This window comes from Haemaphysalis longicornis, unplaced genomic scaffold, assembly GCF_048455015.1.
Source record: "Haemaphysalis longicornis isolate Haplotype H1 unplaced genomic scaffold, Haemaphysalis longicornis Haplotype H1 scaffold_3, whole genome shotgun sequence".
Taxonomy (NCBI): Eukaryota; Metazoa; Arthropoda; class Arachnida; order Ixodida; family Ixodidae; genus Haemaphysalis; species Haemaphysalis longicornis.
Window position 1 is genome coordinate 153002040 of NW_027526335.1, and position 71477 is coordinate 153073516.

The window sequence follows — 71477 nt, forward strand, 5'->3', positions numbered from 1 at the left end:
CCACAAAAATGCCCATTTGGCGGAACTTCCACCTGTAATCCTTATAATAGCGTAAGTGGAGATGAGTGGTCTGACAAAATTAAGAAAAGCAAAAAAAAGTTTGGCTGTAAGAAACTCTCACTCTAGACAAGAGGCATAAGAATGCTACGCATTAGTGGACAATTCTTTGAATTTCTGCCGTTTCTTTTAACCAGAAAAATAGTTATGGCGTGGTTCAGTGTTTAAAAATTACATTGTGCACAAAAACTTTAGTCCTTAAAAACTGGTGCTGTACGAAAATGGTGGCGGCCCCAAGCAGTTCGCGACTTACGTGCGCGTGGGAAATAAATTGCTCTGCTGGGTGAGCGGTGCCACAACGCCTAATCCGCAGGTACATTCGCCGCATACACGCTGTCATATGTGTTTTCATGCTTACTCTGGTGGCAGCGAAATAATAACCCGTCCGATTGGCAAGTTTTGTTAAACAACATTCCCACACAGAGTGGCACCGGCACGCTAGCGACATTCAGTTCAATGACGCTTCAGTTCCCGCGCTTTTTACCAACACTCCGCCAAGGCAAAGCGTTGATGCAAGACCATCACCAAAACAAAACTGGCTGCACAATCCATGGTAATTTTCTTAAGCCACTTAATGCCAACCCTAATCTACTTCTCTCCATTACGTCCATCGTGGCGAACTATCGCAGCGCCAGATAGCTCTCTAGGTAGTATAATAGTACAAAATTCTCTACGCTCCGCAGCACAACAACTTACATACCCGCCGCTGTGGCTCAGTGGCTAACGCGTTGCGCTGCTGAGCACGAGGTCGCGGGTTCGATTCCCGGCCGCGGCGGCCGCTTTTCTGATGGAGGTCAAAAGCAAAAACGCCCGTGTGTACGAGATTTCGGCGCACGTTAAACATCCCCAGGTGCTCAAAATTAATCCGGAGCCCTCCACTACGGCGCGCCTCATCGCCTGCGTTGCGCCGGTGCGTTAAACCCTACAATCAATCAGAACTGCTTATATAAAGAGCCACCGCAGCGGCATATTAAACGGTTAAGTTCGCCGCTTTTGCATTTTTTGGCAAATGCAGGGCGGTCTACTGTTGGCGTTGTATATGTAGGGAATTTGTCAAAAAATGGTTACACATTAAGACAGCTGCCGCGGACCTGAATCAAACCAACATTTTTGGGCCCAGCAGCACAACCTTTTAGCCACTGCGCCACCGCGGCTAAGCTCCCATCACCCCGGCGATCCCATCATCCCATCACGCCGGCGCCCGCTGGCCCGCGAGCGGCCAGCGGGCGCCGGCGCATTCGCAAACGGGTGCAGGTAGCGAGAGCTACAGGCATCGCTGCCCAGAAAGGCACTGTTGGCAGAAATAAGGTTCCACACACGGGAAAGGAAGCGATAATATAGCCCGGAATCGCAATAGAAGTCGTCATCGGGACTTTCATTGAAAGCGGTCATCGAATTTCCTCCGCAACGGCAGGCCTAATACCTTCAGGCAGCTCAACAGTCCAGCTCCGGTGGCGGCGAGGTCGAAACAACGCCCCCACCGGCCTCCGCGGTGTTTTTACGCGCGCACAAAACGGCGAGGTCATGCCGGGTTCTGTGATACGCGTCTTTCGGGATGAAAGCGCTCGAATTTTAAACAAACGATTTTCAGGCCGTTCAAAGTAATGAATTTTCGCGAGCTGAAGTATTTAAACTGGTGTCTCGGGTACGCCCGACCATTAGGCATCGTTAGAAGCAATAAGAGTGGGACATAAAATTTCGTGTCAGTACTCCTTTAACCACCAGCATCGCTTTCAACATGCATGATCATTGATATTCCTCGAAATAAAATTTATTCTCTTTTATCCAGCAAGGCGGCGTGGAGTCCGCCTACCGTACCGCATCTTGCATCGCAGTTCAACATGTGTGTTAGCACGCGTGCTTTTTCACTTCCAGAGGAAGCCGTCCACGATGAATTCTACCATTCAGAGTAAACAGTACCATCCGCAACACTATCGTTTATAGCACCATTAATGCACAAGGCGCACTTTTGGAAATATAGCGCAAAATAATTCAAGACCGCAACGTTTTAAATGGGTTTCCGCATCGAACAGCTAGCGGAAATTGGTCGTATCACACCATGTAACGGTCCTGACAGATTTTAAGAGCATCGGCAGCTTTTTATAACGAGTGTCTATTAGCAACAGTGGACGGAAGAGTTGACTTCGCAATCTGGAATTTCCTTGGGGTCAACGCGGCGTCCCAACACTCGGAGCCGGAAAGTGGCTAGACATAACCAGCCACACTGCAATGGGAAATTTTTGTATAAATATTCCAGTTTGTACGCGTGCGATAAACGTAGAGAGCGCAGGCCTCCACGACGCGAGAAGGAGTCCTCCGTGGTTGAGGAACGACTACTCCGCTGGCAGCAGCACTCGAGCCCTACAGCCTGGAGGCGAGCGCCTCGAGCAGTTCGACGATGTGCTCGTAGAGGACGATGATCAGCGCGTGGCCGGTGCCCAGGCGGAGCATCTTGGGCGCGAGGCCCTTGTAGAGGGCGAGGAAGCCCTCCTCGCGGTAGACGACCTTGAAGCTCTGCCAGCACGTCTTGTACTTGGTCTCCCCCGGCACGGGCTGCAGGCCCTGGATGCGGCTCTTCACCACGTCCCACGGAATGTTGAAGCACGTGCTCACGCAGCCGCTGAACAGGCCCGCGCCCACCTGCGGGTACAACGCGGAACGGTAGTTGTAAAGAGGGGAGGGGGCGAGAGCATTCCTTGTAAAGCCCGTTCTACATTGAGCGAATTTCACCTGCGAATTCGCAGTTGCGGCGCCGCCCGTGCGGCAAAATGGTAGCGTCCTGGGCACGTTGGTACTCCATTGTTGAATAAAATGGCTGTCCTCACTCCGTCCGTGTCCCTTTTTAGCGCAATCATTTTATTTAATTTGGCGAAATGGTTGATTTTCCTATTTTCACTTCTGCGACATGTTGTCAAATGCTAAGCGGCGTTCACAAGAGAAGTTCGACTCTTCCAAACATTTGCAAATTCGCCACAGCAACGAGAATAGATCGCTTTGGTGCACGAGCGGCGCCGCAGCTGCGAGTTCGCAAGCGAAATTCGGCCCATGTAGAACGGGCTTAAGTTGAGTGTCTTTTTCTGAAACGTTGTACGGGCACAAGGCATTTTTTAAGTTCGGAAGGAATTGTTTGTAAGTGCGTTGCACCAATCACACCAGCGTCCAGTAATAACGTCTGTCTGTCTGTCTGTCTGTCTGTCTGTCTGTCTGTCTGTCTGTCTGTCCGTCCGTCCGTCCGTCCGCCCGTCCGTTCGTCCGTCCACCCGCAGCCACTGATGGAACTCTCCAGCGACCACGCGATAGTTTTGTTGAATGGCTGAAATACAGCGTCTTTACTGATTAATTTGGGGCAATCAAAAGCAGAGGCTTAGTATACTTTAACAAGCGGGAGGGTTCAGCAATGGAACGGTATCGGCATTGATGAGACCACGCACGCTGGCCCTACAGGACGGACAAAATCCTGGGACATTTCTTAGTGTTGCTGAGATTCTATATCCTGCATTATGGAAGTCGACACATTTTAAACTAAACGAATATATAGGCTGCACGACACGTGGTAGTTTTGACAAAACGAGTAATTTAAGCTCACCCACGGTTTTACCATGGCAGAACTTTGCGGTCATGCGCACCCTTTCTTTTGTGTGTTCTATTTTTCTGCAGTTCCACAATCTATTTTTCTGGTTCCACAATAAGCGAAACGTATATATTTCTAACCGGATGCTCAGCGCATATAGCAACTGGCTGCATTAGCCATAACAGCCCCAATGCACAACATACAGAACACAGCGTTACTTGCGGACGAAGCCCCGCACCTTGTAGAGGCTTTCCTGCCGTTTGTTGTCGAACTTTGGCGCCTTTTCCTTGAGCTTAGCGTAGATGGTGAAGTAGAACATGACGAACACTCCGTGGCGGAAGATGTTCGACGTGAGGCCCAGGCTGAGCCCGTCACGTCCCATGCCGTGCGTGCGGTAGATCTGACGGGCCAGGGAGTAAGCGCTGGGCTGAGCTGCCACCAGGGCGCGGTCGGTCTGCAGCCGGACCTGCAGGCCGCAAGGCAGTGGCGCGTCGAACATGCCAGCCGATACTATGCCCGGTCGACTGCCGACACTATGGATCTCATTATCGTTTCGCGAAGTTATATGTACAGGGGGATTAAAATAAATGCGAACAATGGAGCGCAAAGCCTCCGACGCGGGCTGCACCATCTGGCTGCAAAGTCAGTAAACTGCGCGCATGCGCACTTCTTCAAGAGCGTTTGAGAGTGTGACCTATGTACATTTATGGGAAATGCTTGATCAAGAAGCGACGCCGGTCGTATATTTGGAGACACCTTTTCACGCTGCGTCGCCACTGACACGATGATCGTTGAAGGCCATCCATAGAGTTTCTTAGTAAGTATAAGAAACTCTATCAAGGCCGTCATTTCAACTGCAATCAGCATGCTGCGCGATTGGCCCCGAATGTAATAGATAACAGGATGTTGTGTGGTGACAGACCGTAAAAAGACATCCAAATAAATGACCGCCGTCGATCGCTTCTTTATCAAGCATTTCCCCAAACCATAGGTCCCACTCTTAAAGACTCTGAAAGAACTACGCATGCGCGTAGCTTACTGACAGTGCAGCCAGATGGTGCGGCAAACATCGGAGGTTGTTTGCGGCGTTGGTCGTATTTCTTGTAATACCCCCTGTACACCGCGCTAATACAACCGCCCAATAATAATAGGACGCCTACCACAAAGGCCCTCTTAACGAAAATTTGACATTTTTGTCTGCAATGTTTATCTCAGCTACCGCCTGCACAACTTTTTGGCGCCATTCCTTCTTCTGCATTACTTTTTGAAAGCTGGATTAAACTGACGGGGGTCGCACAGTTGCAAACAATTCTCCTACGGAAACCCTGCCAATGGTGAAGGGGTAGAGACTGGCACACAGATTGTATCGAAATATGCATCATCGAACAGATACTTCTCAACACTGTTTAGCCCGAAGAAAACCTCACGCATATCATGCACGCCCGTAAAACAGAGGATATCAGCACACTGCTAATTAAAAATACACGCTGCGCTCGAAAGACCTTGCATTACTAAACGCAGCCATCAACTGCCTGCAGCTCTAATTCGCAACTGTGACGTGCTGTATGCCTATCAAGGTGTGACGTGCTGTATGCTGTGACGTGCTGTGACGTGCTGTATGCCTATCCACGGGTCGCTATGGAAAGTTCGCCGGCGCCGCTTTTGCGAAGCGCACAAAAAGAAGATACAGGAATTCGTCTGCTCACAAAAGAGTAAAACAGGGTAAAGCCACCTACTAAGGAACTACATGAACCTGATAGCCCGTGTCGAGAAACGCCGTGCTGTTCTATAGCCGTCGCGTTTATGACAATTTCCCCGCCGTTTAACCCTCATTAGTAGCCGATATATTTGTTGCATTATACTCGAAATTATATACGTGGTCAGCTGTTTTAGTGAGCGCAGTAGCTCATAATTACAGCTGTAATTACGCCATACTAAGGCCTGTGTGTACATGCGCGCACAGTGGCCGTTTAAATCGGGAAGCTACCTTTTTACCCAGACCCATAGACAACTCTACGACGCGACCCAGTTTGGCTTCTTGTCCCTCGTAAGTGGATTGTCATTACCCGATGAAATTTACACGAACAAAGCCCACGCGAATGTGGCCTTTACCTCGTACGTCCTCAGAAAATGGCAGTTTCCTTAAGGCCCATTTCATTTCATGTCATTTGTTTGGACGGCCTTTTATTTATTTATTTATTTATTTATTTATTTATTTATTTATTTATTTATTTATTTATTTATTTATTTATTTATTTATTTATTTATTTATTTATTTATTTATTTATTTATTTATTTATTTATTTATTTATTTATTTTATGTACCCTCATGGCCCAGAGGGCATTATTGAGGGGAGTGGTACACCAGGATGTTCAAACTGTTACGAACACTGGCTACATATTGTCACGGGGAAGAAACGAATAGACATAGACAAACAAACAATTGCACAAACACTAAACTAACAAGTGTGCAGACGTACGCAATTATATACAAAGGCCTAACACAAATATACACAGGTGATGCCTCTGACACTGACACCATTCAAAACTTGTGTCACCTTATTTAGAGGCGTCCAGGTTTCTGCAGAGGACGAGACATTCCCTTACAGAAATTTACACCGCTATTTTCAGAGGAAGAACACCTCGACGTACTCAGTTCTCTTGTGCGTGTGGCAAACTAGGTGATCGTGCGTAGCCTGATGAAAGCGGTGTCATAAAAAAGACGGGGGACCGATGTGTCAGCAAGCCTTCAGGGGATCCTCTTTCTAGCGAGGTGGATTATCTGCATGATTAGTAAGGAAGGTGCTGCAGCTCTAACCGCTTTCACACGTAGTGCAAACTACTATTACATAGTGTGTTTCGTGCCTTTATAATCGTTTTCGGAGCGAATAAAGCTCAGTTGTTAGTGCGCCTCATTCCTGTCAGTTTTCCTTCCTCCAGTTGTGCCTGGTGCTTAATCTGTTCCCATGATTCTAAATACGTCTTGCAAGTTGAATATTGATCTTACATTCGTACACGTTTTGTTTTCTTTTCCCCTGAACTCATCCACAACAAATGCCCACGGCATCCTTCTCAATAAATTCTTGTGCAGCGGCGTCATCATAATCACCGCACACTCTAAGAACTAAAGGAGTCCCACCAATTCCCAAAGGGAATAGAAACCCTTGTCCCATATACGATTCCCTTTTCCAGCATCAGGCAACTCCCTTTTTAGCAGAATAGCCTTACCCTTCACAAGGGAGTCGCAGGCCTCTCGCGGAGAGGGGGTCGAGGTATTCTCACAGGAGTTGCGGGAACCGCGTCCGGCAATTCCCTCACCACGGATCCAATAATTCCTCCAGTCAGGGAGTTATACAATTCTCTACCAGAATCTTGCTATACCTCTGCCACCCCTCAGAATTACCTTATTCCACCAAACAGCATTTTGCAATACTTCACCAGGAAGGGTTAGCGTACTCTTTTCAGAATCATTGTATTCTTTCAACCAGAGTCCCATAATGCCTCCTCAAGGAGGGCTAGCTTACTCTTTGTCAGAACTAATGTATTCCTTTAAAGCAGGATCTATGCACTACCTGCGAGTTGCCGAACTCTACTATTCAGAGGCAGCACGATGTTACCTTTAACAAGACTACACTTTAGCATCCACAACAGCATTAGTGTCAGCCCTTTTTACTTCATGCTTACAAACTGAAATACAGTAAAATTACTTCACAAGTAAACGTAGCAAGGCGTCTTTACAAAAAAAGCTGTCGTTTGTGCTTAGCCAAAAAAAAAAAGACAAATCGTTTTCACACTGCATTTCATGCTTTATTTTGACATCCTCACACACGTCGCTCCACCTGTATTGCAGTTGCTGCCTTTATGACCGAAACCATCTGCTCTGTCGGTGGTAGGCCGAGCATCATCTCAAAAAGCAGACAGGTCCGCTTTGTCTTTGGGGCATACTGGATGTTGAAGGTCCAATAGACCGCCAAAAGCAAAGCGAACCCGTCCACTATGTCCATAGCCGTCAGCTGCAGCTCTTCGAAGTGCACGGTCACGGCTCCAGATTTCTCCGCAGTTTGGCCCGAGAACAAGATCCTGGGGTAAAGGGAAGTCTCTCCTGGCTCCTGCATAAAAAGCACACAAATGCAAGTACCAGAAGAAACACAAGTAACAGTATTTTGCTCTTCCTTCCTCAGTGGACAAACCACTGTACAAAGCGATTCTCAGGAAAACGAATCACTAGTTAGTAGTCTATACACTTAAAGCTAACAATTTAGTGACTACGCTAACGACTCATCAATGTGACATTCACAATTGTCTACTGATGAGGCAAAATGCTCCCTTTAGCAAATTTGAATCGCTGTGATGGTGATTGCTGAGCCTGATTCACAAGTACTACACTGGATTTCACTTACTCAACATACAGAAGAAAAATATGCAGACCATCTTTGAGAGCAAGGCCTCTGGCTTTTCTTTCACCAGCAGTGGAACTGAAAAGCCATCTGAGAAGAACGAGAGCACGGATTAATTTAAAGCATCGGGGTCCTGATCCCCTATTCAAATTTTAAACCAACAAGGTCCTCCTCCTCTTTTTTTCCAACCAACCACTTTCAGAAAAAGCAGCCAGACCAACAAGAGAACCTGCAACCTCAGGCCAACCTGCAAGTACTTGGTGTTATCAAAAAGGATGGCTTGAAGACAAGCAATATTACAGCAAAACTGTCAGCCTCTCATTATTGGAATTAATCATGGGATCAGTGAACAGTAACAAGGCCGAATCATGGAGAGTAACAAGAGGCAAGCAGAAAATAAATGCCGCACAACCGCATTCCTAATCCCCATCAATCTTGAAGCTGCACATCGAATCTTACTTGTGACCAAATAAGTTTGTTAAAAAATACTGCAGTGTTTGGCAGTTTGAAAAAGCTACAGCATTAATGCACTGCAGTGGAAGCGACACATTTTTAATCAAGCAGAAAGTTGGTTACGCAGTTATGTTATGTCTCTAATGACATTTATAATAAAACACAACTAAGGTCAGTCGATGCTAGAAAGCCAAAGTGTATGCAAATGACACCATGAAGGCTAAAAGACACATTTTTATTTGCCAGATGACTATGGCAAAGTGACCAAAGATGAAGTGTTTATTACTTACAGCTGTCGGCCGCATCAGGCATCTTTGCTCTCTTTCTGCTTCCGAACGCCAGGCGATCACAATATGTTGTTGAACAGCGCTATTGTAGAATAGCCCTGGAAACATCCACGGGAAACACCTTTACGTCGTAGCGCCTGTAATAAGTAAAAAAAAGTTCACTATAATGCTAAATGCACGCTGCTTACTAAATACAGCACCTAGCACCAGTTTTACCACATGTCCGCGTGAAAATATTCAGCCTAAAGTTCTAGCTTGTCAACACTCGCTATGAAACAAAACGTACTGCAGTATTCATTTTTCAATACTACGTTTTACGGTAGCCGTTACTTGGCTCTTTCTTGAGAAAACAGTACGGAATTTCACCGAAAATGGGCTTCACTCTTATTGCAGTCGCGAAAGGTAATAAAAAAAAGTCCAATAGACAAAGCAACACGCCAGCGGTTAAATGAAATTTTGTTGTGGCTACTGTAGCCACATAAACAATTAATCGCGATGAAATGTCCTGCCGTCAACGTTTTATTAGCGTTAAGTATTGTTTTCTAACAACACGGGACCAGAGGCTACAAGGCAACGCACTACACAATGGGTTCGGAACGCACAAACGTTCACGTTCTTTTTTTTTTTTTTTGCAAGACATCTATGCCAACTTGGAGGTTGAATTGAAACCTTGTGACCTTTGACTGCGTTATATTTTAAGGGGTAACCAAATAAAGCGACGCTACCAACCTAACTGATTGGGTAATAAACTGGTTACGGTGTTGCTGTCGCCGTCGCTCACTTTTGCCTCCTCAGACGCGCCAGATGGGAACGGAACCGACGGATGAGCCCGGCGGCAGTGTAATTACCTTGTCGCTCGACAATATATTTACGTTGCTCAAGAAGATAATGAAACGAAAGCCTAATTTATAGCTAGCGCTGGACACATGTACGATTAGTACACGCGATTCGCATGCGACTGATCGTTACGATTGATCGTTAGGGCCTGTTTTGGGTCGTGCGCTGGTCCGAGGAGGCTCACGATGTGCGACTGGCAAGCCAGATGCAGTCGTGCCATCATTGCGATCGAGAGTCCGCTGAGCCCCAACCGCCCGCAACAGGCTTGCGTTGCTCGGGTCGGCTCGGGTGTTGGGAACCTTAGGCTTAGCATTCTGGCGGACATTTGATCGCCGCTATCTGTGCAACTGCGGATGACAATCCGTAACACAACTTTTCACCACACTATCATCCTTTTTCTCGCATGTGAAACTTTATTTGGGCTATAACTATATTCTAGGCACTATACTATAACGGCCGTTTGAGCGATCGGTGACCAAGACATCTGCGTAGCCTGTTTAGATGCTTCCGCGCAGGTATCGCCATCTCTCGACCGCTCGGCGCACCGCGCGCCGCGGCATCCACGGCCGGTCAGCGCAGGCTTGCATAGCGGCAGATATCTGATCGCCGCTTTTAAAATAATCCCTGACAACAATCCCTAGCACAATTTTTCACCACATTAACACCTACTTTTTCGCATGTGGAACTTCTTCTTAGCGAACAGATTGATTCGGGAGAGCAGCGACAAGCGGTTGCTACCGTGGTCTGCGCCGGTTCGAGCCGCTGAGTGTGTCGAGCTGGCAGGCGCGGCCGGCGTGAGCGCGGACTGTTCCCGAAGGCAGAAAACGCTTCAAGATTGCTTGCTTTATCAATTTCTTGCGAACAAACGCGCGGAATCTACAAATTCAGCTCAGCGATCGTCGTAGTTGACCATAAAGCAAAAACAGTGGGCGGAGCGACGCCGACGACACATCGCATGCGCGCATCGGGCCATGTGTCTCAAATTCACGCGTACGGCTACTCGTGGCGACAGTCGTAACGATCAGTCGCATGCGAATCGCGTGTACCAATCGTACATGTGTCCAGTGCCTAAAGAAGCCAGCTTAATAAATCCGCAACTCTTATACTGCACACGAGACTTGTTTCAACGCATGCTGAACGTCGTGAACCTGCGATGGGAGCACGGCCGCTTGTTCGAAAAACACAAAGCCGGAAAAAGGATAGCTAGAACTGGTGTCACACAAATGAAAGCATATGTATGTGACCACTTAATTCTTCGCAAGAACCAACAAGGCTAAGCAGCACTCACGAGCGCCAGTTGTTATAAATAAAGCTGAAGTTTTGGCGGGAATGAGCGCGAGCTCTCCCGTACTGCGCAAGAAAAACTGAAATGGTGACTTACGTTTTCAGCGGCGGCCGCAGCAGCCAAACGATGTTATTCCACCAGTCAGGTATACTTCAAACACAGCCACCGACACCAAAACGCACCTCACAGACACGTACAGGAGTAATACGGCGGTTTCAATGCCACAAAAGAGACGGAGACGTCGGAGAGACGCGTCCGTCCGCCAGCCCTGCCGCGATGAAAAGACCGCGCAAAGGTATAACGCTCAAGTAGTCCGACGGACACCGTTGCGTTAGAACACACAAATGACCCATTCCTAGAGGACGTGTAACACTACCTCGCACGCTCTTTTGAATACGCTGCACTTTATTTTAGGTACGCTTTGTTTCATGGCCCGGTGTTGTGGCTGTTTAGGTAACTACTTTTTCATACGATTTCAAAGAGTTCGCGTCCGCCATAGAGGTGTCTGCCTTTTTGCACACCTGAAAGCGTGCAGCTGAAGTTGATAGAGTCGATATACTGTTCTATTCTCTCTCGCGGAGGATATACGAACTCCATCGATGCGAGACAGAGTCGGTACGCTGTTCTATTCTCTCCCGCAAAAGGGGTACAACCGCCGCTTAGCTCCATCAAGAGCGGGGAGAGTTCGCCAGCAGTTTTATTCTGGTTTCCTAGTAGAGTGAACACGCCATCTAACGCCACGCGTGGTGCGGACGGTGTCAAACGACCCTGGCAGGAATAGGAAAGCTGTTTGATTCTTCAACTACTCCCCACATTTCTTAGAGTGCAGCAGCGCCCATCCCCAACATCGTCAACGCTCCACCATCATCCTCATCACCACCACCACCACCATCATCATCATCATCTGCCGCGGGTGCTTTCGTGAGCAGTACGAGCCACGCTCAGGGAATAAAATCAGGTTCCTGCTGCGGCAAGTCGTCTGGTGCCGTCTGTTTCGTCTGATGGGCGCTCTACACATGCATTCACACCCTCCCTCACCTTGACCACCTCGAACGGGTTGACGGCGATGCCCTCGATGGCTCCTGCTAGGAAGCCCGAGATGAGGTTGTTGGGCACGAGCGAGAGGTGGGGCGAGAGTACGCGCTTGGTCTGCTCGTAGACCATGAAGCGGAGCGCCATCTTGGGCGTCTCCACGACAAGCACGGGCACGATGCCCTTGTAGATGGAGAGGAAGCCCTCGGCCTTGACCATGCGCCGGAAGCAGTCGGCGATGGACTTGTAGCGGTGCGGGTCGTCGGCCGACTGCATCTGCAGCCGCGTCTTGACCACGTCCAGCGGGTGGTTCACGCACACCTCGATGAAGCCGGCCACGGCGCCGGACGAGAACTGGAGCGCCGCCTTGTGGTGGTGCCGCAGGGCGCGCTTCTCGCCCTCCTGCGGTGGCGGCATGGCGTCCCCGCTGCGTCACCGCTGACAAGGCTGCGCACGAGCCAAAACAAAGTACATTTATGGTGTGTCGTGGCGACCCCGTCAGAGTCTGCTGAGCTCAAAGATGTTTTACAGGGAAGCTGCATATGTCTAAGTCTCCCAGTTATCACGCCCGTGTGTAATGCAAACGCGGGCACTTTTTTTAGCTATAGAAAAACTCATGAAAATAAATAAAAGCGTTTGAACTTCCATATTTTGCTATGCCTTCTCTTGCCCCTGAAAAATTGTCTTCCCCGCAGTACATTTGAGTTTAGAGGTCAAGCTTACTCTAAGCATGTCGGTGTAAGGTCTGTCCTTGTAAGCTGGCTTTCTCGCATTGTGTGTTGCGCTGTGAAGCATAGCCACCTACGGAGGGAGTACGTTTACAGCCCTGCTTTTATAGTCCTCTCTACCGCTGCCGCCTCTTTCTCGAGTTGTGTATACTGCTCACCAGGCGCGGCGTTTATCTCCCACCTTCAAATTATAAAGCAAAGCTTTACTACTTTCGTCCAGCGATTTCGTGGAAGATGTGCAAATGACCTTTTGACCACAGACACACCCCCGGCGACACACCCCTCGCAGCGCATCGCATGATTCGCCGTGCCCGCTGTTGGCGCCTGCCGGTGGCAACAGCGGTCGCCACCGCCGCTGCGGCAGAGGCAGCCAACCACCCCACAGCCTCCCATGCATGCAGCGCTGGGTCATTTCGGGCAACGTGACTCGTCTCGCGCCCGGCGAAGAGGAACGGTGCGTTCTCCAAAAATGAACGCCCAATTCACCCCGGTGAACGCAGCGTTCGCCCGGCCTCCTCCTGTGAGCGTTGCACGGAACCGAACGGCTTTGAGGCGTGGTCGGCAATACAGCTAAATCAAAGGTTAACGAAGCGAAACCAAGACTCCACCAGACTAAGCCAAGCTTTTGCTTTACATACCCAAAGTTAGCGGAGCTAAGCGAAGCCATTTTTTTTTGCCTGCATTTGGGTAGGGGACGTAGGCGTGCACCCATTACCTAAATAAAAGCGGACCACCAAGCACTTATTGATATTGTTTTTTCTATATTTTACCTTTTATGGCTAGTCTCAAGATTCTTGGTTTTCCACGGTTAGCTTAGATGTGTCTCTCACAGAATGAGCCACTTCGCTTTTTCTGGTCACAGGCTGTTTTCTTCGGGGTTTGGACGTGCGGAGATGGTGGGGCTTTGTTTCCTAGGTGATATTTTCCTCTTTTGAAGGAACTGTGTCTGGAATTGCATGGCGTTTTTTTCTGCTTGGGCCAGCATCATTCAGTGGGGGTTCATTGCTGTTCCGCACTTAAAAACCAAAGTCCGGACTATAAATTTAACGCGCAAACTACCAGAAGGGACATGTAATTAACAGTCTCCTAGATTTCTAAACGACCGCATACCAGAGCAAGGTTTACGAAGGGCGTCATTACGGTATCTCATTTTCGCCAAATATTGTACGAATAAATGAATTCACGGCTCCGGCGTAAATAGACGGAGCGTTCCGTTTCTCCACTCAGCCTATGGCGCAGCACGCATCATATGTCTACAAATGATAAAGCTTTCAGGAGGGCATCAGCTGGGCACGCATGTTCTTATCCTCTCTGCCTATCTACTGAATAGCCGGTGCTTACGACAGCACTGGCCCTCGACGGTTATATCGATTCGGCAAGATTTACATTAATGTACTCAACCTTTCACCCAACCATGTGTTCAGAAGAAAATGTGAAGTGTTTGTCTATGCTTGAACAGCAAGAGATAAAGATAAGCCAAGCGGAAATTGTTATTGTTATCTATATCTTCACGCCATTCAGTGAGCCAAATTGTTAGGGGAATGACGTGGGAGCCAGTAAGTGAATCCGGCCTGTGATGTTCTTGAGGGCACCGGCCAGAGGGCTTGTCCGAGTATGTCAGGGGAATATGTGCGGCCTCGGACGTGCCTCCGCCAAGTACACATCCCGGGTTCGAGGACACTAACCTCAACTTTCGTCCCAAAATGCCATGAGGAGCGAATGGTGCGTCACTGTGCCGGACTATGGGCGTGGGATGACCAATCGGCAACACGGACAATGGCCTGTCCTCCTCTATACTGTCCACTAATCCGACGCTATTTCTCGTGAAGCGGGGGATCGTGATCCCGTGGCATTTTCTTCCCTTCAGCAGGGAGCGATTTATACCTATTACCTAAAGTAATTTTTTTATTTCAGTTTGTAAAGCCAGGGCCGACCTCGGAGACAAGAGCTATCCCTTTCAGGCAGGAAAAACGCGCACTGGTATACTGGAACTTCAAAACTATCATCGATGGAATGAAGTGATGGAATATGCGTCAACAGTTTGGGATAAATAGAAAGATAGAGAGAAACGGGAGCGGGTCCAGCGACCAAGCGCCAGATTTATTTTTTCCTACTTCAGGCGCCTCCCGTCAGTCTCTGAAATGATGAGAAAATGTGGGCTTGAACCTCTTCAAACGAGGCGAACGATTGCAAGGCTAAACGTTTTTCATAAACTGTATCATAACGAATCTGGTTGAAACAAAGATTTGTGTCTTATGCCACCTCCCCTACGATCAGCAAGGTTAAATCACTCAAAAATTGTTAGACCATGCGTTCCTAAAAATAACACTTTTAAGTACTCGTGTTTTGTAGGAACTGTGGACGAGTAGAATTCGCTGCCTTCCGACTGCGTGCATGCCACAACATCTGAAAGGTTTCACATTCGTGTTAGAAACATGATGTAACCCTGTTCTGCTAGGACGGTGAAAAACCGCCTGCAGTCTTTCTCAAATAAATAAAATAAATAAATCATCATGGTAATCATCATCGCTATCTTCATCATAAACTGTCTGAACCTAACAAAGCTTGTTGCTGAGCTAGTTGGTACATATTTTAAGGAAGAAGAAAACGTGGCGCAAACTAGACGTAGACGAACCCTCTCCCCGTCAAAAGCACTTACGAAGCCTCTGAGTACGCATGCAACGCATGCTAAGTTCTGCGCCAAAGCTTGATCAGACAGGTGAAAAATGTGCGCCGTAAACACGCCCAACGGAAGAAAAAAGTTTCCCATCCCACAATCATAATAGCCCGCACAGCGTCAAACGAATCGGTGAAGGTGCTGACGCAAGTGTAATATTTCCTTCCTCTAGCAGAATATGCAAGCTTTCGGACCGAGCCTGAGACAATAGAACTGCACGCAGGTGCAAAACAATTTACGCACAACGCACAAATTTACCACGTAGGTGTCATATATGTGACGTTACAGTTGGCGGGACATAGGAAAGAGGGGAGAGCTCCTAAGTGACATGTTGGGCGAGCGTCGCAATAATTTCTATCCTTGCCCCATCACAGGCGAAAAAGGTGAAGTAGCTGACAGTGAAAATTACTGAAGCCCATTTCAGAGGACGGCGTGTGCGAAAGCTTTTCATGAGTGTAGCTTCAAAACGCGGAAGTTACACTGCTTTCTGCTCATCAAACGTGACTTGAGTTATTGTCGTGAGGTTCATTTGCTGCCTTTTCTCCTTCCGTTTTATCTGTTTATTCTTTGGCCTATTCGCGTGCATACGTTAGCGTGCAGAGAAATTAATACGAGCTAGATGTTTGTGTGTTTGAGGTCTATTGCTCTTTATTTTTATCAATTCCGGCGTATGCTAATCGTTAGTCCTCGCCGTATGAAGTGCATGGATTTGTTTGGCCGCAGATATATTTGAATAGTGAATTCGGAGAATTAAGAACCTTGCAAAGTGTTTCGTGCCTTCAAACTTCTCGCGTGGGCCGAGTGCTTAGGTGTGTTGACTCGAGCGAGTGGCTTTCTTGTACCGTCAGGGCCACAGCGCCGCTCTCTTGTCGATCGTGGTGCCGTCACGGACGGCACGACATCAACGTCGTCACCTTATATGTGCGGAATTAAAGAAGGGGGTTATTACGACACTCCTAAAAGTGCCGCCTGCATTTGCTGCCAACGCCAAGGAGGCCACTGGTTGGTTGGCGAAAAGGGCTTATCGAATAGTCAAGGGGCTGTGCTGGATCTTGCCGCAGCCACGGTGGAAACCACAAGCAGCGGGGCAACGTTCTGGGCTGTTGACAAGAGACCGGCGTAGGCAGAGACCACCGACGCATCTGCAGATGTTTCAGAGCAGCTGGCGCTCACTTGTTCGGGGGGGGGGGGGGGAGGAGAGGGGGAGGGAGCGGAGGAAAAGCGACATACTGACAAGGGTGCAATGTCCCTGTATTGACTAAGACTCCCTCCAACCCACGGCGAACGGCCAACCTTGGGCTCACGGCACGCCTTGGAAATAGTGGTCTCTGTGACTTTGATGAGGATCGTTTCCGTTTCTTTTATGTGCTGGACGTGATTGAGATGAGACTATGTGGCATGCGAACCACGGCAGTTTGGACTTTTGGGGAACTGGCTGGTGCCGTTTTCCGAACCATGATTGTTTCTGCCTCATTCGGCGCAGGTCGATGGCAAGCTCGACGCGCAGTGGCCATAGTTCAGGCATTCGGAGTAGCGCCTCGGGTGGGGAATGGGGGCGATCACACGACAACTAATCAGTGTTGTAGGAGGTGAATACATACCGTAAGTGAAGATGTTCCTGGTTATTTCCAAGTAAATGCAATGTGTTAGGGCGTTTTGTAACCTCCCGGGGATTGTTACGTGTTATCACTGTCAATAAGCAACATGTGTAACTGCGGCTTTACTCTTTTTTCTGTGGAGGTAAAAGCGCCGAAACTTCAACCATTGACGACATGCATGAATTGAAACTTTAAAAAGAAAAAAAAAAACAACACCTGCTAACTGAAACAAAATTTTGTCCCGAATACTTGCTCTTAAAAATGTGAATATATATAAAGGTGATTCCCGACAAATTCATTAGCTGGGCATCCACAGAAACACACTGTCGCCGAAACCGAAGGGGGGGCGGGAGGAGAAAGTTTATATTACGCTTTACTTAATTTTTCTGTGCTGGTGTGAACAACTGCATGAGCGTTTTTTTTTTTTAATTGGGTACGCGATTACGTTGTGAAGAAAGTAACGGGTAATGGTTTTTCAAAGTGCCTATACAGATCCAGTAGGCACGAACACCTCCACGTTTCCTTCTTTGTGATTGAGAAGACACTTGGTGGAGACAGGCGTCCGGCTGACTGACGGTGCGGACGGAGTTAATGCAGTAATCACGGTATTGTATTGCGGTTTCCGACGCTAACTGGTTCTTTAATGCTTTCGGAATAAATGGTCCAGTGATGAGAAAAGGCGCGATTCATCGTCTGTTGCATTGCAAGGAAACGACTCTTAAAACGGTTGACGGCCCAAAATGGAATAACAGGCAACCAACCGAGCTAAAAGAAAATTCTGAAAAGTTCGTTATGGGTGCGAACCGAAGCTAGAGGCATTCTAATGCGAGCAGAGCACACATTTCCGAGACTACTAATGATTCATGGCTCTAGCTGAGTAAAGGAGGACCAAACGACTTGAAAAACGCACACAAAAGAAACACGCAGCACGACATGCATGCAACGAGTTTGACGTTGCTTGGCGTGCTATTGGGTTCAAAGGATGTAACCACACTAACCCACTCAGGTGGTTCAGCCAGTAATGATGCCAACCGACTGAAGCTCGCGACTGCTTCTCTAATTCCAATTTAGTTGCCACTCCCATATACCCACTGTGGGGAATTGGCCAGTAATGTTGACAGTCGGCCAGAAGATCACGGCCAGTTAACCCGTATATGCATTTGGCGGCGGCGTCAACATTATTACCCAAAATTCTCACATAAACCTACTCATGGTAATTGTTCAGTGACGATGACAACTGCAAGATGCTCCAGTCAATTCACTGGACCCAGTGGTTGCGACGTAACCTATACCAAATCAAAGGAGCATCCTGCGGCATTCGATTAGACATTGACAACGAGGGCATTGGTGTCCTCGGTTTTCACTTGAGAGCGTAGAGGAAAAACGGGGTTGCTACATGTCAAATTGAAGGAGTTATGGTACACGCTACTCGGAAAACACTAACGTAAGCATTTTTCATTTTACCATTATGAAACCGTAACGACCACGTTACTAAATTATCGGAAAAAGTAGCGAATTACCTGCAACAAGTTGCTGAGGGCACTTACTGAGGATATTAAAGCACCCTTCGGTGTCTACGGCGGGATGGTTACAGCGGATGTCAGCATTTTATGTCATTTCGGAATTTTTTCCCGGGTACTGTTAACGTAATTTAGTTAACACACGCAATTCCATAATCTTGAATTTCCTCAAGGAGGTCAGCCTCTTGAAGTACATAATAAAGAATACGCCAACCACCAGAGAAAACAAAACAATGACGTTACGACACCCCGAACGGGAGCCTTGTTCACACTAAAAGTTTTTAGTGTGAACAAGGCTCCCGTTCAGGGTGCCGAAACGTCATTGTTTTATTTTCTCTGGTGGTCGGCGTATTCTTTATTATGTATTTCAGTGTCATTCCCGACCAGACGGGCGTCCGTCGAAGCCTCGATTTCAGGTCAGCCTCTTACTCGTTAAGGAGTTGTTTTAGAAATTCCGACTTAGAGCTGTAAGATAGTTCGAGGGGGCTACGATCACGGTAGGGTCGGTGATTTTGTTGTTTAAGTTGATTCTAACGGTAGTTTTGTTTTTTCGTACGACCTCGACACTGACGTTAGCAGCCACAAGCTTTTTGCCTTTCTATTCTTTTCTTACTACGTCGTTTCCTGTGTTTTTTCCGATTAGAAAGACTAATTCGTTGGCGACTGGTGTTCTCACATCAGTTCAATCAACTACAGGAAATTTTTCCAAAGCTGTAGCGGCGGCTCGACTTGAAGTGCTTAGGTGCGGCCCCTTTTAGGAGAAGGATCTTTGGGTGAGGAGAGTTCAGAAAAGCGGCGTGATATATAACAAAACGGAGTGTTTTCAACACTCCAAAAGGCTTAATTCTCGCGCTCACAGGCGCCTCGAGCTCCTTCAGGACTAAACAAGGAGGCAGCATATCCAACGGTGCTTGACAGAGGTGCCGACAGACATAGTTCGAGGTTCGTAGCGTTTCCCTTAAAGGGACACTGAAGTGAATTTGTCAAGCTCCCGTTTTTGCTTGCACTGCGCGGACTATCTAAAATTAGCACACTTTTCATCGTTTATTCGGTTGACAAGTCGGTAATTATTTTACAAAGCGCGAAAGAAGAAAAACTACCATGCGCGGTTTGCGGCGGCCGCACCACTAAAGGCTGTGAGGACGGGAGGAGACGCACCGTGATTGGACGATGTCCAAGGTTAGCATGCAAACAAGTTTCCGTTTCGGTTCGCTAAAACAACATGCTTGACATCCGACGGCATCGTTGGATGGGCATTCTCGATATCTCAGAAATCGTCGTACCGCGCTTCTGCCATGATGTCGGCTGTAAAATGCATTAGATAAGCCTCCCAGGACGGCTTCTAATCGTAGCAATCACTAGCCGAGGCCTACGCAGTGGATGAACGCCCTCCGCGTCCCCGCAGACGCTCAAATACCATGCGCTTTTCCCCCAGATTTGGAGCTTGCCTCACTCATGCCTGTATCGTAAAAAGCGTGTTCGCACCAGGCCAAGGGTCTGTTGATTCTGGCCTGTGCCCACTGCCCGCAAGCAGTCGGTGCTTATGGCAACAGCACGCCAACGAGAACTCGCTAGCGCGTCAGTGTCAGCCTGCGCGCGTTCTGTGATCTAGTTCGTGGAGCAGCGAACGTTGCGGCCCAAAAGAAAAGGTGAACTCAGAAATGAAAACATCGGCCGAAAACGAAAAAGTCAACTTATTAAAAAAAAAAAGAATGAACCCTCGGGGATTCGAACTAGTGACTAGCAAAACACTTGCAAACACAATCCTAGTGCTCCAGACAACTCGGCCATTGGGCAAGCTCTGCTGACTTTGGAAATATAAAGTATATAATGTATAACTAGTTTACACTTTTATTTAGTTTTAGCATTTCAAGCAGCTTACGCGACTATTTGTTGTACTGCGCTCGTGCAGTAAGCGTCCCCCGAGTTTCCACAATATCTCACGTCTAGCAATTGCATTTCTTAGACGGAAAAGCGTTCGCAGATGTGTAGTCGTGCGGTTGACCGCTGTGCTTGTTCGCCCAGCGCAAAAAAGTGCTTCCTGCACCCTAGTTTTACGCTGTACGGTAAAAGTATCAGCTGATTTTATTTCCTTAGTAGCCATAGTGACTTCGCTGACTCTTCTCCCGCCTTCAAGTGGCCTTATGTTTTCTTACTGGTGTACCAGTCAGCGAAGCGTCGCATGTGCGCATGTGCAGCGCTCGTGTGAAGCGACCTTGACTTAAAGCTAGATACAGTGTACAAACTTACAAAGTAAAGAAAGGCACATTATTTCATTCACAAACGTGTCGTGGCTTCGTTTCAACTGAGCGAACGAATTGCGCCGACCCGTCGGCGGCCGGCGGACGAAACGCTGGGCCAACTGATGCTGTCGGAAGCCCGGTGAGCCGTGCAGTAGCGCAGCCAATTGCCAGCTCCTCTCCTCCTGACGTCACACGAAAACGCCACAGAAAATGGGCGAGGGTGCAGAGCGGAGGACAGCATTTTCGAATTGATTTTTCTAATAAATAAATTCGCGTAAACGGGCTCACAGTGGTCGAAACAGGGCCTAGGGACTCCGGACTACAATTTGCGCTCCTAATCCCACAATGTTTACAAATCACTTCAGTGTCCCTTTAAAGCCTGTTACCACATTACGTCATAGTTAAGGTATGGAGTTTCGGGGTCCGGGTTGTCGCTACTCGCAGTTACCAAGATACCGCAAGATACCTCGTTAGTAACGCTCTATCAGCTGAATAATGGAATGTAGACTCAAACAACATAAAGGAAACACATTGAACGCAACGTCTAAAAATTCCCACACAAAAATAAAAGTGCTACGCTATCAAGTCCAGCCTGCTGCGTTATAGAATGGAGCAAGAAACCTTTCGATTTGAACACTGGCATAGTGGCAGCGGTGAAAGCGTTTAGAGTAGCCTACCTTTAGAAGGTAGAGAACAGCCAAGAGGAAACCATACAGCGTAGATCGAGGAGGCGAAAAGGTTGTAATATTCGCCCAGTAATCTTTATGTGCACCAGTGAATGAAACTACGATAAAAAAGACACCGTATGACCCCAATGCAGGGGTTATCATTTATGCACTTGCGCGCTTTCAGAGTATCCTTATTGTATCGCACGATAACGACCGCGCCGCAGAACACAGATTTCCTAAAGCTCTTCTGGTTCTAAATCGCAACCATCTTGGTGTACGGCGTAATATTTAAAAAAATGCCTTCGGCTTCCTCCCATCGTACATTTTTCCTTCGGTTTTCAAAATTTCGGGGTTTAACGCGCCGAAGCTAGACCTGGGCATAAGAAGTGCCGTAGTGGAGGTCTTCGGATTCATTTAAATCACCTGGGGTTGTTTCACGAAGTTTTGGGAAGCGGGGGGCATTTTCGTCTTCTGCCTCCATCAGAAAAACGCCCGCCGCGGCCGGGGTCAAACACGCCCTATCTGGAGAACGACGCCTCAGCCTCAGCCCACCGCGGTGGGTCTTTACTTGTCTTTCAAAACAAGGAAAAATTAAACCTTTTCATGTTCAGTTCTCTTGCGCCGTATCACCGAAAGAGAGAGAGAGAGAGAGAAGCAAACAAGTTAATGCAAGCTAATAATTCAAATTGAAACTCAAAGCCAGCGTTCTCAAAAGCCGCAGTCTCTTCCCCGCCCTCATTACACACCGCAAATAATCCGTCACGCATGATTATCTAGGGCACCTCCCAAACCCTTCCTCGTGAATTCCCGCTAAATTCTGCTGCGCCAAAGGAAGTTATTCACGCACCGCTGAACAACAACTCCTCTCGCTACGTGACCCGCCTGGTCACGACCTCGACGAGGTTGCGTCAGTGTCAAGGGCGCTTGAGTGGGAAGGAGGAGCGGAAACGCCACGTTCCCTCAATCTCAATGTCAAGGGATCGGCGAGAACAGTAGCGGGGGTCAGGGCGAGAGGTCGGCGCACCCACAAAACCTGCCAAGATCGAGACGAAAGGAGGAGGAGGGAAGCGGCTGCCCTCCCTTACCCGGCCTGGCCGCGGAGCATAGAGGTGTGGGCGACGACTAGCGGTCGTCGGCTCGCCAGATCCGGCCCCTCGTCGGCGGGCTGTTCTCGCGGAGAGTAGGTCAGCCGGCGCCGCCCGCTATCCGGCTGGAGACATACCGCAGCCGACGCGGCTGCCGCTGCTGCTGATGCTGCTGGCGATCGTGTTACGGCTGCCTTACGTCATCGAGTTTGGATGTTTGAAGAAGATGAATGTTGGGGGGAGATAAGACGGCATTGCGCGGGCTCTGCTTTGTTTCTGGGAGAAGATAAAAAAAAAAGTAGTAATGGAGCGTGTCGGGAGTGTGACGTTACAACAGCTGGCCGAAAGCCAACCCTTTGTGTGACTTGCTTTTAAGAGCGGGCAATTGTCGAGCTCGGAGAAATGACAGAGTGCTGGGATGCTCTTACGGTTCGGGTGAACAAGCTTATCTCTCATGATGCTTGTCTCTTATCACGAACACAGGAACTACCGTTTTTACAGGAAATATACGATGAAAGTGATATCAAGCAACTTCGCTCTATTGTCGTAGACGACGTCAAAATAACCGTCGCTGAGATGAAACCATCAGGTAGGCAAAACAGTTTAAAGCTGTGTTAATTGATGAAATGATTTTTTTCCCCGATAGTCGTAGTCGGCGCACAGTTCACGCCGCTCGTGGTTATTGTTGCAATGAATCATTCGAAGGAATATGGATTGACTTGTCAGCGTTTTTTTTCCCTGGATAATAAGCTTCAGGTTAAGTCACATCCGAAAGGAAACAATGTTCTTCCCTCTGCACGCTCAGTACCATCGCCGCAAACACTGGAGCTCGGATGGAAGCAAAACTAGCTGTTGTCCCGATTGCGTTCATTTCTCTTCTAGCAGTAGCTCATGAAATAATAATTACTAGCGTTCTGTGTTTATGGCCGGTAGGTCGACATATTGTAAGAGACTGTGTGGCCTAGAGGACACTAAGATTTAAGTTCTTTCAGGAAGCTGCGTACCTCTAGAACAAGGACGTGTAACTCCAAATATTATTCTAGGGCCATGTGATTGTCCCTCGAAGCAGCGCCAAGCTCTAGCAAATTTGTTCTCTTATTTCTACAACGTTGACCTGATTTCGAAGTTGTGAATTTTGTGACACAAATGAAAAGTAGTACGCGACCAGTTTTTTTCTCTCTTCTTGCCAACCTTCTTCCGGGGCCTTTTTACCCTCATCCCCCATCCCAACACAGAGGCATGTAGGCGTTATTCATCATCATCACCACGAGCATATCTACACCCACTGCAGGGCAAAGGCCTCTCCCATTAATCTCCAATTATCCCGGTCCTGTGCTAACTGCGACCAATTGAGCCCCGCAAGCTTCTTGATGTTATCTTCCCACCTAACTTTCTGCCGCCCCCTGCAACGCTTGCCTTTTCTAGGGATCCACTTTGTTACCCCTCATGACCAACGGTTATCTTGCCTTCGCATTACATGCCCTGCCCACGTCCATTTCTTCTTCTTAATTTCCACTAGTAGGCGCTATTATACGCCTTCTAAACTCTGTATTTCAATAAGGAGCCCCCCTCTCTCTTTCTCTATCTCTCTAGGTTACAGCAACGTGTAATGCGTGGCAGGAGATGTAGAGCGCCCGATCAGCATCGCCGGACAGCGGCAGCAAAAGACCGTTCAAGTTGTCCCGCCTGCCCCGCCGTGGCGTGTCATTCCTGCATGCATTTCACGAATACGTGATGCTGACGATGATACTAAGTGCTTGACTTTCAGGCCGTGGGCAGCATTGTGACCTCCCATCTTTATTCGGGGCTACAGGCGTGCAGTAGGGAGTGACGACGACAGGGAATCACCTTGGCTGGACGCCATGATTATTTTATACTATGAGTTAATCAGACTGCGTGCACAGCTCTATGGGAGCGTTCCGATTTCCCCTTTAGACTGCTTCGTTGCTGTCTTCGCGGTTAGTCTGCCATGTTAAGCCCTGTTCCAATCCGAACGACGCAGTCAACGAAGACCGCTGCAAAGAGACGACATCAAAGTCAGCAACGATGGAGGAAACCTTCTTGTCTAATCTAATAAGTTTAGACAGGAAGGTTTGCGTATTAATGTTGCGTATTAATGTTGTAGCAAAAGCACCTGTTCTTTTATTAAAATATTTAGTATAATTTACTAGTGGTGAATATGATTTCGTTTAATTTTTGAATCACGTAGTGTTTGTAATAATATCGGTGATGTTATTTACGAAACCTGCGGCTTGCGTTTCTCAACATAGTCTGCTACGAGGTTGTCGTCTGCGTTGGGACCGCTTCGCCATTCCGATTCTTATTCCTTTAGACGTATAGTTACACTGCTTTGTAAGCTGTCTACCAAGCTGGCCGCGAATAGGAACATAGCCTATGTGCGTGTGCAGGGCAAACTGTCGCAGGTGACGATGATTTATGATGCGGTATGCTACTGCTGATGATTATATATATCGCATAAATAAAAGTAACGGAAGGTATCCCTGTCAAATCTCCGCTCAAACAACCCGTAAATGTTTTTAATTGGCAAATGTATTGCGTTGTTCTCTTTATTTTGAGAACATTACTTTAAGAAATCAAAGGGAACACCACTCTTGTTCTATTTCCCCTCCCTTTCCCAACGATGTGTTCCACGTCTCTCTTTTAAATAAATTCATTGAGTCCTTTAATCGGAGGCACCGTGAACAGCGGCTGTTGTTAATTATGTCCGCACTGTTTTAAACTGCCAAGCATTTATACGACACGCTAGCACAGTTTCACGGGCCGTTTATATGAATCTGATTTATCTTTGACCTCATGCCTGACCAATTGGATTGTAGCTGTGACTCAGCTACAAAGCTACAAGCGGGAAAAGAGGGAAAGTCCCAAGGGGCTGTGGGAGGTGGCCCAAACGTATACCGTTAGGCTAAAGCCATGCAACAGCGTTTGAATTTTCCCAGAAGTTTCCCATAAATTTAATGATGTTGTTCTGACGCAGGATCATCACGTTGCATGAATCCCTTCAGTCTGCACAGAAAAGGCCCAGAAGTTTGTGTAAACGGAGGATGCAGCTGTTGCATTCCGTATGCAGTATATCGTTCGGGAGTTTAATGTCTTGTTTTTTTTTTATAAAGTCTTCTAACGTACGGCTGTAAAAACGGAGTGACTGCATTCGGAGCACGAAATGAAAAACCTCATTTTTAACAGCGTGGAGCAGTGGTTGTCGTTGACGGCACTAATCCCGTGACCGCTGTTTCTTTAACAGCGGTAAAGATTGAAGTGATGAGGTATTTCTGACACCGACCAGTCGAGGGCAGCTAGGCGACTGCCGATAGATATACGAATGAGTGAATTTGAGGTCAGGCATTCAGGGCACACGTGGCAGAGGCCACATCCAACAAGCCGTGTAAAGGACACAGGTACTAGCGCAACAAACACGAAGAATGGAAAAAAAATTTTACGAGGGTAAGGAAGAGCAGGCCACTTTGACAACAAGCCGGACGGGTATCCCCAGGTCTAAAGAAGTCACACGCTATCCAACAAGAAAAAAATTACACCATCTTCCCATAGGGGAACCCTGAGTAGTATGCGAAGCAGCCATGGGGTCGACTGAAGTTCCCATTAGTTTTCAGTTCGTCGTTTCCGGTGACGTTCAGCTTCGCGCGCCTTCGTTGTGTCAGTAGCTTCTTGACGTAGTTTAAATGAGTGAAGGACATAAGGCACGTTGGTAGCACGTGCTCCCGTCTCGGTTTGTAGCGCAGTGGGAAGAGCGCCACGTACCTCCCGTTGCGGATAGAGAGGCGTGGGATCGAAACCGGGCGCCGCTTAAGTATTTCTTTTTATAGTGGGCTGCGCTGACGTCAGCCCAAACGCTGAAGGGGCTGAAGAGACGCGCATGCGCAGTAGAGTGCGGACAGCGGACTACGACAACGAGGGAGGGGGGGACACAGCCCCGAGCATGAAATGCTTCGCATCTAAAACGAGATAAAGCGCGGTATACCCAAAGCGCAAGAAAGGAACGTCGACTCCAGAGTAAACTGAGGTTCAAGATAATGTTCAAAGCAGTAGACCGAAAAATTACGGACACGTGCCAGCCCATCGCGATTATTGGAAAGAGGCGCTATGACCTTGAGCGTAAAAACAACCTGAACAAGCCTGGCAAAGTGCGTCAGTAACAACCTCGGGAAAACACAGCTAACCCCGCGAAAGCCACGCGCGGAATTACTGATTAATGAACGGCATTGAAGCATATTTCCGTGGTTGCCGCCGACCTTTCAAGCCACCCTGCAAAGAGCCAAAAGCTACAGCAATTCTGAGAGTTGTATACAAAGGCATAACCGTTCTTCTGGAGCGCCTAAGTTTCGCCAGTTCTTTTCCTTTGTCAGATTTTAGAAGACGCCAAACCATGTAGTTCTTTTAGTAAGGAAGACGCCAAACAAGATTTTATTTGTATTTGTTTGTAGTGATGGGGTACATAGGCGTTAGGATACTTAAAAATTTGCATTTTCGAGGGTTTATCGCGAGTTTTTTTCTTTTTTTATGTTTTCGTAGCTGTTTGCACCAAGGCGATGAATTAGATGCACACTTGGGATTTCGTTACATCATTTGCAGCTTATTACTTACTTTTATTTCTGTAATTTGTTGTTTTCGAATTAATAATGCGCCGGTGCTGGATTTGGTAGACCGTTTCTTTGTAGTCATTTGTCTTTGCTATTTGTCCTGTTCTTCCACTTTTTTGCAACGAACGAACGTTTTCAGATTTTGCTGTCTGTTTCCGAACCGGACGAGAACAAATACATACAGTTTTAACTGCATATATTTTCCTTTCTCGTCGGTTGTTTTAATGCTGTACATTTGAGCGAATACAGTACAGCTTCGTTAATTCGAACTCGCTTAATACGAACTTCTGGTTTATTTGAACTGACGCTGCGGTCCCGGCAACATTCTATGTACTTGAAATAGCTTCCGTTAATTGGAACCTCTCTTACTTCGAACAAACTTGCAGGCCCCTTCGAGTTCTAATTACGAGCTTCGACTGCATAATACTTCAACGCTTAACTTCCCACATAAACATTTTTGTGCAGATTCGAGGTTACTAGGGAAACAGTACTGCAACCCACCACGGTGGCTCAGTGGCTAAGGCGTTGTCCCGCTGAGCGCGAGGACCCGGGTTCGATTCCCGGCCGCGGCGGCCGATTTTCTCGGGAAGGCGAAAAGCAAAAACGCTAGAGTGTTCAAGATTTCGGCGCCCGTTAACAATCCCCTGGTGGTCAAATTAATCCAGAGCTCTCCACTACGGCGCGCCTCATCCCCTGTGGAGCACATTAAACCCCGCAATCAATCAAAACAATACTCCGCACAATTGAGTCGTGTTTTTTTGCTTTAGTCACCGCAGTCGCGCCAAACACTCTACGATCGTCACCGTACGAACGTTCCTCGCTGATTGAGATGATAGCTAATCACTAAAATTGCATTCGCATCACCGAACAAGGGATGGCATGGTTCTGCATTAACGGCGGGGTCGCCGCCTATCAGCAAATCAGCGCAAACACATCGGAGGCTGTCGAACCTGGCTGGAATGAGGGTACAAAATAACCCCCGCTTCTACCAACTCAGCAAAAAAAAAACTACAATAAAACAGCAGTCCATCAGCTGTCTATGAACGACCTTACGACAGCGTGCAGATAAACTTACGACAGAAATTCTGCAGTCTATAAAGGCCATCAGCACTTCATAGAATCTTTGACCGCAGCTGAGGACAAACTGCACAAAATAATGTATTGGCTCCACGTCGTGAAATGTGCACAGATGTTTTTCTTCGATTGCAGGGCTGGCGGGCTTAGATAAAACTATCGTCGGTTACGTTACGACGAAGCCATCTTTAGTAACGGTGAACCGTCTAACAGCGTATAATTGTTCCGGAATAACCAAACGTAGATGTAGAAAATCACAAAGACAAGCACGTCAGGAAGAAAGAAAAAGTCTTCCCGCGAAGCTTCTGCTGGACACGGCCAAGAACGTGGACAATTCGGTATACAAAACCAAAGTCAGGTGGAGGACGGCGGGAACGTTTGCTGTCGAATAAAGTTGCCTATGTGTTGCCGATTGCTAATGGAAGTCATTTTCATCCGGTTGTGTGTTTGGTTTGTTGCTTTTTTTTATCGCGAAAGCGCTAGATGCGCAACCTGCGAAAAAAAAAAAAAATACGGGGCAACTGTTCCGGCCCTAGGAAAGTTGATGTCCGTTGAAGCGGCTGAAAATCACTGCAACTACCAATGCGGTATGCAATCTTATATTTGCTTTATCGTAATGGTTGTGACAATCGCACTATGGACGTTTTGTTTTATTGTGATGAGTTCTGAGACGACTGTGGCGACATATTTGGCTCTGGTCGGATCCAAACCCCATCCCTAGAGCATGGTATACGTTGATGAAGGGTAAGAACCTGTCTAGCTTGTCGGGATTAATTATGCACTCTTAGGCAAAAAGGACTAAAATAGGGACTAGAATACAGCCGTTAGTCTTCGCGGGCGACCGTTCATCTTCAAAGGGAGTATCTGCGGCAGAGTACGTGCCGTGTGCATAAATTCGGACTAACTGTTCGTCCCCGCCGATCTATAAGGAGTAACGGGAAGACGAAACGCATGCAGTTAGTCTTTGCTGCGTCGTTAATCCCCTAATGGCGTCGTCGTTGCCCTTTCGCGCATATGTCTGCGAACAGTTTTATATTCCCCAAACACAAGGCATTGCAGTCACTGGGTGCTTTAGATGGTGCCACGGGAGAAAATATTGATATTAGTTATAAGAAAATTGCCTAGGGTTAGTAGAGCGGCGGGTAATGGCAAGGAGCGGCGAAGCGCGATTGTCATACGCTTCTCGGCGAGGTTATGTTGATACGCTGTGTTGCGTTCGATTCGTGCGAGATAATAACGGCCAATGAAAGCTTTCAAGCGCCTTAACAGTAACTCAAAAATTAGTGACAGTAGCAAAAGTGGATTCTTCAGCGTAATGAATATGTATATGTTTAACAGACTAGAAAAAGCGCATGTTGCTGATGACAACTGCAAAACAAAAATGCTCGCTACAGGTAAGCGTCTCGAAGTTATCTTTTACACTCGGTACATAATTGCCTTGGGCACCAAAGCTATGACAATGCTGCAACTGCTGTAAAAACCGCTTGCATTTCTCAGTCGCAATCGTCTAGCGACGCGAATTTGAAGAATTCAGGCTAAGCAACACCAAATTCGCTTTCGCCGATGCGGGAAAATATGGCATGTTTCCTTATTCTGACACTCACACAGACGACACCATTCACATACGTTACATAGAGCACTTAACATATGTATCGAACACTAAGAAAGCACTTAGCTTGCGCTAATTTGTGCGGAAACAAATGAGTCGTCCGATCGCCCAGCTACCTATCTCAACTAGGCGACGACGAGTTGATTGTTATTTACGAAAAAACTATGGTTGTGAGGCTCTACTTCGAATCGAACTGAGCAATAGTCCCTAAACCTAGAAAAGCGCTAAGCGCAAGGCGCAAAACGCGGTCACGTTCGCTTGCACAGATAGAAATTCGGGCACCAGTTGCAATGGATCTGTTGCGTTATGCACAGAACTACACCCTGTACACTTGAATATTATCTGCCGCAGGAACCATCCGGCGGCGTGGTCTTAGCGGAAAGCGCGTCGGGTTCCTTGTGTATAATTCCGGGCGTCAGGGGTTCGATCCCTGCCGGTGCTGGCGTTTTTTTTTTTTTTCTGCACTCAACGGAGTTTGTCCTTGGGGAGTATCGGAACGGACCATCCGGGTGGGGTACTAACCGTTCGTCCCCTCGCAGTTAGTCCCCAAAGGGACTAATGATTGTGGCAGAGGCCGTTAGTCCCCGAAAGGACGAACTTTTAGTCCTTTTTGCCTAAGAGTGTGTCAAAAATGATTATTCTCGAAATTAATTATTTTCGAAATATCCACACAAAAGTCGCCGACGATAACAACTGGTGTGTCACCTTCTAGTCTGACAAATGAAAACTTATTTTGGCCAAGGTTCTCAATATCTGTTTTGCAGTGCAACTTTGGTCGCCTCGTGTGAGTTTTGTGACTAGCATGAAACAAAAAATCCCGGGTAAACCGTTAGACAATACAGTCGTGCGGTTAGGTGGTACTATGCTCGTGTGTGACACTGTGGATTCGAGACTCGTACAAAATTTGAAGCGCATTGTCTTAGGGGCCGTCCGACTGAGTTCGTATGTTTAACGCTGGGCTGACAGGGAGTGGATTGTTAGGCATAGGGGTTACGTCTTAGCTTCGTGGCAGAAGGGTGGAAGTTTGAATCCGGTGTTTGTGTGGTCTTTCTTTTATACTTTCGGTTGTTTGAAAAATGTTTTCTTCAGTCATGTTCGTATTTACCTTTAAGGACTTTAAATGACTGGACCTGTTTGTTAGGTTATGTTACGTTAGGTTAGTTTTGTTTAGGTTAGCGAGTCTATGTTAGATTAGGTCAACTTACGTTGGGTTAGGTTACTTTAAGGAAAGTTGACGTTTTTAGGTTAGCTATAAAATAGAGAGTTTTAACATACCGTTACCGTATTTACGTAACCGTCTACCGTGCTTGCGGGAGTCGACTGCGCATGCGCGAGAAGTCGCCACGAACGGTAACTTACCGGTACAGGCTACCGCCGCCCGAGAGTTTACTGAGCAGAAGAAGTGTATCCTCGCGGCTTGATTGCAGCAAATGCAATGCGCTCAGCTCTTGATGCTTGGTACAGACGATAGGAGTAATTTTAGTTGATTTTGTTTATTGCATTATTGTTGGTAAATGATTCTCATTGATTGATTGATTGAAAAGTCTAACGAGCCGGCGCAACGCAGGCGATAAGGCCTGCCGTAGTGGGGAGCTCCGGATTAATTTTGACCACCTGGGGATCTTTAACGTGCGCCGAAATCTCGTACACACAGGCGTTTTTGCTTTTCGCCTCCATCATGCTAAATGATTCTCTGGAGCACGACAAACGACGACAAACCCTCGTCCGGCTCAAATAGTTCAGCCCGCCAAGTACTTTTATGCCTCCAAAATTGTGCTGGGAACGGTAGTGTAGGTTATTGAACAATCAACAAAATATATTTTACTAATTCCTACCGAAATATTTAGCGCGGGCGTATATTCTAATTACCTTGATTCCAACTCCAATCAGTAGATGGCGACACCGGCATGTTTACAGGAGATAGCTGCAATATTCTAAAAACAAGTAATGCTGTTCTGAAGGCTTCAACATAAAAGTGAAACATGCAAGCTTCTTTAAACGAAAGCAAATAGATGTGGTCAACAAAATTATGCGTTATTTGCATTGGGACTAATTCGTCAGATGTCGCTACCGCCACTAGGGCCGCCGGAAAACGCAAACCGCAAGCGGTGTGCTAAAACGGCCCTTACCCTTTTCAGCGGTAAAAGGAAACTCCGGCTTTCGGTAACGCGGTAAGCGGTGGCTCGGTAATGATATGCGGAAACCCTCTAATGTGAAAACATTGGGGAGAGCGAAGAGGCCAGACGCGGCGTTGTGGAAGGCAACGCGACCGGATGCCACTTTAATGGAGTGATTATGGTGACGTCAGACGCCCTTTGTACACGGACAGTATTTAGCGCTGGCCAATACATCTCTCGCGGTAAGTGCCCTGGCCCTTTTCCAGCGAAGCTATTATGCCTCAGTGATGGCTGTATGCCGCGCCAAACACACTGCAGAAAGCCAACGTCAGACAAAGGGTTTTACAAAACGCAGTGTCTGGAGTGCCGTCCGACGACATTCGAATATTTAACACTCGACTAGCACCGGCCAAAGAGTCTGTCGTTGTAGTGTAGAGGATCCGTCTTAGCTTGTTGATCCCAAGTCGGTGATTCGAGACCGGCTCTTGCCTCTGTTTTTTTTTATTTTTTTTTTTTCATTACTTATTTGAAGTGTAATTATGTCCCTTAGGTTACTTTTGGTGTTTTAAATTATTTCTTTGTGTGCGTTAGGTTAGCTTATCTTATGTTTAGGTTAGGTTGCCTAGCTTTACGTTATCTAGAGCGATGTACTGCCAGACGCGGCAATTTCGTCATGAAACGCCGGTGGACGTCGATATAGTGGAGTGCTTATAAAACCTTCGGACGGCACTCTAGACACGGCCTTTACAAAAGCCATATTAAGCGCCTCAATAAAAAATGAAAGCCGTTTCATTCAATGTGAAAGCTGTCGGAAGTGCAGAGCAGTGTTTAGCCATAATGGGTTGTAGCGCCGTTATCCGCTCACTGCTACCACCCAACGCATTTCAAATTTCCCGCCTTCGCATTGCTCGCGCATCCCCTGTCTGAGGCTGCGCTAGCGGGAGTTCTGTTCTTTCTGTGCTTGCTTTTCCTCCCGCAAGTGCCGGCGTTGCACAGCCACTTTTTAGGGTACAGCTCTTTGGCGGCCCTGTCTGGGCTGCGCCACGTCATCGTCGTAACCGAGCGAACGATGACAAGACCGAATAGTGAAAATACCGAGTGAACGATGGCAAGACCGAATTGGGGAAGAAAGCAAAGGACGAGAGCACCGCGAAATTGTCAGGGCAGGGCGGTTCGCCGTGGTGGCGCGGGCACTCTCCGAAAGTTTGTGGCAGGGGAAAGGGGGGGGGGGGGGGGCAGCATGCTGTACTCGCTCGAGACGCTCGTCTCTGCGACGCTGGCGAAAGCCGGAGGGGGGCGTTCCCTGTCTAAGATGCGGGTCGCGGTCCCTTCCTGAAGCGCTCTTCGCGCCGCCGACAAGGTAAATGTAACTGGTAGCGAAGCTTCGGGCGAAAAGCGGTTCAGAAGCTATTGTCAGCGACATCGACACGGGGAGTTATGGGAGTGGCGATTGAAGCGCGGCTAGGTCTGGAGGGAACAAACACTAATAACCAAAAACCAAGTTTTAATAAACAATAAAACAATACTTAGATTTTACGAACGAGATTTATTTCAGAATCACATTTACTTAGGCACATTGTGCAAAGAATTTATGAGAATGTTATTCATTCTCAAAAACCTTTTTTGTAGCGCCCTCTGAAGAATGGCACATCCCATTGCTCCGTGATGCAGTCACTGTAGTGTTCGGTAAGGTGCGCGTAAAGTTCGCCTGCTAAAAAACGCCCCTCACGTGTTTTGGTGTTGCGCATTTGCATTCGTTGTTCCTTATTAATTTGGTGTGAAGTTAATTTTTGCTGTGCGTGGAGTTTAAAGGTGCGTTGTATCACGGGTGAACACGTTTAGGACGGCACGGTGTCCTACGGGGCGATGCTGCCAACGGTTGGAGCGGAGCGCTTTCCTAGGTACCCACTGAACGATGTGCTGTATCTAAACGGTTGCAAAAGCATCTCCCGTACACCTGGCGTTTCACTGCACCATTTCCTCTCATTTCCGCAAGGTAAGGCAAAACTGTAGTACTGTTAATACGTGCACGGGGGGTTGTGTAAGGCGAAGTCGTGGTGCTTTGAAAAAAAAAAAGAGTCTAAAGCTTTATGTTATGTCACAGTTACCGCTTGATTTCACCTCAGGTTTGGCTCGAAGCAAGTGGTGTCAAATACTGTAGGACTTCTCAGCATATTCTAATAGCGCAAGTATTAGCGCCACTCGTATTCAAACGACTCGCTTTAATCTCAGCGCCTTCTCTATTGCATTACAACGCTTGTACCGATCTTTGCTTCTCGCGCTTGCATGCGCAAGCAATTTTTCCATCCCAGTACTGTGTTGGGCTGCTCTGTGCTGCGCTGCTGCGACATCTTTCCTGCTATGTGTTTTTACTTATTGACGTCACTTCCTTTTGCTTAGATTCACTCTTCCTCTTTTTGCTTATCTGTTGCGGCACTTGCCTAAACAATGCAACCATGAAATTACAGCGTGAATCTTGGATGAAGTTCTATAGAAACCCAAGGAAACCCATGTCTACTTCATAAGACGCCGGACAGCTCCGGTTCAGATTGGTGCGCTCGCGGCACTTTCGTGAATCGGCATCCCTGCGGCCCGGTTTTCTGCGTCACGATGCAGTGCCTACCATATTTCCTGTTATCGGTTTTTTTTTCCAGCGGGTAAACAAAATTATAATGCATGTAGTGCCCAGGAACATTTAGTACTTATTTCCATACGTGCTCAATTTGTACCAACCCCAACTTTCGGGGACACGCACCTCCGAAGACACCTAGCGCGCTCCTCGGCGGCAGCCCTCGACGGCGAGCGTAACTGAATGGGAGGGAGCGAAGAAAAAAATCGCAGCTCTAGAACGGAACCAAATATTTGAAAATAGCTTCATGAAATACCTAAAATTGCATAAAGCGCACTCGGGGGAAAATTAAGGCAGTGTAAAGCATTTATTACGGGTTCCTCGCGCACCTAAAGTTTTCCAACTGGGGCCCTTGATTTCTTATTTGTTTCGCAATACTAGTGGTTATACTAGTGCTGCACATAAATATTTTCCAAAGTGACTTCACGAAATACCTAAAAATACTTAAAGCGCACTCACAGGTAAAATGTCAGCCCTAAAGAAGATAGATTGTTGGTTCCTCGCCCCCCTAAGGATTTCAAATTTCCAGGGCAAGCCTCCTTGATTTCTTCCTTGTGTTGCGATACTGGCGCTGCAAATTGAGATTTTCCAGACTGCCCCCGGGAAATATTTGAACCTGCTTAACGCGCACCCACTGGAAAGATAACCCTTAAAAATGAAAACGGGAGAGAGCAGGTGGACGGATTGCGAAATTGTTCCCGGCAGATTTCCGCAAGGAGATTTCCGCAACTATGCCTAACGTATACCTCCCATGCAACTCTCGCACAGAAAGAACTTAGGCGTGAGAATAAGTGTATTTAAGAAACCGGAAGAGTTTCTTGCAGCCCAGGTAGCATTCTAGGATGACGTCAGACAAGGTGTGTTAGAGTTAGCTGCCGAAAAAAAAAAAATCGGAACTCGTGAACTCGCCACAGAAAAACTAGTGGTCAAGATTGAAGGAGGCGGTTATGTTGTTAGCAGGAGTTCTTCATTGACTACTTTGTCTTTTGTACTTAGAGACAAAGAACGATCTCTTCAGAGCCACAGGCTTCAACGCCTTCTGCTTGTTGTTAAAGGGTCTGAAAAATACTTCAACATAATGGAATCATTCCGTGACTATACTTGACGGCAATAATGGTGTAGCGGAAAGAGGAAGTACTTCAGTAGACAAACACGATACAAAGGCTTCAATCTGCTTGGGCTCGGACCTGAAGTTCCTCTTAGTGGTTTTTGGTTTGCAAGCAGCCTCATTTAGGTATCCATGCCCCTTCTGTAGAGCTCACCCAAAAGAGCACAGCGCCGCTGGGGCTAACAGCAACCACTACAACGAGCCGCCTTTGATTCACACGTGCGCCAACATGCAAGAAGGCTGTGCAAACGAGGTCAGTGGCATGAATTAAATTCCACTGTTCTCTAGAGATCCTAGGTGTGTTATTCCAGATTCACTACACATGAGAATCACGATTGTAAATTCCTTAATAGAGGGACTGCTCGCAGGAAGCGAGGATCGGGACAACAGGGAGAAAGTTCAAATTTTAAATGTGGCAAGCTCGCACTTGAAAAACATTGTACCTGCAATAAACAGCTGTGGAGTGAATTTTGAAGTCTGGGAAGAAGAAAAAAAAAGCAGCACGTTCACATCGTTAGCGGGAGGTCATTGCCGGACATTACTCCAGCTTTTGCCCTACATGCTGAAGGGAAACTTGACACCACGACAGAACACATGACTTTGCTTTTGTGGACGCTTCTGCATGAAATTCGGGAGCATTTTGAGAATGACGTTGATGGCAACAGTGGTGCAGACAAACACTTCCCTCTTTCTAGACACATTTGTGAAATTGGGGTCTTATGGATGCAAAGGCTACGGGCCTGAGCGAGTAGCCCCATACATTCATATTTTACCCCACCACGCGTCGACTAAGCATGAGAAATTTTGTTCCCTTGGTTGGTTTTCAAGTCAAGACATCCAGAAAAAAAATGACATCTTGAAGCATTTGCACCATTCCCGATCCAACAAGTGGAACTCCGCCGCGGATGCGCTCAAACTGGCCACACTGTTGAAGGGAAATGAGCTGGGCAGGAGCAGCCGCGCATACATAAAGCGTGACGTCGATTACTGGATTAGAGGTGGGATACAGGAAAGCCGACTGAAGAGAACCAGATGCGCGGACGAAGGCTCACGAAAGCCATATCCCCCACCGAATGCTGATGAAATGGACGCAGGTTAACTGCGTACCGAACATAGAGCAATTGGTGTAAGGATGGCAGTAAAGAGTAAAGAAACTTCGGGCCATGCTCAAAAGAGAACAGCAAAAAATGTTTTTACAATAGCTAGCTTATTCCTGTATGAAATATATCCGAAGAGTACAAAAGTGTTTCTTGTGCAGTTTTCGGTGAATGTTAGTGTTATGTAACAATGTTTTTTTAGCTTGTGTGGCAACTAAAACTTATCTTCATGAGATAGTGCCTGTACATTTTTGTTTATGGTGCGAAACAGTCTTTTTGCCTTTTTGTAAATAAGTACTTTGAACTTTGTGTTATTGCGACATTTGTTCGCATTACGTAAGGTATTACGTAAAAAAACAGCTGAAATGGAAACGCTATTCTCGCAAACGTACCAACGCTGCATGCCACACACACCTGCCTTAGTTAATTTACCGTGATTGTAGAAGTTTCCGTCACGCAAAACCACAGTGCACTTTTTGGAGCTGCAAGCTCCGTGTCAAAATCGAGTGTCAGATGAATCGAGTAATTTTTGTGTATGGTCTTACTATTGATTATGACAAAGTTATTACCAACAAAAGAAGAGTGTGTGCGTTGTTCTTCTAAAAAATGATATCCTTTTTTATGCCCGGCAGACTTGTGTCATGCTACGGCAAACTCGGTTCTCTTCCATAAGGGCATGAATTTGTGTTTTTAATTACGTGGCCTTAGCTGGCGACTGACGGGCCCCGATTGTATACAGACCCCTCATTATCATCCGAAAGGGAATAAAAACATTTCGGTTTCGAACCACGTCGCCGTCGTGGTCCACACTATATGCATTTAATCGTTCGATAGGCTCATAGCATCTTTTACGCATGTCACCGTTTCCTTAATAGGGTACGCTGTTAGATGTGAAGAGTCGACTCAAGCGAGCAAACAACCCCACCGAATATACAGGGCACAGTTTTCGAAGGGGGTGGCCGTTTGATCTGCGGCTTTCGCCGACCAGAGCGCTAAGAATGAGTCAGAGCCTTGAACGAAAACAACACAAAGACTTATATTTGGACAGGCAAGCCATCAGGAGCGTTAACAAATAGATAGTACAAAGTAGAGCAGTTAACTAAAAAGAACACGAGCAGTTCAATGCATACGAGAGACAGAGTCCCACAATATTCACCGACCGGGCCCGACGATGCACCGCTGTCGGAGGCGATTCGGCTACCTGAGTAACCGTCACGTTGCTTTGAAACGACTCCGCGCGCGACAAACGATTTCATCTCGAATGCCCTGTTACAAACCGGCCTACAAAATAATGCGAATGCATACCCCAAAAGCCACAAACAAGTACAATAAAACGAGTGTGCGCTTTTTTCTTTGCCCGTGCGTGTACGTGCTGTGTGCGGCACGGGTACTTCGCAGTTAACCCTATCCAAACGTTTGACAAACGGATCGACTGATAACAGACCACTTACCAGCGAGCTGTCCACAGCTGTCGCCGTATCCAAATGCTGTTAGCGGCCGTTCCTCGCGTGACAGGGGCACATAAAAATCTCTCCACCAAATGGCACTACTAGTCCTTCTCAAATAAGAAAAAACGATGGCCCAAGGCGAAGCTTGAAGCTCCGGCCGCACCGAGACACCGGCCGCGCTGCGTTGATAGCACGGAGGTTATTTACATGCGGGCAGCAAGTCGAGCCGCCAGGGCAAGTTGAGTCGCTGCAGTCGGGTGCGTTGGCGCGCTGGCACGAGGATTTCAATCGTCTATATATGCGGAAGCAAGCGAAGCAGATGAGCATTGCAATTGTTTGCAACGGCAAGAACTGTCTCTTTGTTATCAGCAGAGTTTGACAACACCTATCGCCAAAATAAACAGATTGAAACAACACGGCCGCGCTGTCTGCCTGTGATCGCGCTGGCTGAAGCATCTATACGGGTATACGTACGGTATGGGGTTTGTAGCTGCATGCAACCGTCGCGTCCTGCTTACTCGTTCTAATTAGCATTAGGCCAGGGTTAAAGTGCTGATACACGGAAACAACAGAAGACTAACATGGCGACCGCCCGCTTGAGATGATTATCCCAGATGGGGAGTTTATTTTGGACGTGGTACTATACAAGGAACCGAACGCCATCTCACAAATGGTGTTAAGTGGTTCTAAATCCTCCCTTTTGCTACACGGATGGGCAACGGTACTACCATGGAGGTTCGTCCACATTTTTAGACCATGCCTAGGGAGTACATTTTTTGCTATAAGTACTTTTCAGGGCACATTACTTGATTAAAACTCCATTTCCGGCTAGTTTGCGTTTACAGTGTAGAAATGTTGTAAGCGGGGCTGGTTGGTACTGTTTCATGATGAATAGCAGTGTCCTTCCCCTGCGTGTTGTTCGTCCAGTATCATGTCCCATTACAATACTCAACAGTAATTTATAGCAGCGTGTTCTATCAGTTGCTAATGACGACTTCCCTGTTAACTGCGCTGCTGCTGCTTATTTTACCGGTGAAAAAATAGGTTCCTTTATTAATCATTTATTCGATGACATGAATACATAATTTTTGTCCAATTTTATCGGAAAAACATTTTTCATGCTTTCAACGGGCGGCGAACTTAAACACCAGACTATAGACTGAAAGGCTCCAGTGACAACCACTGAACTTCAATGTTTAGTGCTTCACCGTTAAACATACCTGTCTGCTCCCACTTTTCTTTATTCTTTGCTTTCTCTTTCTTGCCTATTTTTTTCTTTCCCACGTGCAGGATGGCAAACTAGGGTCTACCCAGGTTAACGTTCCTGCCTTCCTTCCACACCCTTCCTTCCTTCCTTGGGTAATTTCGTGGTATTTTCTACATTTGAATTCGTAGACATTTATTTTACAGTGCTAGGAAGTGGACGCATTAGGCCCAAAAAGCTACCAAGTTTGTAGGCCAATCCCCCAAGTGGGTATGTGCCACGACTGAAGGAACAACAGCAGATTTTTTTCCTGATTCCATTTTGTAATTGTGTGGCCATTTATTTACTGGAATTCTACACTCTCATTTTCTTGTGTTATGAGGTGGGCGTACTAGCCCTAAAGAGCTACTGCGTTTTCTATGCCAATCCCCCCAGTGGGCATGTGCCACGGGTGAAGGAACAACCACAAGCACGCGCCCCCTGGAGTGCGGTTTCTTCGTCTTCGTGCGGGGGTGCCGTCAAAGTGGAACACGTAGCTCGCGCCATCCCAGCGGTCCAGGATGTGGCTCCTAGACCACCGGGAGCAGAATTCTTCGGTGCACCCCCTTCCTTAGCCACGCAGCAACCTCAAGCGCGACACAGGTAAGCTCCGCGTCCATCGGAGTTCGCTCGACGAGGGACAGTCACGGCTCAATCCAATGATGGCGACAGTGTACAGACACCAATTCTGCGAACCTGAGCATTTTTGCCACGGTGCAATGGATATGGTTGCCAAGGTTCTCATGGCGCCAATGTTTTTCAGGCGTTTCTCGTGAAACTGCTGTGAATTGTTCAGAATGAGATGGTAGTTGTGGGCGAGTTTTCAGGTTGAGGCGAGCCCATTGTGAGCGTGAACGTAGCAGGTGGAATAGCTGAGTAGAACGAGCTTTGACGCTTTTTTATTATGTAGAAGTTTCTATGCGGTTGTGATGTGTATGCATCACTGCGGAAAACGTTCACAGCACCTGGAACGTTTACAGCACCTTTGGGCCGCAGTTATGGCTGGGTGTGTGTGCGTAATTCCCCAGAGGCCATCAATCAAGGATGCAATATATGTGCCAGATGGGCCCTTATACTGGCGAATGATTTTCACACCTGCTGCCTATGCGTTGTAAGGTTGACTAAGCAAATAATCAATTTCGCGGATGTCGGGCTACCACTGCAGTGACCTTTTTTCTTACTGGTCTACGTTGCTTAGTTATAGAGAAAACACCTCCTTTCTGCATGTCGTGGTTGAAAGCAAACCCAACATACCATTGCGTCAGCGCTAACCTCTGCTGGTGCCGATGTTGTGCAACTGGAACGGTGCTGCGATAGCCAAATTCCACCTCGGCTTAATTTGGCACTATGAAATCATCATTGAAGCTTTCGGGTTTCTCTTCGATGCTCGAGCGAGTTTTACGAGTAGTCGCCTCGCCGTTGGCTAATGGCGACAACCGGTTGCGCAGCGCCGTTCGACCTTATTTTCCCGATTGTTGCAACTCCAAGCAAGGCTTAAGCTTGTACCCCAACACCGTAAAGGGCTCACAGAATTTCTGCCAGGCAATGACGTCACTCGTCCGTGTATGTTTTGTTATATTTGCGTTGCCTGCTATTTTAGTAAGTCGTTTGAATGTACACAAATACCCTTGTGTAGGCTCTGGTTCAAGTAGTCTCAAAATTGTTCGATAGAAAAATATTTGTGCTGCAGAAACATGCATAATTGTGGCTACAAGAACGTCCAGGTTTTTCCGGCTATATAGTGCATGAAGCTTTTAAAAAAGTACGAAGCTCTTTGTAAGCGGAACGAGCCGTAAATTGTTGGCAGTGGTACTGAAGAAAAGCGGCAACTTAGTTTCTCCAGCGTTCTGAAGTACTGTTCACAAAACTAAATTACCGTATTTACGCGCATAATTATCGCACTCGCGTAATGATCGCACCCCTGAAGTTCGTCGTCAAAATTCAAATTTTAATTCCCCGTGCAATGCACGCACCCTGAACTTTCTGCAGCAGTATGTCGTATTGTGTGCCAAGTCTTGCTGATGATGACCGTGCTTACTTCTGTTTTCTTCCCTTTTAAAGTGATATGGCTACGTTACTGACGCAGACTTGCCGATATTAATTGGCAAGAAACTCTCACTAAATGCAGATAATATACTCAGAAGACAAAGAAAAAATGCGCTCAGCATGCTGCGTCGGCCCCCATGTCTGTTTTGATGTCCCGCACTGTGATAGCGGCCGCCACTTATTGGTCGACCTGTTGTCACCTCACAGCAAACTCGTTCCGGCGCGTTCCGTAATTCATGAAAACACTGAATTTTGCGTCACATTTCGAAGCGGCTGGCAGCGCTGTGCGGAGTTTTTATTATGTTTTTCTCTATAATTTTTATTATGTTCAGGAGACCTATCGTAAAATTTTTTACCCGAAACTTGCTTGCGCTTCCTGTGCTCAAAAATGTTTTCGGAAAAAATTTACCCCGCGTAAATAACGCACCCTAAATTTACATCAAATTTTTTGAACAAAAAGTGCGATCATTGCGCGTGTAAATACGGTAGCTCGTTGCAGCCATTAATAACAGGGCTGAAGACTAAATGGCACTCGCGGTGAGCACATTCAAGCACCGCCCCCCCGACCCACGCACCCTCCCCCACGACATTGCGGTAGTAAAACCTCCGAGCAGCTGGAGATAAAACAAACACGAAAAGCCCGAAGTTGCCTCCGCTCTCCCTGACTGACGTCATGCTGCCCGGGCCTGTGGGGACGGCGAAGACCTCGGCCGGTCTGGGCGCGGGCGTGCGCTCGCTTGCGCGCGCTTCCAGAGAGGCAGCGATGCGGCAAGAATGGTGACGTCATGTGATACATCCTTTTATGGCGGCCGCTCAGCGTTTTTCAGTCGAAACCGAAACTGGCACGAAATAACGACGCCGTAAATGAATGTTTACGCTGCGCTCGACCGTGTAATCTGTCGTTCTATGATTAGTGGGCTGGCAGGCACGCATAGCAGCGAAAAAAACGTAACACGAAAATTTCGTGTCAGTACTCCTTTAACTTAAACGTGACCATTATTCTAACGGGAGCCGTTCTCTTCGCTTCCCATCTCGTAGGGCTGGGTAGCGTTGTGTACTTTATTGAAAATAGCGTGTCTGAAGCACTTGCTAAAGCTAATTAAATTTCCTTTTGCGGATGCGGATCTGCTTGCCACCCTAGAGGTGTCATGATCGTGCTCTCAATGACACAACCTTTACGCTGACAAAGATGATGGCAAAGACAATAGTTCATGATGTGCGCATATATACACGGACGAAGGCAGGGATAAATTTTAGCCTGGAGTCACTTCCGCAACACGTTTAGCGCGACAACGGAGGGCCCCAGCACGTTACTACAACAGTGCTGCATGGATTAGAGCGCGTGTGCGGTGCTTTCACCTAAAGCTGTTCCCGCGCGCAGGCGCTGCCGGTGCCCGCCGCATGTTTCGTCGCCTCTTCCGGTCCCGCAGAGTTCGAGAAGAGCGCCCGAAGTGGTGGCTGGACGCCGAGCAGGGCTGCCCCTTCCAGCTGGTGGGCCAGGACAACGCCGCTGGGCCAGATGACGTGGCCACTGACCACTCGAGTGAGTGCCCGCTAGCCACGCATTTTTCGCGATGCCATTTACATTCCTTCTGCAATGAACCCTTACTGGTCATCAAGGGTAACAGGGTGGATCCCTAGAGAAGGCAAACGTGGCAGGGGGCGGCAGAAAGTTAGATGGGCAGATGAGATCAAGAAGTGTGCGGGGACACGTTGGTCGCAGTTAGCGCAGGACCGGGGTAGTTGGAGAACAATGGGAGACACCTTTGCCCTGCAGTGGGCGAAGATAGGCTGGCGATGATGATGATGATGATGATGATGAATAAAATCAACCCGCCCGGAGGAAAGTTAATACATACAAGCGGGGCACATAACCAGGAACTCCATTCACACGCATATAGACGGGGAGTAGGCGTCCGTGATGCTTTTGAGGAGCAGCGTCTGGGGGATCCATGCTTCGATCCAGCAACACGACATAGGCCACAGCCAAAACAGCATTCTAAGAAATTACCGCAGGTGGGCTTCACCAGAATGCCTCAGAATGACCAAATGTGCGAATTTGATGAATGACGAGGGCAAGCACGCGATTAAACTAAAATATTCGGCGCTGGGACTACAGGCGCATGCACGTGTTGCGCGGTTGTCCCAGCGCAGATTCTATTTCTAACAGTGAAGCTGTTCTCGCACAGAACTTGGCAGAGACAGAGAGAGAATAAACTTTATTTCACGAAATGTTGGCGAAGATGCACCTTGAAAGCGATGCTGGTGATTGGTCGCGTTAATGGCTGTGAGCGTGAACTACGACCTCGGCAGCCCTGGCAACCAAACGGGCCTGTAGAGGCGGGTCCAAACTGCGTAGCCCGGTGTCCCGTCGTTCCTCTTAATGAGAAAGAGACTTATTTGGGGGAAGCCCAGATATGGGGTAGTGTGGCATGACCGCCACATAGGCAGCGCAGGCCAAAGTACGGTATAGACTTGGATGAATGTTGGTCAGGACGCAGGATTTGGATAGGTACCACTTTGAAGAAGGCGCCATGTGTGGGCTTTAGAAATATCTGAAGTTTTCAGAAGAGACGGTAGTCAGCGAAGCTGCTTAGCTTTCCATAATCCTAAGGCTAAGCTTCGTAGAGCTTCCCAAAACGAGCAGAGTGATTCCCGTTCACGCCCGTTTCTGCTCCAGCTCTCGCTGGCGCTCCCGACGGGCGGATTCTTCTTAGTGCGCGCCACTTTACCCACTTTCGCAACATTTCTAGAAAGGACCGCCAGGTGCACTCGCCTATTGGCGGCGAGCGCGACCACGGGCGGCGCTGCGACGCCCGTCTCCGAGGCTTCAGTTTAGGGATTCTCGCATTTGTGGTCTCCTACACTCAGGCTAGTTCTCACAGCTGTTTCTTTGCGCTCGGTTGACTTTTGATGCTTGTACTTACCAGATTTTACGTGTGCGTAACTTTTCATCTTAACAATACATAAAATACACTAGCTCAACGCACTGCTTAAAGTACCGTTTGTAATACCGCTCCGTGAGAAACATTGCCGGCATCGCCCCATTAATTGCGAAGCCGGTTCTGTACGTAGCGTGAAAAGTTCGAGTTAGGCGTCCGCTTCTGTATGCAGCAATTTTTCGAACAAAGGGAACAGCCAGCTTCTAATTACCGACAACAGCGAAAATGAAGAAAACAAATTACAGGTCTCCGCGGTTGTCAGTTGTGGCAGAAGGCACAACTATTCCCGGTAATAGTGTGTAAGGAGATGGTAAAACAGGTTTTGTAACCTTGGCGAACGCTCGAAAGTATTGATTGATTGATTGATTGATTGATCGAAAGTATTGATTGATTGATTGATTGATTGATTGATTGATTGATTGATTGATTGATTGATTGATTGATTGATTGATTGATTGACTGATTGTGGGGTTTAACGCACCGACGCAACGCAGGCGATGAGGCGCGCCGTAGTGGAGGCTCCGGATTAATTTTGACCACCTGTGGATCTGTAACGTGCGCCGAAATCTCGCACACACGGGCGGTTTTGCTTTTCGCCTCCAACACATCCCTTTACGTTGTCATGGCGTGAGAGTAGGCTGAAATGCACCATGCAGCGCAAAAAATATAGGTTCAATTCTAAATAACCTACTGTGGGTATTGGCGACTGCTTTTTTAAACTAGGCTTCTGGAGGTCTATGAAGTAAAACTTATCTTCATGAGATAGTGCCTGTACATTTTTAAACTAGGCCTCATATGGAGGTCTATGAAGTAAAAGGTTTGCAATTCAGCACGATAACAATAATATCGTCGTTTCAAGCTCTGGGGCTGCATTATTGTTCTGACCTACATTACTTCATGGCTACGTGAAAAAAAAATCACAGGGTAACCCTAGGAAAGCCTAAGGCATACTCATTTTAGGACTGCTAATTTTACCTTAGACAGGTTTCATTGCGATGAGGACAGCACTGCCGATGAAATATTATCAACCCCATCATGTTTTGCGCGCAATAATACCCGCACGCGGCGGCGTGCAGTCACGGGGCTCGGACACCGCTGCTCTGCGACGGCCGTGGACGATTACGAGGGAGTGCCTTGGGTTGGAAAACTGGTGCCGGAGTGGCCGGTGCCGGAGCAGAGCTTCGCGAACCGGGAGGAGGACCTCTCCATTGCCTCCAGCGTCGAATCCATCTGGACCCTTCGCCGCCGCTCAGCCGCCACCGGGGCACGCGACCGGAGCAGCAGCGACAGCCGGCACGGAGGCGATCCGGAGCTGTCGCACTCACGAGAGCCCGGACCCTCTTCTGGGCTTGTTGGTGCCCCGCGAGAACCCTACCCACGAGACGCAGTCATTGCCAAACTTGGTCTACAGGTGAGTGGCTGTGCAAGCACTCCGCGTGTATGTATCGGCCGTGGGGGCACATTGAGACACCACGTTCGTAAATTCATTCATTCATTCATTCATTGTTCAGTCTATTTACAACTTCTGTAGGACGACGGCCTCTTCCCGTATGGGAGGTTCGAGCCGAATGCTACACAGGGGTGGCCAAATCATGTCCCAGACATCGTTGCACCTATGTAGTTGAGCACTGCTTTTAAGGATAGAGACCCAGAGAAATGTCTTCTTTGAGCACTACTGTTAAGGATAGAGACTCAGAGAAATGACTTCCTGCCATTCACATAGAAATTCCAGTCTGTACTGGGCCAAATACCTTCATACGGTCTGATGAACAATACGGCGCAGAATATTAACACGAAAGTGTTTCATGCCTGGATACACAAAGATGTTATTTCAGTCATATCCGTCACGGAAATGACGCCACTACAACAAAGCAAGCGGCCTGTAACGAGTGCACCCCTGTACACAGGGTCTTCTTCCGGGGAAGCAACATTTAGCACTAAATAGTACGTTATACTTAGGGTTGTTTGTTTATATACTTAGGGTTTACTTACTTTATATACTTAGGGTTGTTTGTTTTATATTTTAACAAGAAAGTGGTTTATGCCAGGATACACCAATATTTCACTTACGTCATATCCGTCACGGTGATGACGCGAGTACACCTTTGCCAAAGCGACCCGCCAGCTGGGCGTCACTCACCAAGCATATCCACAAGACAGCCGCTGACCCGCAAATCATTTCGCTGCAGATTTCGCTGCACATTTCACTTTCGTGTTTTACCGATTCCTATGGCAGAGGAATCAACCACATTTTTTTCGGTGAAGTATATGTTGAATAACAATACGTTATTCCTTGCGCCCGTCTCGTCGAGATACGACCGCGAAAGAAAGCGGCGGAGTAGCGGGGTGGAAGGGGCAATTTACGTTTTTCGAATCTAAGCACAGCCTTCACTTTGGGCATCGCGATCTTGGAAAAAAGGGGGTGCTTAGAATCGAGTACACACGGTATTTTCGGAGTGTCGCTGTGAATAAGCACTTATGGGACGCGTAGATATTGTGTGCCAACTTCCAGAGACTACTCAGTCCAGAAAAATGGGCCATAAGGCTAAGCTGTTCTGAATAGCGCCCATCGCCAGTCTCCTGTTCACGCGTTTCATAGTTTTTTTTATGGCATTTTTTTCAATTTCTACGTACACAACAACCATGTATATCAGGGGGGCAACCTACGGCGGGCCGCACGCGGGAAAGTATTATGTGACCCCCGGGCACGACGTCAGAACCCCCCTCCCTTTGTTACTTCTGAAGGCTCACACGGCAATTCTAACCTCAAGTACGATTAGCCAGGAACAAAGCAAGATCACTTACAGTTGGTATTGCTTCCAATCTTCACACTTCGCCAGATAACGTCTTCACTTCCCTTCTTTTCATCGGTCCAAAGGAAGCACCGCCTTCCCTGCCCCTATTTTCTGGCCGGTTCTTGCCGGGTTGGATTCATGAAACTTGGCCCTTCACCTGAAAAGGTTGCCGACCCCTGATATAAATGAAACGGCTTTGAGCCTCTGCTTGCCGCACTTTTATCTCATGAGCATGTACGATTCGTTCGCTCCCGCATTACTAACACGGTTGGAAACAACGTCGAAGCTGCAGCCTCGAGCGCAACGCAACGGCTTACGTCTGGTAGCGCCAACGTGCATAATACAGGTCTGCAGTGCGACGAAACGCATGCAATGCTTACTGAAGCCGGGTTTCTGCGGTTGTCGCAAGTGCAAAGGATGTGCTAGCAGCTGTGCCGAACGGCGGTACTCTGGGGACGCCGACGTTGCGATGAAAGGTGTTTCGGGCACTTAACGCGAGACCAGATATTGTACGCCATGGCAAAGGTTACATGCGCTAGCGAATTCTAGAAAAGAAACTGGAAGTCACCGCTCCGATAGGTTAGCTTAAAGGGAACCTGCACGCTTTTTTCAACCTTTTTTCGAAATCTTAAATGCTTGCAGCATGTAGTCACCCGACACACCCAGTACTTACATTAGGGGGTCGCAAAGTGCCTCAGCCAAAAATTACTGCTATATGCCCATCAAATAACTTGTAAACTCGGCCAAAAGATTTTTCGGTCTTTCTCGATCTTGACGGTTTTCGACGACTCCAATTACGCAACTAAGGCCATTTAGCGCCTGTTGGGCTGTTTTTGTTCAGTTGCAGCAATGAACGCTTTTCGATGGCAACTTTAAAAAAGCCACAAAAAACAGCAGCGATGGCAACTTTAAAAAACCCACAAAAAACAGCAGAAATGGAACGCGTATCTGGTGCGACGAGCAAATCACGCAGTGCTGCTCTGTTCTGGCAATAACTATAGCTTTCGCAGTGGTTCCAGACGCGAAGGAAAGAGCGAAAGCGCTTATCGAAAGTGTTGCAGGGTCCCTTTAAACAGCCAGCCGGACATGTTTCGTCGCGACATCACGCACGCAACGCGTAAACCCAACAGGACGCCTGCATAGAACAACCATGCTAAGGCAGATCGGTGTGAATTGCACTGCGCTTGCCAGAAGCCTTCCGTAACGGTCTGAACAAATCGCGCTTGAAACAAAATTTGTTCCTGAAACAAAATTCCACCGTTGGAGAATGGCGATCCAGCGCAGCCGAATTTTCATGTCGCGCTCACCATGTGGAAAGCGGTGCATTGCAGAAGACCGCACACTCGGACAGTCTTCACGAAGTTGCGGTCATTAAGACTCCCACGGCAATTCTTCCCACACCTTGAGGTCCCGATCGCAGCAAGTACATCCGACTGCCCTCAGCGGCTAAGGCGTGCTGCTGAGCACGAGGATGCGGGTTCGATTCCCGGCCGCGGCGGCTGCTTTTCTGATGGAGGCGAAAAGCAAAAACGTCCGTGTGTGCGAGATTTCGGCGCACGTTAAAGATCCCCAGGTGGTGGAAATTAATCCGGGGCCTTCCACTAGGGCGCGCCTCATCGCCTGCGTTGCATCGGCGGGTTAAATCAATCAATCAATCAATCAATCAATCAATCAATCAATCAATCAATCAATCAATCACTCAGTCAGTCAGTCAGTCAGTCAGTCAGTCAGTCAGTCAGTCAGTCAGTCAGTCAGTCAGTCAGTCAGTCAGTCAGTCAATCAATCAATCAATCAATCAATCAATCAATCAATCAATCAATCAATCAATCAATCAATCAATCAATTGATTGATTGTAGGGTTTAACGCGCCGACGCAACGCAGGCGATGAGGCGCGCCGTAGTGGAGGGCTCCGGATTAATTTTGACCACCTGGGGATATTTAACGTGCGCCGAAATCTCGTACACACGGGCGTTTTTGCTTTTCGCCTCAATCAATCAATCAATCAATCAATCAATCAATCAATCAATCAATCAATCAATCAATCAATCAATCAATCAATCAATCAATCAATCAATCAATCAATCAATCAATCAATCAATCAACATCCGCCTACAGCGCAAGTTTCCCACGTGGCGTCCACATTTCTAAGTGCGCACATCACGGAGCACCACGGCAGCCTACGGCCTAAACCGAAACCGCACCGTGCTAAAGGCCAGTCATGGCGAGTGAGGCGCCAGCGTTACCTGTTGAAGGTCGGCCCAGCTACTCGCTTTAAATAGTCTAATATAGGGAGGATTGTAACTATGCTCCTGGGCAGCTGGTCCTGAGGGAGGCAGTCACGGCGAGGACTGGGACCAGAGAAGACCATCAGAACTAAACATAGTTCTTGTCTAACAAGGTGTCTTCCCTGGTGGCGGCGGCTGGCTGCCAGATCACATAGCCGCAATAACGCGACAATGTTACCTGGCTCATTAGCGTATGTGTACGCGGTGTACGTAGCACTACCCGTTGGCAGCTTCAGTGACCCTCGGTTGTGGTAATCAAGCGACCACGAAAATACGTCATATTACCGTTACGCACGCACATCCATACACCCACGCAAGGACGCACGCACGCACGTACGCAACAGAGACAGACAGAGCAGAACACTTGCTGAGTCGGCACGGCTGGCGCCGCTATAGGTGGTGTTGAATGTATTACTCAAAATGTAATCCTCGGAAATGCCTATCCACGAGCAGGTTCATGGGGAATTCTACATAGGATGTGTGAGAGAGTCAGAAACCCAGCGGCACATTCCCATGGAGTGCGAATGTATCCGCTAAATACTCAAGTAGGGAGACAGCTACCGGATGTCCTGGGATTTATCCTTAATGAAAAAGGGAGTTAGAAAGAAGCAGAGGGTATCATAGGAATGTCAAAATGTTGTTTCCATAAGTCAACAGGAAAGAAACTTGGAAGCAACCTGAACAAAATAAGCCAGTATATCGCAGAAGTACAATAATAACGAATAGTTTTTAATCTCAGCTGGATGGCCATTGGCGTTGTTACCGACGTCACGGTGCAACACCATCCAGTTACAAAAGAGGTCCCTTAACATCATCATACCTGACTTCGTCAGTTTCGCTTCGCTCGCAGAACCATCGGTTACCGTCCACATAAAACGCAGCAACATATCAGTGAAGAACGACCGTTAGCGATATCTGCTCATAAGACAAATTATTCCGGATTCAGCTTGTAACTATACAAATGTGAACGAAACACACATTAACAACGCTGATACAATATCCGTCTTGTCGACTATCATATTTTATTTTTGAGCATTTTTGATTGAAACATTTAAAACCTATCTATAGACGTTTGGGGAACTATTTAAAGTGAAAGGCTTAGGAGCCCCATTCTGCGAAAAAGTGGTGTTGTGCGTTCATGAAATGGCCGCCGCTGTGCAGAGTAAGCGAATAACACATGTGGGATCAGATTGAGTTTGAATGCGGTCTCAATAGCAGCCCAAGGCGCTCCCAATGTCCTATCGTTACATGTGTCTATCGAAAGAATAAAGGTTCTTTTTGTTCGTTCCTTCGCGGACATACCCGCTTTGGTGATTGGACCAGTCTTCTTGGTCACGTAACTCACGCCGTAAGACGAAGAAACAAAAGGGAAGAAATAGATGCAGAGACGTTCCAAAAGAATAGGAGCCGATCTAAGTAATTCGCGCCAAAACGCAAAGTGTCGAAAGCGACGAAAGAGGCATAAATTTCATTTAGACAATTTAAAAAAACATAAAGTAAAATTGAATTTTTTGGATAAGTTGGACAATCTAAAGTAAGCATCACCAGCCTTTCGCCTTAAGGCAACCTGAGCAGACTGAATAGCCGCCTCACCCCCCCCCCCCCCCCCCCCCTTTTTTTTTTTTCGTGAAGCCCCGTCTGTCGACGGGCAAATACAGTCGCCGACCGTTTATTCGGACGCCGAAAATTTGGACGCGCTTGTTTATTCGGACACCTTTGCGGCACGGCCACTTGTCCCGCTGAAGTACATGTATATCCACGACCGATAGTTCGGACGCCGCACAGCACGCCGTTCGTTTTTTCGGACTCCAGCTTCGGCACTCTTGGAAGTTTTGCTGCGGAATACCGCCAGTGTGTTGCAGTCCATGGACCAAGGTGCCATCAAGAACTTGGAAGCTGCACTACCGATCGCGCCTTCTGATGTGTTGTTGTGTGTGGACAGCGACAAAAGCTACGTTTTGGATGTGCTGTCGGCTGTCAGCATCCTGTCTGGTGCTTGGAGGGCAGTGACGCAAGACACGATCTGCAACTGCTTTTGGCATGCGAGATTTGTGGTTGGCTGTGAGGACGAGGAAAGTTACACAGACCAGAACCCCACAGCTGAGATATGCCGACTGCCGCACCATCCTACATTTTCGATTACCTTCGTGCTAGCGGTGTCGATGTGGGAGCGGCTACGTTTGAAGATTTCACCAACATCGATAGTGCCGTCCTGCCTTGTGCCGAGTAGGATGATGCCGAAATCGTACGCCATGTCCTCAAACCGGCTCAGGTGGACAGCGACTCCGGTGATGACGTGCCACCGATGCCAGAGGCATCAAATACTGATTTAGCACGGGCCTTTACAGTGCTATTGTCCGTCTACAGTAACGGACAAACACTGGCGGAAATACAGGCGACCCGCCGCGGTGGCTCAGTGGCTAAGGCGTTGCGCTGCTGAGCACGAGGTCGCGGGTTCGATTCCCGGCCGCGGCGGCCGCTTTTCTGATGGAGGCGAAAAGCAAAAACGCCCGTGTGTACGAGATTTCGGCGCACGTTAAAGATCCCCAGGTGGTCAAAATTAATCCGGAGCCCTCCACTACGGCGCGCCTCATCGCCTGCGTTGCGTCGGCGCGTTAAACCCTACAATCAATCAAATCAAATGCAGGCGGACTTATTCGCGTGCAGGCATGCGTGTGTACAGACACGCATACGCACGTTTTTCCAGCCGTTGGGCCAATGAACTTTTTTTTTTCGGTGAATCCTTTTTATCGGACTTTTGATTATTCGGACTTATCGGCGGTTGCCGTCATAGGGAACCGCTGATAAGTCCGAATAATTCTGATTAAGTCGGAAAAAATGGTCGGCGACTGTATTTCACACGAAAGGCCTCGGGTAATTTCTTACAAGCCGAGTGAGATGTGTAATTTTGTATGTGCAAGCTCCGTTGTTTTCCCGACAGCAGTGTGTTTTTCGGTCACAATGAGAGCTACATTTGTATTAACTATCTGTGTGCTTGTAAGCACAAGCACACCGAATGGAAAAGATGGCTATGATAGCCCACTCCTGACAGTGCTGCGTATGAGAAGCGTATTTATCTGAGGATATTTTTCCATTCACTGCCCGCGCACCGAAGCGACGGGAAAGTCGTGAAAGGAAATTACTTTTCTTGGTGGCTGCTGGCCTTGCACAGCGGTAAGCAATAATAAACCATCGTGTACGAAGATATGCTCACTGGAACCCATAGATGCGGGTTCCAATCGGCTGTGCCTGCTTCTCAAGTTGAGGTGAAAGAAAAACGTCCGCGTGTCCAGGTTTCGGCGCTCGTTAAAGATACTCGGGGGGTCAAATTTATTCCCCAGCCAATCCCTACGGCGCGCCTCATAGCCCAGGTTTAGCTTCGGCGCGCAAGATCCCCTAATTTGAATTTTACCTGTTTGAAACTACGGTAATAAACAATTGGCCGCGTATCAGCTGCTTTTGTTGCAAATGTCGACGAAAGGCGATAGTCCTCTGGCGCCACTGCCAAGCAAATGCCTCCCTTCTCTTTCCCGCTCACCTCTTATGCCGTTCCTCTCCCGTCTAGCTCCTCCCAAGACAAACACTCCAGAGGTTTGCTCAAGTTAATTTAAATTTACCGTGTTCCACTGCTCCAGGCAGGATGCTTTGATGCCAGCGCTGCCGTTTGGCGGAGACGCGCATCAATCGAGGCACCCTACTCAACTTTTATAGAACCACGTTTCCCTGCTCCGCGTGTGTTCCAAGCAGAACGTAGAACCTATCTTGGGGAACTTTTCGTTGCTGCTACCATTTCATGTCTCCAAGTTCCGCCACGCACAAAGAGCTATCGTAGCGCGAGTGACAGCAGGCGAGGGAGTGAATTTTTTTCTGCAGTTGATGCAGTATTGCATTTACTATCTGAAAATTAAAGCATCCGTGAATTTTTAATAAAGGGATGCTACAAAAAACACTAATGTATTGATTTTTATATCATATTTGCGTAGTGTTTTGTTCTTGTACAACAATGTTGTGAAGTATGAACATTGCCGCCGAAATGATACGTTTAGATTTTGAGGTGGGTATATAAACCTATTGTCCGTATTCTGTTTCACTTTGGCCGGGCGGCTGAATCGAGTGACAGAGAGACAGAGAGATAGACAGACAAATAGACATACAGACAGACCGAAATTTTCGCGTTCAAGTAGCCTAAGAAAGACTACCACCTTTAAAAACAGCTTCATTTAAACACTCAGTCGAGCCCGGGCGTGAAGGTACCCCCCCCCCCCCCCCCCTCGCAAAAAGAAAAGAAAAAAGCGGCTTAGATTTTTTGCTTTTCTCAGTACTCTTGCGTGTCAAAGCGGCTCAGCGTTTTTTGCACTACGTCCATAGTTTTGGTTGTCTTATCTCCTCCGAATAAACCGATTGTCAGATTTTCCTTTCGTGTAAGCTTTGCGCCTATTTCTTTTGCCAACCCAGTCTCAATGATCGACCGCTGACTTCCGCTGTCCAACAGCAAGCGGTGTTTTTCAGTGCTCTTTTGCGCAACTGAACTGAATAGCGCTGCATTGGATAATAACTTTTGTGGCAAACGAAGATTGCTGAACATGGGCAGCTCACTATTTATAAAGCCTGTCATGCTGTCCAACAGCAAGCGGTGTTTTTCAGTGCTCTTTTGCGCAACTGAACTGAATAGCGCTGCATTGGATAATAACTTTTGTGGCGAACGAAGATTGCTGAACATGGGCAGCTCACTATTTATAAAGCCTGTCATGGTCCCAACTCAGCGCGGAGTTTCTGCCAGTCATTGCTCTTTCCGCGATATTTTTAGTGTCGTTTCCGCCGTTCCCGCACCCCCCCCCCCCCCCCCGTCTGTCCGTTCTTTGTGCTAATCCTTTCATATTCTACGCAGTCAACCGCGTACCAAGAAACATATGCGTGCATTCATTCAAACATGTTAGCAACATTTTGCGGTTATATGAGATAAAAACGCCTGTTTACCAATCGTTTAAAACTAACACCTGTTTAAAGGTGACAAGAAAATATATACTCTATTGTGGCGTAGTGGACTGCAAAACTAGAGCATAAAAATTGGGCTGGAAACATTTATATTCTTTGTACTTTTTTGACGCTATGAAATTTATATGAAATTGGGGAGTTATACAGAAAATTATACTTATGATTGCCATCCGTGCGCCTTGACCTGCAAGTATGTCGAAAAGGTAGCTGTTTTCTCTTTCCGGGCAGTAGAAACAACCTCTCCGGAGTATGCTGCAGCAGTAGAAACGTTTTTCTACAAAAATAACGTTTGTGGCGTCAGGCAATATCCGGAGGTCACTGTCCAATATCAAGTAAAATCCGGAATAAACGTGCAGTAAGTTTAAATATCCAGTACATAGGTGCACATGAATGTTGAGACCAACACGATAATTCCAAGTCAGATAGGGGGTGCCATGTACGACGGCTTTTGCGCTGCTTATGAACAAACCAAAACGGATTCCGACATTTTGGCGGCATTGTACTGACCATTCTACCAGCGTGCCTAACTGTGTTAATCACCACATACCCGACTTTGCAGCTCACATCCTTGGACTCAAGATCACCCATGTCCAAATGCTATCCTGACCGGAAGGCGGTGTTCAGCGGTCAGCGTAGCCTGAGCATGTACAGAGATGTCAGCGAAGCCAGCGCAACCAGCTCAAGGATTGGCTGGCCGTCGCCGTCGAGACGAGAATCGTGTGCCCCTCCTGCCCCAGAAACAGGACCTGGTTCCGGTGACCACAAGCGCTCTTTCATAGCAGGCACAGATGACAGCAAAATCCGCAATTGCGACTCCGAAAAAGACGGTACGCGGGAAGACGTCTCCCACATGTTCGAGCCCCACAGCATCGAGGATGCTAGTTTTACCCTATTACCTGCGGAGACATCGTGTCTAAGTTTGGCGGGCTCAGCCTGCCGGCACCTTGAAGGGCTGCTGGAAAAGCACCGAAGCAAAGGAAGCAAAGAGGAGGTAACTCTTGGGAACGATGGCTTTCAAGGTTTCGTCAGGGCTGGCGACGGCAAAAGTGCTTCCGAGAAAAGCGGTGACATTACGCTCGACCATATTGAGGGTATACATGGTAGGCTTCGCACTACGGCCAGCTGCACCAATCGGGGATCCATTATTGAAGATAGACGACGTCGAATGGGACTTGGTGACTTTGAGCATTTGGATGGTGCGGTGAACACAGATGTGCCTGGGTTTGGCCCGCCAACCCACAGCCATGTGACCGGCTCTGGTGACTGCAGTGAAGAGGGTGGGACCAACAGGCCTTTAGCCACATCTACACCAATTTCACCGCGAGAAGGTGGCGTCGACCTGTTAACGAAAAGTGCGACAGTCGATGGCTCGGTGGATAACGGCATAACTGGTGCCATCAACTCTGACGAGGCGGAGGCTTTCTGTGATGATTCATTTGGCTCGGAAGCGACCTTGATGGCACAAAGCTGGAGAAATACTATGGTAGTGCGCGATACCGACTCTGAATCCCAACGAAGGAACGCAGCAGAATTAGGTGTCCTCAATGGCAAACGCGAGGTTGATCCTGCAGAAGGGGTTTTGGCGGAGGCAGACTTTTTCTCAGGGGTGAACTTAGACCCAAATTTCTCATCCACGCCTATCACAATACAGAAGAAAAAGTTGATGGCACCCTGCGTGAACCACGGGTCTCAGTGGGATGATTTTGACGTATTCGAGCCGCAAACAGGAGCTAGATACTTCGACATGTTCGAGGCATCTTCGGCCCGGACGGACGTAGAACGCAAATCATCTACCATGTCTGGCGAGGTGTACGAGTCTTTGAGCACTGGTTTCGCATCCACGCGCGCAACCACGCCAAGTGCCAGCTGCCCGCCGTTGTCAAGGCAGTCCGAGTTGATCCGGCTAGTTGAATCCGAAGGGCCCCCACTTTCATGCCCGAGTGTAAGCAGCAGCTTTGACAGTCATGTCTCAGTCTCATCATATTGTTCTTTTCTGACCATCGGTTCATACGACGATGATGCGGCCTCGGTCAATTTAAAGAGCTGTTTGGCAAACAATGACACCGCGAGCACTTCGGCCCAACTTGAAACCACGAGCTGTACATTCATTGGTAGCCCGCTGAACCCATTGAGCTTCGACAGCTTTGCGGACCGCGTACCTTCAACTTGTGAAACCAGACAAGACGGCGATGGATGTAGGCCTTCTGCAGAACATGCTCAGCTCTGTCAAAGCGAGGAAATCAGAGATACGCTTTGCGATGCAGTAAGTGGTGGCTCAGCCATATCTACCCACTTTCAGGTTCTTGATGAAACGGCGGACGATTGCTGCATTGAAAACACTCGCCACGTGGAGGCAGTGTCCAAAGGAGTAGCTCCTTGCCGGGCCCAGTCGCCGATTAGGAAAACTTGCTGTGTGGAAGCAGTCACAGAACCTTCTCAGGCTTTGAAATCATCTACAAGCAACACTAGTTGCGGGGAAACTATTGGCGAAGCAAACAGCCACCGCACCACATCCCTGACAAATAGTAGCCGCGTAGAAGCTGACATCAAAGAAAGAGCGGGCCCCAAGATATCGCCGACTGGAAGCATAAGCAACCATGAATCTGGAAGCGAAGTTGGTGCTTTCCGTTACAATTCGCCGAAAAGAAACACCAGCCGTGCCGCAGCAGCCTCAATAGAAGAAGGCACTTGTCGTTGTACTTCGCCAGTAGGAGGGAGTAGCTGTGTCGAAGCCAACCCTGAAGGAGAACTTATCTGCTGCACCAAGTCCCCGACAGGAAACAGCAACCGTTCGGAAACAGTCAGTGAAGGGGGAGAGAGCTGCGGCACAAAGTCGCCGGCTAAGAACCATTGCTTCGATGAAGCCAGCAGAGAAAAAAGTAGCCGTTCAGTGTCACCGGCCAGAGACAGTATCTGCCGGGAAACAGCGAGCGAAGAAGACAGTACTTGCCACTCCACATCGCAGATAAAGGACTGTAGCCCCGCCGAATCAGTTGGCGAAGAAGACATTCCTTGTCGTTCAAAGTCTGCCAGTGAAAAGAGTACATGTGAGCAAGCCGACAGTGAAGGAGAAGATAGTTGTCCCTCCAGGCTGGTCACAAAGGACATCAGCAGTGAAGAATCTGGTAGCGAAGATGAAGGCAGCTCCATTTCGCCAACCAGGAACAACCGTGCTGGAGCCATTAGCGAAGACGAAGGCAGTGACCAGTCTAGTTCATCGGTCACAAAAAGCAGCTCGGAAAGAGTGAGCGAAGACGAAGGTTGCCGGCCCAAGTCGCCGACCAGCCCCCTTGGAGAGATGTCATCGTCACCACCGAATTCCCCAATGGCAGCTCCGCTTCCCGTGCCACCCTGCACGCCGGAAAGAAGCAACAGCGGTAGCCTGGGATCATCCCCGTTTCCGTCACAAGATTATCAAAGCTGCCGAGACTTCCTGCGAAGGCTGACAGTCACCCCCTCAGACTTGTCCTATTCGTTGAGTCCCTCCTTCGTGTCATTCAACGGAAGCATGTTCCCTCCATCGCCGACACTGGACGACTGCGGCGATGTCTTTAGCAGTTATACTGAAAGATGCTTGGAGCTCGACCCCCAGTTGCTGAAGGAGTTACCGGTGCTGCCACGTTCCAGTGCCACCGAGATGCTCACCTGCCCCGAACTGCGACCTCTGCGCCTTGGAGGAGACAGCAGCAAGGAAGTTTTCACTCCCCCATCGAGCCGACCCCTTGGACAGCGACTCAAAAGGTCAGGGGCTCCCATGGCCGCCGCGTCGGACACCGATGCTTCGGCGGCGAAGTCCGCAGACAAGCGAGATAATGCGTCGTCGTCAGCGTCTGCCTCGATGCCGGAGTTGAACCCCTCCCTGAAAGGGGCTCAAGCAACACGAGCCCGCAACCGCAACCGCACAACAATTGTCTAAGCCCCAGGACTGAGCAGCAGGTCCCACGTCCTGGTTATTTGAGACTCCTTGCAAATAGGGCAGCTGTGACTTTGTGTAGCCCCATCAAAGGTAGGCCAGTTATGGTCAAATCAAGCGCCAGCCCCTTTTGGTCCCCGAAAAACCCCCTCCTGTACGAACATCAATAAACACCATGTAAAGGAAAATTAAGTCTTTGTAGCATTATTGGAACCCTTTCCGCGTGATGTGGGCCACCTGTTTATTTTAAGTGCAATGCACTTCTTAAGCGACCCTGAACCTGCGTCCACCGGCGATGTCCGCGCACGTGGAGATAAGCGCGCGCAGCCTGGCCGCTGACATGGCACATACCCACGTGGGGGATTGGTCAGGAATCTCCTCGTCTACCTTGGCAACGGGGGGAGATGGGCGCGCGCTGCCTGGCCGCTGACATGGCACATACCCACGTGGGGGATTGGCCAAGAATCGGGCGTGAGAAGGGCTAATGCACCTGCTTAAAGGAGTACTGACACGAAATTTCAAAGCTGAGATCCGCTCTAGCAATCAAGTACAACGACAACACAAATAGGTGTCTGTGAATAAATGCATCTTTCTTTCTTTGTAGTTGTGTGTGTGTGTGTGATCTCTCTTTCGCGAACATTACCGAACCGCGCTAATTCAACTCGTGCATTCGCACTTTCACCTTCTTCCCCTCGGGGAAATGCGGGGAATTTTTGCTAGCACAGACGCTCGTTACTGCTATGCAGTTTAGCAAAGCGACTGTATGAATATTGTGGCTGCATTGCGTGCTTTCTGTTGTACCTATATCCGCAGTTGTAGGCACGAGGAAGGTCCAAAATGTCATCAAATAAGCGGCAAAATGTTGGTTAATAGAAACAGTTTACATTTGGGGAGAAGCTCATGAGAAGTTTACGCAGTACGCCCGGGTGAAGCCCTGAATTAGCAATGATCAGTCCGGCGTAAAGGAGAGTTAGCTCGTGTTGGGAAACAATACGATTCACAAAACATTACGCCTGATATAAGTGATTTTAGCCCGGCATGCGTAGGCATTCTGAGATTAATAGGTGTGTTGGTAGAGTAGAGAAGGAAACTTTGCCAGCCCGCTTACCATTCATGAACTTTAAGTTGGTTTGCCAGCTCCTCAGCTCACGAAAAAATTTGGGGACATGACAGGAGATAAAATAAATTACCTTATGACACTCGTGTGAACATGCACTATAGCTCAAAAAGCCTCCGTTCATACAGCGTACTTATAAGTGTTCGAAGAAATGTAAAAAAAAACTACAACGCCGCCTATTTCTGATCAGTTCAAACGATCGCACAACCAAGGAAGTACTCTTAGTTGAATGTGAAAATACACATGGAAAATGATAACAGATATAGGCCAGGTAGTTAGCGACCCTACGCAAATTCATTGATTGAGGGAATTTCGGTCTAGGAGAAACATACCAGTCTCATATCAAAGTATGAAGGACCTACGGCCCTTTGTTAAACTCCTGCACACGATTGTATGCGTCACTATGGAGCGCTATACGGCGAGCCCCTTTAAGTCAGCTGCACCACAACTTCTTTGGTGGGAATACATTTCTGGCTGTGTCTAGAGCGCCATCCTACAGTACAATAAGCAGTCCACTAAAGTGACGTCCACCGGCGTTTTGGTGAAAAAATCCCGCGACTTCCACTAGTTTGCCCTAACCTAACCTAACGTAACATAACCTAACAAACAGAAAAAATCATTTGTATACCGGAAATCAACGTAACTTGGGAAAATTATGAGTAAAACTAAATATGCAAAATAACAAGGCAAGAGCCGGACTCGAACTACCGCCCTTCGTAACAGGGAACTAAGAGCGAACCTCTACTATAAAACTGGAGGCGCTAGGGCCTGCGTCACCCCAGTCTTGAAAATTCCAATGTCGTTGGACGGCAATCAGGCCATGGCTGTAGCGCTGAGCTGGAGTGACGTCGGATGGCGCTCTAGATACTGCGTAAATTTTTCTGGGGAAAATAAGCGGTATGATATTAAAGCATGAATGCCCTATGGCCTGTTTCTAAATGACAGTTTCTTACGGGGCCAAAGCATGCCACGTCACGCATAAGAGATGCACCAAGCAGCTTCCTCCTCTAGTCCGCCTGGGTATAATGACACATTTCAAAACCAACTGCGACAGTGTTCTGTTTTCCTCTGCTTCGGACGCGACGCAAAAAAAAAAAAAAAGCAGGCAAGAAGGCTAAAACAAGGTTGTTCCACTAGACGCTGGGATCGCAGTATACAGATGTGCGTGGGAAAGAACACAACGTCAAATAAAGACCAGGAAGGAGAGCGGCCACGCGAATGAATCAAGGACGAATAGACCCCGAAGACGTGCGACGCCAAACAGCCGTCCCGGATTGGTTAAGCAGTCAACCGGATTAACGGAAACCTCGCCGTGCAGGCAAAAAAAAAAAAAAAATCGGTGAATTGCCACGCGTTCGCAACGGGGAAAAGGTGCCGTACTAGACTGCCGAGTTGGCGGCGTGGTTCTTGGAAGCTAAAAACTTCCTACTTCCGTTACCTCTGGCTGTGGATGCATGGGCGATTTCTCAGTAGAAACCTTGAATGCTTTGCCTTGCAATAGTTCTTCGTTAAAAGGCTAAGACGGGCCCGAATTATACATTTGTTTATTCGATCTTTTCTTTTAGAGTGGGCACAGCTTTCTGCGGTGGTGGTGGTAGAGAAAAATTTATTCAAGCGAAAGAGGTTCGCGCTTGAAAGCGGGAGAAGCCCTTAAACACGCGTTGAGACCAAAACGTCGCTCCACAAAAACAATCAATTTTGCTTTTATGTACAGTCTTTGTCAAAACTTTTTAGGCATCGCCAAAGGTTCCCGGGCCACAAGGAAGTCGAAGCAAAACCATAATTTAACGTTTAACTGCCACCAAAATATTTTATGCACGTAAGCAAGAAACGTATCTTCTCCAGCTTTCTGGCATAAAAAGTTTAAGCCGAACTCGGGGGGAAACCTTTTACTTTGGATGTTTTGGGGCCTATGCCCTCATAGAGTGATCTAGAAAACTTTGAGAAAGACTGTACGTGCATGCTAACGGGATAGCCTAGCTTTCCAGTGGCTTCGTCTTCGCCGGGAGCTACATTCATAAAAGAATCGCTCCGTGGACCTGCACTAGCGGAACCCACGCATGAAACCCCGTATTCCTAAGAATTTCCGAGAAATGTGATTATTTAATACTACAAAATTGAAGAACAACTGGAAGAAATGGAAGCTAAACATGCGTGACTCTTCCCCGGAAGCGAGATTCCGTTTGGTTGTGTGTACAAACCCGACATTTCCTGGGCGCACCCGGAACCACCTACTAATTCATTTCCAACACTCCATGGTTTCTTTTATGCAACTGCCGAACGAGCTCCGACGTTCTACTTCAGTGGCCTATAGGTGCAATTGTGAGTCTTGGAACAAGCGCTTCGGGTTCGAGACCCAGCAATGCTGCATCATATCACTCGTTACTGATGCCGTTGTACGCCAATATGCCTTGCAGGAAAGCCCACTTTCTCTGACGAGAGTGGTGAATGATCGTGGGTGAAGTAAAAGAAAAAAAAAGAACGCTTCTTGTGACCGGAATCGAACTTGAGTTCCTCGCGTCATGAACCCTCCATTTCGGCATGGTGGAAGCGAACGCCCAGCAGCAGGTACCGATTGGCGCCGTACACCCCGAACTCAAACGTTAGGCTTACGGAGTGCACACCCGGAAGTTGCTGTGGGTGTTCTAGAAAAGTATAGGCGTACCTCCAGAGTCGCACATACTCGCAGTGTGAAATTAGCCAACCAAAGAATCCATTGCGAGAAAGCCTCGCGTTCAACGATCGTCAACGTTAGACAGAGGGGTGCATGGTTTTATACGCATGAAAGGTCCTCTTCCCTCAATCGTATGCATTATAATCGCAAATAATACTGGTTTGTTACATTTTAGTTGCGTTGAAAGATGGGGCGTGGCATATCAGCACGTTTATTTAAGGTTTGCCATCGCTTCGCGGGTGCTCCGCTTGTACCGATCTTGGAATTGAATACCACGCCCCCGGTAACCCAAAAGTGGTACAACGCACATAAAATACCGGCGCATTTTACGATTATTGACGTTTACAATCGCTATAACTGCGCTATCCGCACATGGGTGTTCTGAGGCACGTGAATTTGATGAGGGGAGTGTGAAAAAAAAAGAACGGTGGGAAATTGTACGTAGCACAAATAACTTGAACGCCAGTATAGACAACGTAGACACAACGTTATTCGGACAAGGCCCCAGTCAGCTTCTCTGCATATCCCCTATGTGGCACTGAAGTGTTTTGGTTCTAGCAACTCGTAAGCACGCGGAATATGGCAGGTGGTCCTATAAGCTTGCCTGGATGCCAGCGCAGCCGCTCTAGCGCATTGACACATGGAGGCACCCTAGGGCTCACGCTCTCGCGCCCTTCCTGGTGACGTACGGCACAGGCAAAAAATAAACTGCGGTCGCCTACCCGAAATAGCATCGTTGTCAACCTGTACGCCGCGCTATTTGGAAGCTCCGTGAATAATTGTACTCACGTACAATCTTCACTTATATAATACATTTAGCGGTATCGTGATCTTCTTTGCAGGGCAAACTTAAAGAGACTATGCAACACTATCGATAAGCGCTTTCCCTCTTTCCTTCGCGTCTGGAACGACTGCGAAAGCTATAGTTATCGCCAGCACCGAGCGGCACTGCTTGATTTTCTCGTCGCACCAGACACGCCTTCCGTTTCTGCTTTTTTTGTGTGTGGCTTTATTTTTAAAGTTGCTATCGAAAAGCGTTCATTGCGGCAACTGAAGAAAAACCGCCAACAGCCGCTACATAGCCCCAGTGACGTAATTCTGGCCGTCGAAGAACGTCAAGACCTCGAAAGAGAGAAAAAGCTTTTGAACGAGTTTCCGAGTTATCTGATGGGCATAGAGCAGTAATTTTTGGCTGAGTTACTTTGCGACCCCCTAATCTAAGTAGTGGGTGTGTTGGGTGCCTACGTTCTGCAAGAATTTAAGATTTCAAAAAAAAAAAGGGCGAAGAAAGTGTTGCAGGGACTCTTTAATTCGCATTTCTGGTGAGGATGGCTGTACGTTGAAATTATGGAAGCCCCACATTTCTTCCATAGCGCGCTGCAATAATTCACTGTTGCACGCGCAAAATCTCGCAACACCACTGGACCCAAGCGCCCGGTCGCCCTCGAAGCGTCGCAAAGCTCGGACCGCCTTCAAAAGACGTGTTCGCGGTCCAGGTTAATGAACACGGACGGATTTGCAGCTCAAACGGAGGCGTCTAAAGCATAACCGGGGCTGGGAAAGCATTGTTCGATTGCTCAAATACTCTTACATCTTGAACGACACTATTTCCGGAGTTCGCCCTACTTTCCCGGCTACAACGTGATAGCGTGCGTGTGTACAGCCCTGTGACGTTTAAAGTGTGGTTCTACCAGGCTTTCAAGAAAACGAAGCCACGAGTAGTGACAGTACGAGTCCTAACTATCGATTTAAAATTACTGAGACAAAAAATCTTAACATATTTTGGCAGTCTTAGCGCCAGATCAGCTGCTAGCAATGCGTTGTAATTTGCCGGTATAAAGCAGAATTTCTAGCGTGTTCCTGAACGTCTCCCCAATTTCTAGTGCTAGAGGCCACTTTACTGAGCATAAATGAAAAAAAAAATGGCCGCGTTCCTGATTGCTTCGCTGCAAATGTCGTTGAAAGACGACAGTCTCCTGCAGCCCCTGCCACGTAACTGCCCGTTTTCTCGTTTCTGCTCACCTCTAACGCTTTTCATCTCCTGTCTTGCTCATTCCATGGTAAAGGTAGTACAATTAAAGCTTGATGAATTCAATTTTCCAGCGTCTGCACTGCTGGCGCGCGACGTATTGGAACCTTCGCTTACTGTTTAGCCGGGAACTCAAGCCATGAGAGTCACGCTTGAGCACCAATTGTTTTTTGTGTTTTGGGGTTCCAGTATTATTTTTAAAGCGCTTCTTGTGTTTGTCACTGAACACAATTCGCCGAGGTCTATTTGTAATTAAAAGAACCGTGCTATAATCAGTTATGTATCTATTTGTGGCCTCCAACATGTCCAGTGTTTTCTTTTTGCTGAACGATGTTGTCGAGTAGAAAGCATGGTGCCAGATGTCGTAGTTTGGAAATATTTCTCAAAAACTACATCAAAGTCTTGTTTAAAAAAATCCTTTAACTTTTAGCTGCGTGGTTGAATGCCGGGACGTACATACAAATCGACAGACAGACCAAAATTTGGTGGTTCAATGACCCGAGAATTGCTATTGTCTTTAAAAACGAAGTGTAGTGAATTACGGGCTATCTCATCGCCACCGCCTGGACAAATGACATTTACGACGACGTCTACGACGACGAAGTCTGCGAAGCCGCCGTAGGCTGCTTCTCAGACTCCACCGGCTAAGCTAGGGAGACACAGACGCGCGCTGTGGCACGTGGCAGGGCACCCGAGGGCAGTTTGCACAAGCCCGCTGACGTTCGTTCACTCGTTTTAATTCTCCCTTCTTTTTCCCCGGGCCGTGCGGGGGCCGCGAGGCAACGTGCACGGTGGCAAGGTCGAGATCGACGCGGAAAAAACACAGATGGTCGTGCCAGCCATTATTGACTCGCGACCGGCACGCGTGCAGTGGGTATATATACAGTGGGAAAGAGAAACGGCTTACGAGCGTAGTATGGCGACTGGAAAGGACGCGGAACGGATTCGTACGACGCCCCGTGTAGGCTATGAAGAAAACCTGGGTTAACCCCACCCATGCGGTTTTGCCTACTTGAACGGGCTCTCTTCACTATTAAGCCACGTACAGTATTTGTCAAAATTTTATAGGCCACGGTCGAAGTGCATAGGCCGCAGAAAATTCGAAGTACAACCTTACCTCTTCACCGAGGCTCAAACGTTTTATGCCGGAAAGGTAGATAAAACACCTTTAATTTAAACCATCGTTAAATATTTTGGTCGCAGTTCACCGTCAAGCTTATTCTTTGAATTCTTTTTTCCCAAAAACCTTTGGCGTGGCCTAGAAAAATTTTGACTAGGACTGTACATACAGGGAGCGTAAAATTACAATCCCCGCTTTCCTACTTGTCAAACATTAAATGCTGGTCATCTTTCGCGGTGCACAAATCGTGATCTCCATTCCTATACAGTTTACAGACTTCCGTCGCAAGTGGTTATTAGCTGCTATCCAGACGTCTATGTTTCAATCGCAGCAATTGCAAACTTTGGAAACCACCTTGAGGAAGATCCCTTCGAAAGTGAAGGAGCCTATGTAGATCGCATCTGCTTCTTGGAGCCTATCGTACGCTACGCCACGATTCCCCCCAACATCTCAAGGCTGTAAGGAAAGAAAGAAGACCTTGTTACGGGTTTTTCCTGACCCCTGATCACGAGAACTTCCGCGTGGCGCTGCTTCCGCCAAGCCTCGTTTTATTCATTTTGCGCCTTGCACGCGAAAGCCGTAATGATTATCATATGAAACAACACCAAGGTGCATCGCCTTCAAGGCCTAATATTGCTACAAGATTGCTTCCTTTCACGAAACAGTTAGTGCTCTGTTGCATTAGAGTACCGCCACAGAGGTACGCAAGTCAGCAACGTACGGCTGCCATTTTGTCGTTTATCCGTGTTACGAGACTGCCGCATCTACGGGCTCGCAGTTAACTTCGACCGGGTCGTTTGTTAACAAAACTACAGCACTGAAGATAAGTCCTGCGCAGCCGCAGAGCAGGGAGGACAAGCTACGCCTACCAAATTTGACCGACTAAAACGATTAAGCAACCGAAGGGCGCCGCCCATGCACCGTGGCAGTGTAAACAAATGTCACGTGATGCTAACTGGCCAATGATCCCAGCGGCGGTAATGAACAATAGAAGAAAAGAGTGCCGACTTTCTGTACGCTTATCTAGTGACACTAGCCGAGCGCGAGCGACAAGCCCGCCGAGAAGACGAGAAACATTTCATACCCTCCTATTTTTATTACTTTACAACAGCTTTACTGGACATCCACTTTGGCAACGCGGCATGGCCACCAATTTTTTTTCAAAGAGTGAGTACAATGAGTTTTATTTTCGTGCGAAGACTAAGTGGGAAACGTTTCTTCGAAAGCCGCTGTAATGCGATTACTTCTCAAGGCCAATAATTTGTAGGCAATTTAATTACTCTTGCTTAAATTTGATTGATTGATTGTGGGATTTAACGCGCCGACGCAACGCAGGCGATGAGGCGCGCCGTAGTGGAGGGCTCCGGATTAATTTTGACCACCTGGGGATCTTTATCGTGCGCCGAAATTTCGTACACACGGGCGTTTTTGCTTTTCGCCTCCATCAGAAAAGCGGCCGCCGCGGCCGGGAATCGAATCCGCGACCTTGTGCTCTTGCTTAAATTTGCAGAAATAATAAGCCTTTCAGGGCCATTGCTTTTAAAAAAATTAATTGCCGATCTACGAATTTTTTATCTTTGTGCATGGCCCTTAAGGTGTGAAAGATAGGGACACCTTGGTCACCTTATCAAAATTGCTTCTTTTGCCAAGTGGCGGGTACTTCATGATTGTATGTACGCGTGCTAGCATTCAGTACGTATTTTGACAGCGAAAGCAGTAAACTGTTCGTACTCTGTGGCATCACTCTGACTTTCAAGCTTAGACAATAGAGAGTTTCAGCAGTCCGTCTGTTCCGTTGGTTACGCTGTTACCGGGTCGACCGAGACCCGTCTGCGCCTGCGCGCGCAGAAGGGCGAGGAGGAAGCGTGGGGAGGTGCGGACATGGCGAAGGCAGGCGCGCGGAACTAATCCCCCTACCGCGACGAATGCCCTGCTGCCCAGACGGGTCCCGGTGAACACGGTAACTACGTACATGGCGGAACAGACGGACTGCTAAAACTCTAATATCAAGCCAGCGTCTTTTGCGGTTCCGCAGTGAAACCGTCTAATCGCAAGCTCATCCAGAAAGGAGGAATGTGGCGGGAAGCTATAAGAACGGAGTACAGGTGCGTGCCATCAGAAAATCACACAAAGCTGCTCTGGCTGCATCAAAGTTCACTTGGCGTTCCCGCCTACAGCGCCGACTGCGCCGAGGAGCCTCTGCGTTTTGTCTGGCGGTGAAACTGCGCGCGTCCTTTGCGCGCTCTCGGCGCGAAGACTCAGCTATAGCCCGCCAAACTTGTTTCAGCCACGGCAAACATTTGTAACAGCAGAGCTGTGTAAGCTTTTAGTTCCGCTGTCCTGCGTTACCAGACAGAAATACAAAGAAAAAAATTGGCTCCAAACCACGATGTGAAGGTGGTTGGAAAGCAACGCTCTTAACGACACCCACAACAACTCACACGCGACGTCACTGAATTCATACACGTGGCTCTATAAAGAGTGAAACCAGACGTACTGCCAGCCGTTACCTGGAATGGGCGGGGTTGGCGTTCCGAACGCAGCAGCAGCGTCGGCCACGGCCGGGCTAGTGCGGTGGACGCCGCCGCTGTAGACCGGCCGCGCGTCGGCAGAAAGAAAACGGAGAGGAGCGTTTTTCGAAGGGTGAGACAGCGGAACCTAGCCATGCTGATGTGCGAGCTCGGGGCTACACCGCCGCACGACACAAGCGCAGACACCGAAACCATTCGGACTGTGAGCTCAGTGATTCCCATATATACCGATTTAAACTAGTTAGTTTAGAATGTTCGAGAATTGCGAGAAAGCTCTTATAATCGCTCTTTATCAGAACCAGTTGCTACTTTCGCCTTTTGTAATACCTGTTGAAACACAACCGAATTGGTATTCTCCAATTTAAAAAACGGAGTCCCATTCGGGGCAAGTAGTGCGTTTCTGTAGCGTTTCTCCAGCGGCCAGATGTCTGTATGTGCTCTCTATATTTTGTTTTCCTGGTCTAGAAACCAAACCTCAACATATCTCTGCCGTACGACAATATAATTCCGCCGGGTCTGGGTTACCCAGGAGGTGCTGTCGAACAAGTTAAGTTAATCAAGCCGTGCGAATGAAGTGCGCAATGGACCTCCGCCGCGTTGGGAGTTTGTTGTCCCGCACGCCACGAAAGAACCGTTGGCTGGTAGAGCTAGGAAGCTTTGCTTTAAAATACCGAGCAAACGTTAGCGTGCGTTTTGTGGTTTTGTGAAAAGCGCCCGGCATCGGGCGGCTTGACCTTCGCCCAGCGTTCGTGGCGTGATCTCTCGCGTGCTGTTCTCCTCCCCAGTTCACGTGCGTACCACCTGAAGTGGGTAGCCCAGACGCTGCGTTCCCGCTACAGAAGCCGAGGTCGCGAAGCTGGCTTCTTCGGGTTCCAGCGCGTGCTAACGGGGTACACTTTAAGACAGATGGGAAAGGCTGCGGACACAACGATCCGGGCAAGCCAGTCACGGAAAACTTTCAGCGACAAATTCGGTAATTCACGTGGGGTGCAAGAGCCTGGTCTACGACGAAGAGAGAGGTGCGGCCAGCTGTGCTGTTTCTCTAGCGCTGTACCACTAGTGAAAGCCGTGCCCCTTTCTTTCTCCCGCGAAGTTCCTCTGATATAGTTCTGCTGATAGTCCCCAGCGTAAATTCTTTACTCCGTGATAATCAATGAACTAGACGCGTGCCGCGGGTTAGTTGGTTGATGACTATGTTAAGTGGGACGACTAAACGGAGGCAATGACGAAGGAGACGGCAACACACCACTGACAATCAAATGAAAATTTATTTTGTCGCCCTGTTTTTGTGTCGTCCAAGTGCATATTCAGTGGATGTACAAAAAAGTGTGTTATCAGCTTAGAATAAACGATAGGGCGATTCCTTTTTTGTAGGTCCGGAAAGTCTTTTTCAGCACAAATGCATTATCGTTCTGACTATTTTTTTATTGAAAGAGGGGTGCAAACGTCTGAATTATCATGACTGCTCTTTCGCTACCGCCGGAAAATTGACTAATTTTAGGGGTCCAAGACAACATTTTTTTTCCTGCTAAAGAATTGGTTAGGCACTAATTGCGGGAGCACAAAATGCAGATTATTTAGCGGCATTTCCAATAGTACCAGTTTTTTAAAGGTTTTTATATATCATAGTTGTAAAAAAATATCAAAACCAAAATTTTTGTCAAGTTGTCGAAAAAATGATAAAAAAGGAGTTGTGTATATCAAACCACCGGTAGTAGAAAAAAATTAGAATATACATTTTGTAGGAAAACATTTCAAAAACACGGCCTAGAAAAAATGTCGACTTGCGCGCAACAGTTTGTGAGATATAAAAAAAAATGTTAGCATGCACGGTGCTCGTGTCATGCGGTGAAGCCCAACCTCCAATTCACAATGTGCAATTTCGGGTGGTTTCCTGGAATAAATCTGGCGGTTTGTCATTATCAGAGGCACCAATTTGCCCCCACATAACGTAAAAACATCTTGTCAATGGCTGACTTTGCATTTACAGCGAGCACAATATTTGGGACAAGCACGCGATGCGGAAAAAAACATGCATGAAGTTGATAACGGAACGCCGTGGCTGATGCTTGTTGTCGTTCACGGTCAGTTATCTCTCAAAACATAAAGCTTAGCTTTATTATCATCTTCTTACTCGCAATTGTAGCCTTGCTCGCAAAAATGAGGTACGATGAGCTAGAATCGTGCCCTGCGATCTTTGGCCGAGTAGCAGTTGCGCGCTGAAAAATATCAGCACAACGAGCCTCCTCTATTGCAGCGCCACCTAACATTTTTCAAATGAAACAGTACAAAACCTTATCAGAGACTCCGTCCGAATAGACAGTTCAACTAAGCAGCAACATTAGACACCCGGATATACCCTCGCATGGAAACGAAACTGGAAGGCGAACAGCTGGCAGTGTAAGGCCGGTTTGAAGCGCTCTCCTTGGCGGAACAGATATCTGGCGACTGGGTGTGACCTTTTGACTTGCATCTGAAGTTCTCATCGCAGAAATCGGGTTAGGGTGGGGGAAATCAGGAGCGCCGTCCTTTGTTCGAGGATCAGTCGCGAACGCTTCAGGCGCCATGGCAGGTAGCCTTGAAGTTGGGTAACTGCGTAGTAGCGCTAAATATGTATTTCGCGATGCAGAAACGAAACCGAAACTGTTGTAAACTGTTTGCGAATGGTCCTGGGGTAAGTAGAACTACCACAGTACTTAGAAAAACGTGCGCAACGGCAATAAAACTGCTTAAAATCATAAAGTAGCTTTGCAACCAGGCACTGCTTGACATTTTCAGCCGATTTCTGGGATTATTACTGTCAGAGCGCGAACCTGACGATTGAAAATCGTTTGCTAGTTCCCCATTCACGCCCTGATAGCAAAAACAAGCACTGGTGCAGAGTAATTACGAGTTGCACGCATTCTTTGTTGGTAGCTGTGACGCGCGATGACCACGCCCCTTTTCCACACCCAGGTGATTCAAAAGCGTGTCAAAAATCACGTTTCCGTTGCAAAAATGAAAACAAAACTGATTTTGAAAGGCCATTTTCCGATCTAACTCCGAACAGCTTTACTTGTTCGAGAAACGCCTGTAATGCTATGAAAAGGCGCTCCCTAAAATATCGATCAAATTGATCGATTTTGATAGGCGCGGTAGCGAAAGAGTTAAGGAATGTTGTACGTTGTACAGTTAAACCTGGATGTAGCGAACCTTTATACAACAAATTCCTGGATTTAACGAAGTTTTTCAATTCCCCATTGCCACCACAATCTAAGCCCATGTGATTGAGACCCCTTTGTAACAAAACATCGCGACGGTTACCGTTGATGTAACGAAGTCAGAAAGTTGATCAGTTTGTTTTTTTCTTCCGTTTAACCCCCAAAATTGGCCGGTGAAATAAAAGAATTAACAAATACTAGTACTACCGTAAGGATCCCGCAGCAATGAAAACGTCTGGAATCGGCGTAACACGCAATCGGTCGTCGTAATGATGATCACGGTGAAAATTGGGATGATGAAAAGAGGGGCTAGCACCACCCCGTCGCTAAGGTAGCAGTCACTTCTGGTTCTGCTTGTGTAGAGTGATACCACACCAGCTAGCAAGAGCAACTACCCGTCACATTGTTTTTTTTTTCGCCTGCACCGCAAACTAGCGTGCGTTTCCACGT

General features: G+C 47.8%; 2 protein-coding genes across 3 annotated transcripts; one reads left to right on the forward strand and one right to left on the reverse strand.

Annotated features, from left to right (window-relative positions):
- Nucleotides 1–1810: 1810 nt before the first annotated feature.
- On the reverse strand, nt 1811–47345 carry LOC144175133 (mitochondrial 2-oxodicarboxylate carrier-like). Of its 2 annotated transcripts, none has more exons than XM_077704220.1 (4): nt 47173–47345; nt 11926–12366; nt 3867–4094; nt 1811–2697 (listed from the first exon to the last, which is right to left on the reverse strand). In XM_077704220.1, the coding sequence occupies exons 2-4, from the start codon at nt 12334–12336 to the stop codon at nt 2419–2421; spliced, it is 918 nt and encodes a 305-aa protein (XP_077560346.1). In that variant the 5' UTR covers nt 12337–12366; nt 47173–47345; the 3' UTR covers nt 1811–2418. The 2 variants fall into 2 exon arrangements, with proteins under 2 accessions (XP_077560346.1, XP_077560345.1); XM_077704219.1 differs by lacking the exon at nt 47173–47345 and adding an exon at nt 22439–22635.
- LOC144175132 (uncharacterized) lies at nt 39731–58524 on the forward strand. Its single transcript, XM_077704218.1, has 4 exons — nt 39731–39982; nt 42807–42968; nt 45444–45778; nt 55003–58524. Exons 2-4 carry the CDS (start codon nt 42827–42829, stop codon nt 58357–58359), a joined length of 3834 nt encoding a protein of 1277 aa, XP_077560344.1. The 5' UTR covers nt 39731–39982; nt 42807–42826; the 3' UTR covers nt 58360–58524.
- Nucleotides 58525–71477: the final 12953 nt, after the last annotated feature.

What these genes read in the sequence shown, in the direction of transcription:
- LOC144175133 (XM_077704220.1), bottom strand. Translation starts at nt 12,336, where the DNA reads ATGCCGCCACCGCAGGAGGGCGAGAAGCGCGCCCTGCGGCACCACCAC. An exon ending in ACCCGTTCGAGGTGGTCAAG is followed by an intron (nt 4,095 to 11,925) that starts GTGAGGGAGGGT and finishes TGCGGCCTGCAG; the next exon opens with GTCCGGCTGCAGACCGACCG. An exon ending in GGCAGGAAAGCCTCTACAAG is followed by an intron (nt 2,698 to 3,866) that starts GTGCGGGGCTTC and finishes TTGTACCCGCAG; the next exon opens with GTGGGCGCGGGCCTGTTCAG.
- LOC144175132 (XM_077704218.1), top strand. Translation starts at nt 42,827, where the DNA reads ATGTTTCGTCGCCTCTTCCGGTCCCGCAGAGTTCGAGAAGAGCGCCCG. An exon ending in CGTGGCCACTGACCACTCGA is followed by an intron (nt 42,969 to 45,443) that starts GTGAGTGCCCGC and finishes GGCGGCGTGCAG; the next exon opens with TCACGGGGCTCGGACACCGC. An exon ending in TTGCCAAACTTGGTCTACAG is followed by an intron (nt 45,779 to 55,002) that starts GTGAGTGGCTGT and finishes CCGACTTTGCAG; the next exon opens with CTCACATCCTTGGACTCAAG.